Here is a 62,548-nt window from a genome sequence, read left to right as displayed (position 1 = left end):
TGTTCCAGGGAGGTCTATAGTAAAACCTGCAAGTCTTCATCGTTATTAAGAGCTGCCATTCAGCACTTATGACAGGCCACACAGTGTCCTAGACTCTCCTGTGGATTAACTCAAGTACTCTTCATAACCTACTGCATGGCAATTGGTTCTATTGCATAGCTGAAGAAATGGAAACTTAGGCACATAGGGATGAAGGCATTTGTCCACTGACATACAGCTAACTAAGTGAAAATGTCAGTCTGGCTCCAAGCACTGTTTGTTCATGCTCAAGCTCTTTGCTTTCCATTCCCACAACTGAACAAGGGCTCCAAATGGTTCCAATCCTGGCAGCCAAGACTGAGGGAAAGCAAGCAATCTGAGCAAAGGTGCGGAGCTGTGAGATGACCTGGGCCAGTCCAAGCAGACCTTCAGGGATTCTAATGGTCAGTAAGTCCACAGCCCTTAGCGTGGGCGACTCAGTTGTGCTGTGCCACAACTGCTGGACAGTGTTGGTGACTGGCAGCCTTCAGTGAATCCTCCTCCCCAGACTGCAGTGGGCTGAAGAGAGCTTCCTAGTGCAAAGTCACACCCCCTTCTCTGTACAGCCTGCAATTAATGAGTAGCTCACTCTGGGGTGCACAGGCCCGTCTTCCTTTCTGCATTGGAAGACAAATCTGAGGGGACATCTCAAGCTTCGAGGCCCCTGTGGATTCATGGAAGCTATATTGTGACTGTAGCACAGTATGGCACCTCCCTTGGCCTGCTCCCACTTTCCACCTTACCTTTGGGGTGTCTATCAGAGAGTCCATGTCCCAGGGAAGTCAATCTTGCATGATCAGGCACAGTACAATTGAGTCAGTCTGCTGTTTAGTTTTACCTCTCTCAATTTCCTCCCTATACTCAGTACTCTGACCATACTGAAACTAGGAGTGATGTGGCCACCGTGACAGCTAATATATATATTTACTGGATGCTAGAAGCAATTATAAACAATCTTCCCTATTTTGTTTCTTTTAACAAGTTAGATTCTAATATCATCTGTTTATACTTGAGGGTGATAGCACACAGAGATGTTAACTTATTTATCCAGAGTCACAGGACTAGTAAGAGGTAGCACTGGAATTTAAATCCAGCAAAGTGGTTCTAGAGCTCATGCCTTAAGTGTTGTTTTGTTGCTCTTCAGCATATCAAGTTGATAGAAACATTGAGGTTGCAATTGGAACTGGGATGCCACTAAGAAGCCTTCCCACAGTGAGCTGAGGGCTTAAATCAAGGTTGTGTGAGAGAGTAAGGACATCAATTTAAGGACAGATATGACCCATGTTAAGGAATTAGATGGAACAGGATTTCTCCCTTATTTCTTCAATTCCTTCTATATCCATATTAGGCCCCCCAAAGTTTTGTTTGGGTGAGTGGCTGGGTGATGTATCATCTACAAGGTAGAAGTGTACAGGGCAAAAAGCAAACTGGCAGAAAGGACCTTGTATTCAAAGGCAACTTGTGTGTTAAATTTTAATTCAAGGATCACCCATATTGACATTTAACTGGGAACTTGATAGAAATGTATGATGTTGGGGTCCATGCCATGGCATAGCCTACTAAGCCTCCGCCTGCTGTCACCGCATCCCATATGGGCACCAGTTTGTGTCTTGGCTGCTCCACTTCCCATCCAGCTCCTTGCCTATAGCCTGGAAAAGCAGTGGAAGATGACCCACGTGCATAGGCTGCTGCAGTCATGTGGGAGACCTGGATGAAACTCCTGGCTTTGGAATGGCTCAGCTCCGGGCTTTACAGCCATTTGGGGGATGAGCAAGTAGATGGAAGATCTCTCTCTTTCTCTCCCACACCGCTCTCTATAACTCTGTTTTTCAAATAAAAACATATACATCTTCTTTTAAAAAGAAATGCATGATTTGGGACAGTAGCTTAGATATAATGGAACCAGAATCTCTCTTTTCACTAGCCCCCCCCACCTCCCCAATAATTAATGTGTACATTAATGCTTAAAAGCACAGGAACCAGGAAGCTCCTGGTGGAGACATTCATTAACATACCCCATTGCATCGCTGGGTTTGGAGATGAAGCAAGAGGCCTGGCCTGGCAAGGGAAAGGGTTGGCAGTATCATGCTCAGGGTAGTGGTGGAAATCACTGGCACTTAATGAGCTTACCAGGGAGAACACAGGGCAGGGATCTCTCCAAGGCTCATTGCACAATATTCTAGGCCAAGGTTGCCAATTGTTGGCCTTGGTGATTAAAGCTGTTCTGAACACGTGCTTATTTGACCCTCACATTATTTTGGCTTTGAAATATTAGGCATAAACATTCAACCTAGAGATTTTTTCCATAAAACACATATTTATGACTTAAGAAATGGGAAGGACTGGCATTGTATCCCAGTGTGGCAACAATTGGCTGGAACAAATTAGCAGATGCCTGTTGTAGAGGGCATTTTCAAAAGAGTCCCCACTTTCCCCTTCTGCATCCCCAGTGCTGAGACTAAATACCAGCTATATTTTATGTTTTCTCTGCTTTGTTCATAGTGGAGTTAAATAGATAGTCAAATGTATTTTGTGCTCATGATTGTATTGAAAGTGACACATGAATGATAGATGGCAAAAGTGTATTTGTGAATCCTAGCATGTTTTACAGTGTCATACATCTTCATTCCCATAGTATTCTTTCATATTACATGCTTAGATTGTTCAGATTGTTAGCCAGTGGTGGAGAGAAGAAGGTTGACATAGAATATTGGGAGGATGAACATTGTAGGGCTACCAGAAAAATGAAGCCAACAAGGAAACAATAAAAACTCCGGGTGGTTCAAAAGTGATAGGAGTGTACACTCTGACAGAAGCAAATGGAGGGCAGAGAGTTCCCAGGAGGGAGAGGTTCACGATACTGAGTGCTACAGGTGGTTCAAGGACAATGGAGACTGAAGAAGTAAGTAGGCCTAGATAGTTAGGAAGTCCCAGATTAGCTGGCTCAGAGACCTGTCAGTGTGGCATGAGAAGGATGGAAGGCTGGTCCCGGTAACCTAGAGGGTGAGAGGACATGAACTTCTTAAAGGAGATCTTGCTCTCAAACAGTGTGCTTTTATTTGAGAAGTGTAATGCTTCCACTAAGTGTAAATGTATCCACTAAAGTGTGTGGGTTTGAAGTTGGATCCACTATCAAGAAGTGGTTAAACCATTGCAGTGGTGGGGGAGTGGGGAGGAACGCTCATTAATATCCAGAGTGGGTTTCTTATGATAGAATGAGCATGAGCTTGGCCTTTAAAGCCAAATGCACAGTCAGAGGGGTGATAGTTTGTCCTTTAAGAGGAATGGGAAAGAAATGTGCAGATCTCAAAGTTAGAGGAACTCATATCTAACAGCCTCCATGTTCCATGTAGTTGGAGACAAATTAACTGCTGGAAGAGTTGAAACAAATCAACTGCTGTGGGGGAGGGCAGGAATAGCAAGAACTTGAGTGTTGGCCAAAGTTAATATTTTCACCATTCCCTCATTTGGGGCTTTTAGAAACAGGAAGAAATGGTAGAAATGCAGGCATAGTGTTGCCTAGGAAACACAGTGGTTTGTGAAAGCAGTGGTAGGCTGTTTTGCATCTTATTAACCCATTCACATCCATTTTCACCTAAAAGACAACTAGTGAGTACGCACAAAAGTTGAGAGAATTTTGTTCAGGAGGGCAAAGGGTGGGCATCCTCTGTAGCCTAGGGAGAACATACAGGAGTGTGAGCAGCACTTGAAAGAGAGACTTACATTAAACACGCATGGAAGACCTACATGGGGTTCCTTGCTTCTGGCTTCATCCTGGCCCAGCCTTGGTTGTTGTAGGCATTTAGGGAGTGAACCAGCAGATGGAAGATCTCTGTCTCTGTGTTTATGTCTCTGTTTTTCCTCTCTCTCTTTCTCTCACTGCTCTGCTTTTCAAGTAAAATAAATTTAGAAAGCATTTAAAATGGGAAAGACAATCAAAGAAGTTGCAGGCACTAAGGTGTCAAAGATAAATTTCTCCTATTTCTTAGAGCTTCTGCACACACACACCCCCACACACACTCTTCTGTGTGTGTATAGGTGTGGTCCTACTATCCTATCAGGGGTACCATGTGGGAATTATCCCTTCCCTGTTTCTTGTTCTTGTGTGGTAGGAAACAAAATTGCGATGACATCTATTGCTTCTTTTCTCTATGTGGAAACATCATCAAATAAAATTTATTTTCTCTTCTTACTTGCAGTCTTGCCTCAAAAAGTGGCCTGAGCTTTCTAACAAAGAGATCTAGATTTTACTTGCAGCAGCAGGAAAATAAAGAGGAGCTGTTTCCTTGAAGTAGAAGTTGCTGAGAGCTTGGAGCTGGATTGTCTTAAACTAGAGACTTCTGTGGGTGGAAGGAGTGACATGTCATCCAATCCCAAGTGCTAAATGTTCTGAACCCAGGCACACACTTGGGATGTAGTGTCTCAGAGTGTCCAGACCCTATACCCTGTTTTACGCCCCCTCTCCAATCCCAAGAAATGCACAGCAAGCATGTATGTTATACTGAGGGGGCATTTATCCCCAAATTCAGTTGACATCCCTAGTTGCTAGTGCTCATCACATTTGAAGACTTCAATATCCATGAAGATGACCCATTCCATATCCCAGCTTTCTACTTCTTTAATTTTTTTCACCTCCAACCACCTTTTCCTCTAGCCAATGTCAGTCATCCCCACTCTAAGTCACACACCAGAGCTTTTCAAAAACACAACTTTTGTTAAACCCAGTTATCCAACCCCACTCCCTAACTGCATATAAACAACAACGGACTATCATGGTAGAAAGTATGATACTATGTGGGACTCACTTGAAGAAATATTTTGAATGGGAAGAGGTAAAATTTCATTTATATGTGGCATGGTTATCTATATAGCAAATGCAATGGAGTCTATAAATAAGCTGGTAAAGCTAATGAGAGTTAGCAAGATTGGAGGACACAAGACTGATGTAGACATCAACTTTATGTCTAGATGAAAGCAATGAGGAAAAGGTTCTATCTATAATATCTGTAATATCAATATTTGCAATTCATAGGGAAATGTCTATATTATTTAATTCATTTGTATGAATTTCTGGAAAATGCGATCTAATCTACAGTGACATAAAGCAGATTGGTGGCAACCTGAGGATAAGTAATGAGGAAGAGGTCGCTTCAAAATATTTGACCCTGATTCACAAATGGACTGTGTGATGTGATGTACTACACAGCCACAGATCAGTCACTCTCACACTCATTCTTTAGAGGAATCTATCATATTATGTCTACTTTCTTTCTGTTTTAAGATTTTAAAAAGTTTTTTGGGCCCGGCACAATTGTGTAGTGGCTAAAGTCCTCGCCTTGCATGCCTGGGATCCCATATGGGAGCCGGTTCTAATCCCAGCAGCTCCACTTCCCATCTAGCTCCCTGCTTGCGGCCTGGGAAAGCAGTGGAGGACGGCCCAAAGCCTTGGCACCCTGCACCCGCGTGGGAGACCCAGAAGAGCTCCTGGTTTCTGGCTTCAGACTGGCTCAGCTCCAGCTGCTGTGGTCACGTGGGGAGTGAACCATCCGATGGAAGATCTTCCTCTCTGTCTCTCCTCCTCTCTGTATATCCGCCTTTCAATAAAAATAAATGAATCTTTTTTAAAAAAGTTTCTTATTGGAAAACAGAGAGAAAGATCCTCCATCCATTGATTCACTCTCCAAATAGCCATAACAACAGGAGCTAAGCCTATTCAAAGTCAGGAGTCCCCTCTAAGTCTCCTGTGTGAGTGCAGGATCCCAGGATCTTGGGCCATCCTCTGACTGCTTTCCCAGGTCACAAGCAGGGAGGTGGATGGAAAGTGGAGTAACTAGGACACAAACTGGCAACTATATTGGATTCCAGCACTTGGAGGTGGAGGATTGGCCAATTGAGTCATTATATAAGTCCCGAATCTACTCTATTTTACCTGCCAATCCTCTTTCTCATCTAGTGATCTTGCATTTGATTTCATTACAAAATAGAAGCAATTAGCTGTAATCTCAATTGTCTTCCTACTGCCAAGATCTCTAGCTGCATAATGCCTCCTGTGTTTTCCTTCTTACTTCAGTGCAAGGAGTGTCAAAGGTATTCTCCTTGAACTCTGCAATCCATTTGCCTCATTGGTTCTCAAGACCTTGGCTCTTACAGTTATCCCTTCTGTCTCCTATGTATTAACATTATCCTTTCTTTGTGGTCATACTTATGTACAGATAAACATACCCTAGTGTTCCTTCAGCTTTAAAATGCTTTCCCCTGACCATAGCTCTTTTTTCTGTTCTTGTCCTGTTCCATGTATCTAAACACCTACATAGGGTTGTCTGTGTACACTATCTCCACACCGTTGTCTCCCATTTTCTCCTCTATTTGTTCCATTAAACTTTGATCCCCTGATTGCTTTTTTTTTTTTTTTTTTTTTTTGATTGCTGATTCAGTATTGTTCCTGTCTGGGTTCCAATCTCATGAAGATTTCTCTAACTTCTGACCTCCACAATATTTGACAGAGCTTGTCAGATATATGTGAAATATTTTTTGTTAGAGTTTTGTCAAATGTATGTGAAATACTTCCTTTACCTGGCTTCTGGAATCCACATTCTGATGGGTTTTCACCATATAGGTGTACAGCCCACTCAACTATGAAAATAATATTAAAAATAAAATAGAATAAAATAAAAAAATAACATAGGACCAAATGACTCACCAAAGGAAAAATAAATACACCAATCTTTAAAATGTTATTAATGTACATATGACTCACATAATACAAAATTTACTGTTGTAATATCCTGAACTCCCAATGCTGTATGCAAGTATGGTTAGCAAATGCCCAAATCTTTACATGTCTCAAATAGCTCAAACAGGTTTGTTTTTTTTTTTCTCCCAGTGGGTAAAAGAGAGAACTATTAAGTCAGAAAAACTTCCTGCTGCATTGGCTTTCATGAGGGGAGTTTTCAGACCAGAACATTTGGTCAGTGTAACTTTTCTTGAAAAACATGTTTTACAAAAAGAAGGACATATATAAAGAAAGATTTTCTGTCTGCTGGTTCACTCCCCAAGTGGTTGCAAAGGCTAGGCCTGAGCCTATCCAAAGCCAAGAACCAGGAGCTTCTTCTGGGTCTCCCACATGGTTGCAGGATCCCAAGGCTTTGAGCCATCCTCCACTACTTTCCCAGGCCATAGCAGGGAGCTGGAAGGGAAGTGGAACAGCATGGGTACGAATTGGTGCCCATATGGGATCCTGGGCATGCAAGGCAAGGATTTAGCCACTGAGTCATTGTTCCAGGTCCTGAAGTGCAATCTTTTAAGCACAATTTTTGAGAAGGATAAAATGGACCAGCAGCTAATTATCGGAAGGTGGGGACAAACCTCATCAAAGTGCCAGAACGGCAATCTTGTCTAACTTGTTCGAAACAAATCTATCAGACAGCTGTGATGATAACCTCTTTCTTTTCTTACCATAACTGATAAATCAGACATTGTCGATTTGCTTTCTCATGATACAGTTGGAAACTCAAAAGAATGGAGCTTGGTACTTGGCTGTCGGGAAATGCAGCTTTTCGGGAGACAGGCACTTTGCATTCTCTTAAAAGAGATTTCCTTGCTTCCTTGTTATTTTGTATAAAACTGGAAATTCAGGCAAGTGGGATTCACATTCCTCAAACTGCCTTTCAGCTGCTAATCTCATGGGCTGGCACTTTGATCTTGCTAAATGCAGCTTTGCAGGGTGGGGAGAGAAAAAAGCATCTTGTACAGTTTCAAGGACAGTCCTTCTTTTTAAAATTCCACCAGGAACCTGGCTCCATCTACTTGTTATTCTAACTTCTTACATCCCTTCCCCCAGAAGAATGGACCCTAACTGGATTTTTAATTTAATTTCTGTGTTAGTCCATGTTCAGGAACTGTTTGGTTATGAGAAAGAGAAAGGGCTGTGTGTGTGTGTGTGTGTGTGCGTGTGTGTGTGTGTGTGTGTGGAGAGAAAGAGAGAGAGAGAGAGAGAGAGAGAGAGAGAGAGAGAGAGAGAGAAAGGGCTGCAAAGCCACGGATTAAGTCCTCACAGAAGTCCATGCAGGGGCTGTAGGAATGACTGCCAGAAATTGTTCACAAATAGACCCACCAGGGGGGTTGACGTCTTTGCTTGGAAATCTGATAGGTGAGCAATCTGGAGGCATCTGTTAAGACTACTGACTTCAAGAATTCTGCAGCTCAGCTGCAATACAAGCAGTCCAGGCCTCTGCGTTTGCCACCATCAACTGTCCTCCAGCATCCAGAAAGCTAGTAGCAAAGATGCAAAACCACTGCGTTCAATTACTGTTATTACTACACATGTCTGCATATCATTCCTTTGACTTTCTGTTTTTGTTCTTTATTTCTCATCTCACACACAAATACACACACCAGTTAATACATAACCCTATGTGGACAAGGCACTATTGCAAACTTCACTCATATTTTATCCCCATTATTACACAGTTTTACCAATAAGCAATACAGAGAGATCAAGGACCCTGATATTATACTACTAGTGAGTTGCATATGTGAATACCTGCCCTGCTTTTTAATCTCTGAATATTCAGTTGTCAGAGTTTTCCATGTAAGTAAAAGCCTTTGTGAATATTTTAGTGACTGAGACATCATTATGTGTATTTACCATAATTTATTTGATTGTCCTCCCTTTTTGCATATTTAGGCTAATTTCCAATTTGTTTTCATCAACAGTGACCCTGAAATGAGCACTTTATATGCAGACTATTTTATACATTTATGATCGTTTCCTTAGGATAAATTCTTTAAGGTTCAACTCCTGGATCAAAAGCTACAACAATTTCTAAAACACGATGTTAGAGTCAGAGTCTGTGAATATTTTTAATGCACTTGAGTATACTGATGAGCAAACCAACCAGTAATATACTACCAATCAGTAAGATATGAGGGTACATATCACTCTGTGTCTACTTCACCTGAACTAGGTGTGACTGTCTCTCACATTGTGGCAGGATCACCTCCTGCTATTAGCTCAGGCATAAAAAGCACATTTGTTGTTTTTTTGAAATTTAAATGTAACTGCATATTCTGTATTTATCTGGAATTACCTGTGGTGGGCAACCAAATTTTTTTTGAAGTAATGCCTCACTGTGAGTCTGAACGATACAGTTCGGGCCTCCTAGTTTTTTTTTTAAAGATTTATTCATTTTTTTTTATTACAGCCAGATATACACAGAGGAGGAGAGACAGAGAGGAAGATCTTCCATCCGATGATTCACTCCCCAAGTGAGCCACAATGGGCCAGAGCTGCGCCGATCCGATGCCGGGAACCTGGAACCTCTTCCGGGTCTCCCACGCGGGTGCAGTGTCCCAATGCATTGGGCCGTCCTTGACTGCTTTCCCAGGCCACAAGCAGGGAGCTGGATGGGAAGTGGAGCTGCAGGGATTAGAACCGGCGCCCATATGGGATCCCGGGGCTTTCAAGGCGAGGACTTTAGCCGCCAGGCCACGCCGCCGGGCCCCAGGCCTCCTATTATGGAAGCCTAGGGGACACATTTGTCCTCTTTCTAAACCCTTGATGGCTAAATCACCAATGGGAGCCAGGCTGTCATCAAAGACTTTGAATCTTGAGATGCTTATACAAGCACTGGCACTATTGATTTCACTCGTAGCAACTCCGTCTAACAGGGACTGTACAAGTCATTTTGAGAGTAGAGGATTCCAAAGGTGGCAGTGTTTCATTGCAATGGCATACAGAGATGTGTGAGACTAATCAAGTTGATCTTAAGGCATGACCTTGACTTTGTTCACTACTGGCCAGCCTCTATTGCTTCCTGTCCATTTTCGTATCTCGATCCATCTGACTTCCAATAATTTGCTTACTTCAGCTGAAGTCAGCTTATGTTTCTTGCAATCAAGAATGCAGGTATTTACAAATTAAAGCTCATACAGACTAGAGAAAAATTGAAATGATGTCTAAGAATTTTTTATTCCTGAGAATGACCATTATCCATCTATTATCTATCTTATCCAGCAATCATCTACTATCTACCTAGCCATCATATCATCAATCTATAACACAACAAAGGAGTTTATATGAGGATAATTCAAAAAGTTTGTGAAAAGTGTGCATTACTATTTTTAAAGATTTATTTATTTTTATTGGGAAGGCAAATATACAGAGAAGGAGGTACAAAAGAAAGATCTTTTATCCACTGGTTCACTCCCCAAGTGGTCACAAAAGCCGGAGCTGAGCTGATCCTAAGCCAGGAGGTCTCCCATGCAGGTGCAGGATCCTGGGCTATCCTTGACTGTTTTCCCAGGCCACAAGCAGGGAGCTGGATGGAAAGTGGGGCAGCAGGGATATGAACCAGTGTCCATATGGGATCCCAGGTGTGCAGGGTGAGGATTTAGCCACTAAATTACTGGGCCCTAGTCTTTTTTTTTTCTCTTTCTTTCTTTCTTTTTTTTTTTAAAGATTGATTTATTGAAAAAGCCGATTTATGGAGAGGAGAGACAGAAAGATCTATCCACTGGTTCACTCCCCAAATGGCAGCAATGGCTGTAGTTGAGCCAATCCACAGCCAGGAGCCAGGAGCTTCTTCCAGGTCTCCCATGTGGGTTCAGGGTCCTAAGGCTTTGGGCAGCCCTCTACTGCCTTCCCAGGCCATAAGCAGGGAACTGGAAGGGAAATGTAGCACCTGGGACACAAACTGGCACCCCTATGGTATGCTGACATTAGCAAAGTGAGGATTAGCCATTGAGCCATACTGCCAGGATCAAGTCTTTTTTTTTTTTCTTGTAATCAAATGACTGTTGCTTGAGGGATAGGCATTTAGAATTTTCTGGAATAAGCATTAGATGGTGCTTAGAGGTTATATATTCTTGACTGTGGCCTACCCAAATAACAATGGTTAAGACTACTAGCAACAACACAAGATCAGCAGCCACCTGAAGAAGTTGTTTTATGATGAAACAACCTATCAGTAGTGTGAGACTCAGAATGTGGATCAAATGGCAAGGCAGGTGGATAAGGCTTGAATTCACCTTCCTTTATGTGCTTTTGATGCCATTTTCTTCCAGCAGCCTCCTAGAAAAATTTTACCTAAGACAATAAACAAGTAAAGTATGTTATGCTCTGTTACGCTTGGCGAGAATGCATATTTTCCATAGGGCTATTTGAATATTAGTATAGTCCAATGTTGTAGTCAATAGAATGAATGAAAAATGGCCTAATATTCAAGCTCATTCAACTACCTCCCTTCACCAGCCACCTTCTTTTCTCCTCCTCCTCTGTCTTCTCTTTCTTCTCCCTCTCCCTCTCCTCCTCCCCACTCCTCTTTTTTCTTGCAGTTTTCAAAATCTTATTTAAGTACAAATAAAATGTGCACCCGAGCTTTTTATTCGTTTTCTTCAATGTGCAACCTGGCATTGGGGTTGGTGACTCTGCTAGCCAGCTGGGCGACTGTCTCCATGATGACTTTGAGCTTCTTGGAGGAAACATGAGCAATCTCTGCACAGCAAGATTTGGGGCATAGCAGCAGCACCCCCAGCTCCTTGACACTGTGAACCAGGAACCTTCAGAAGGTCCCAGGCAACCTGTGCTTTGTTTTTTTGTTGCTCCTGTAACCAATGTTGGGTATCAAGATCTGATTTTAAATGTGCTCCACACCCTGTTATCAATACTGCAGGGTTTCTGCCAGTTACACTTGATCTTGAGACACTGGTTGGACACTGGTTGATCCTCTTTTTAAGGATCTTGTACTTTACCAGGGATCTGAGGGCAGCCACTATGCTGATTGGAAGGCTGACACTTCCAAAGGTAGTGCCAAGGAGGAGGAGCCCCTTGCCAGCCTTTAAGTACTACCCCGCTATATAAACTGAGCTACAGAACTTATCTCTTGCTTGCTCAACCTAACAGATCTACTTATTGTTACCCTGTTGCCCCACAACCAAGTGCCTGATACATGCTGAAGAGTCCCAGGATTTCCTTCCATCAGAAGCCTTCTTGTCCACCTCCTCAATTCCTACTCATTTTCCAGGCCCACCTATATCCCACCCACCCTTAATTCATTTCTCATTCATTCCATGACAATTTCTATTTTTCCTTTAAGTTTTTTTTTTATTTGAGAGGAAAAATTACAGAGAAAAGGAGAGATAGAGAGGCCTTCCAACTGCTGATTCACTCCCAAAATAACCAAAACAGCCAGAGCTGAGCTGACCTGAAGCCAGGAGGTAGGACTATATTCTGGGTCACCAGCATGGGTGCAGGGACCCAGTGTCTTGGGCCATCAGCTGCTGAATCTCCAGGTCATTAGCAGGGAGCTGGATTAGAAGTGGAGAAGCAGCCAGGACAGGAATTGGCACAAGAAATGGAGGCTTAGCTTACTATGTCATGGTGCCAGCCCCCCCATGACAGTTTCTTGAGCGCCAACTATCTTTTTGGCACAGAAAGATATAGGTACACAAGATACAATGGTGACTAAAACACCCATGGGTGTTGGTTTCATGGAACTTAGTTTATTGGGAAACATGACATAAAAATAAGTAGACATATGTGTAACAGTTACACATTGTGGTACATCCAGTGTAGGAAAAGAACTGAGTACAGTGAGAGAGAACACTGAACTCAGGGAAATAGCTCCTTTGAGTAGCCTAACTGTCCTTGAGCTCTCCTTAATAAAAGTCTACAAGGCCTTAGTATTAAGACTTCCACTCAAATATGTTTGATGTGCTGGTGTTGTGTACACCAAATCCTGTGCAGTAATAATAGCATGCACTTTGAGCAGTCACTGTAAATATGGCACTGTGTTGTTCACTATATGTAGGTTCTCTCATTTAATCCTTAGTGCTAGTTTATGGAAGGTGAACATTTTGGCATAATGGGGTAAGCCACTGCTTGGGACACCCAAGTCCAAAATTGGAGTTCATTTACTCCACACTTAATGCACCCTGGGAGGCACCAGATGATGTATCAAATGCTTGGGTCCCTGTCACCTACATGGGAGACTGAGACAGAGTTCTGGACTCCTGGTTTTGGCCTGGCCCATCCTTGACTGTTGGAGCCATTTGGAGAATAAACTTAGCAGATGGGAGATATCTTTCTTTCTCTGCCACTCTGCCTTTGAAGCAGATAAAAAGAAATAGGTACTTAAAACTGAATCTATGAAAGAAGTATTATTTTCACCCTTTCATAAATGAGAGAACTGAGTCACAACACAGTTCCAACACTTCCCCAAGATCATTCATTTAGTATCTAAGGTGGAACTCAAATCCCAGTTTTCAGGATCTTGAATTCCCCCACTTAAACACTACACTATATTACATTCTGTAACTAGGTGCTTGCAGTGTGTGTGTGTGTGTGTGTGTGTGTGTGTGTGTGTGTGTGTTGGAGGGCTGGCATTCACAGTTGAATAAATCACTTAGGGATCAATCATCATGGCTTGACCATATCATGCCATCCTCCAGTGATCGCCTTGGTGTCCAAGGGAGTAGCATTGGAATTCACCTGACTGGGGGGGGGGGGGTTGTAGAATGCATGGGCACTGAGGCTCACCAGAAACGTGATAGCATGTTTATCTGGGTCCTGTATAACTCGTGTCTGATGGTGTAGCTGGAGGACAGCCTGTACCAAGGCACAGACATGAAAATAACAGATTTTTGAAGAACAGACAATGTGCTGTGACTGTGCATGAGGTTGGAGCCAGTGCAACAGGGCTGGGGACCCAGGCTACACAGATATGGTCTGTTCTTGTTCAGGTTTGGGAATATGTACCTTCTTTTCCTAGGAAAAGAGTCCTTCAGCATGGGGACAAAGCCTGGCACACAGGAGGGCATGGGGACAGAGGGCTGCATGGCATCCCCCTGTTTTCCAGAGAGCAAAGACAAAAATTGCAGCAAGTGTGATAAATATACTCAAGGCAAGCTCTATCTCCTGCTGGGCCACTGCTCTGTTTGTTGGGGGACAGCACACCAATGGAAAAATCAATCCTCAAGCAAGGAAGTTAACTCATGAGCCAAGTGCATGCATGCTACCTTGGGTCCCATAACTCCTTTCAGCGACTAGATGAAAGACCTCTCTCTGTCTTTCCTTCTCTCTGTAAATCTGCCTTTTAAATACAAATAAAACAAAGTAATTTTTTTTAAAAAAAGGAAAGGTTTTTAACCATTCACTGAACAACCATCATCTACATGGCTTCTTAATCTAGGGGAATCACAAATATCTTCCAAATCATAAGAACATTTTTCCATGGAAATCAGGAGATATAATTTAAAACTGAACCAGCCACACCTTCCTGCTTCCTGCCTTTTTCCCCCTTGCCCTCTGGAGGAATTCTGCTGATTCTCAATGCTGGTCTCAGCATTAACCCTCTCGTGGCTCTGCTCCTCAAAGTTGATGCATGTCATTACATGGTCAAACTGGAAAGATCATTGGAAAACAGAGTCGTAGCGTTCTCTCTCTCTCTCTCTCTCTCTCTCTCTCTCTCTCTCTCTCTTTCATTTGACAAAGGAAAATGCCCCCACCCCAAAAGGAGAAAGGGCTGATTTACCTGAGAACTCCTTTTGACTTTGTGGCAGGATCCTGTGCAGGGCCTGGAGGTCTCGCAAGGACAGCTCTGCATTAGTTCTCTGGGTTTAGGAGGCTGATAAGGCCCAGTATTAACAGCAATGTTGAGATGATTGGCCAGGATCATCTCTTGGGTTTATATTAAAATGGTTAGGCCAAGCATGACCACAAGCTCTCTTCTGCGACTGTCCCATAGCAAAAGGCCTTTCCTGACCCAACAGCCAGGCAGGAGTGAAACCTGACATTGGCATATCTATGCTTCTTGTACCTTTCCTGCTTTATGGGGATGATTTTGGTGTCCTGTACATGCTGCTGTGGAGAGCAATCACACAGTCAGGGAGAAGAAGATGACCTGGAGAGTTGTCTCTGTCTCTCACAGAGCCCTGGGAATGGGTACTGTGCCATAAACCTTTGTTGAACTGATCTGCACATGACGCTGAGGGGAAAGATTCCCTGCAGTGTGGATGAAGATGTGTGCTGGACTGTGCATTCAGAAAACTCCTGACAACCCGTTCAGCAAGGGGAGCTGAGTTACTGTTATTGGGCAGATGCTGAGGAAAAGCATGCTCAGGCCCAGAATCCCAGGGCAGAGCAGCACAATTTATGCTTATGCCATGGTTCTACAGCAGTACTGCCAGGCCCACTGCAACCTTAGGTCATGTGCAGTGCTGGCAATCAATCCCTTTCATGGGCTTTGTAGTGTTGTTTTAAGTTTAGTTCTGGCAGATTTTGTTTAAATCTCTCATTTCCATCTGGTAGCTTCATTATTAGAGAAACAAACCTCTTATTCACCTACCTTTAGCCCATCCCTGGAGTGGCTTAACTTCTGAAGAGGAGGCACTGTGGTCTATTAGGGAAGCTGCCATCTGTGATACTGGCATCCTGTGCGCACCCATTCCAGTCTCAGGTGCTCTACTTTCAATACAGCTCCCTGCAATACACCGAGGACAGCAGCAGAAGATGGCCCAAGTTATTGTTTCCCTGCTACCCATATAGGAGATCCAGAAGAAGCTCCTGAGCCCTGGCTTTGGCCTCTTCCAGCCCTGTTCATTGCAGCCACTGGGGGAGCTGAACCAGTAGATGAGAGATTTCTCTTTCTGTATCTTCCTCTTTCACTTAAAGTCCACCTTTCAAATAAATAAGCAGGCAAATCTTAACCCTCCCAGTCTTTTAAAAGAACTATTGTTAAGTTTTGATATGGCAATACTAACTCTAAGAACCAATTTGACAATGAAAGCGCAGTCACTGTGGACTTCCTATGTGACTGACTGCAGAAATCTGCTCAGTTATTTTTTAAACAACAGCTTTATTGAGATATATTCAAATTTCCTGAAGCTGAAGTGATTAAGGTAGATAATTCAGGTTTTTTTTCAGGGGGTGGGTAAGTGGTTATATTCATAGGGTTGTCCAACTATCTAATTTCAGAACATTTTCGTGACTCCAAAAGATATCCCTGTACCCATTAAGCAATCACTCTCCATTCTTTCCTCACCCAACACTTGGCAACCACTAGCCTACTTTCTATCTCTATGGCTCTGCCGAGTCTGAACATTTCATATCAGTAAATAAGGCCTATTTATTCTTTCTGATCTCATGCTGTGTTCCAGTAATGAGCCTCCTCTGTTCTCCCTGAGAGCTTTTGTACCCATCATCTTCTGGAAAACAAGCACAAAAGAAGAGTCTGTTATGATGGTGGAGTTACAAATGTACCCAGAGTCATTAGGATGTGAAAAATTGGCCACTCTGTTGCCCATTAAGCCCAGGGAGACCTGGGGTGGTGGAAACATGGTCCATACTCCATGGCCATTGTGTCTCAGGTGCTGTGGTCTGGTCGAGGCCTTCAAAATCCAGTTTCACGGCTTGCTAAGGAGTGGTGGCGCCAGGTCTCTTGTTCAGTTCAGACTCGCAGGCAGGCAGAGTCATCCAGAACCTTTGGTACCAGGCACGTGAAGGAGCACAACACGAAGACGTTTCTCATCGTGGTCACCATGGCAATACAGACAGCCTCCAATTTCAAGTAAACAATGTCAAGTCACGCTCTGCTTCTTCCTCTCTTCTTTGAGGCAGATTTATTTTCTTAAAAAATGCTACAGGCTAAGAAGAAAATTGGAGAGTTGGCCCGGTGTGGTCTGCCCCATCTCAGGAACCCCTAAGGAAATTCAACCTTGCCAGTTCCCGGAATCACGAGAGTGTTTTGTTTCACTTACATGCTCACTGTCCACAAGACACAGCTGACACATACCACCCTCTGTGTGCCCTTCAAGCTGACCTCCTTATCCTGTTCTTTTCCAAAAGATAGCACCATAGCTGCAATTTTCCTGGCGGGACACTTTGCTCTCACCTTTAATTCCTTTCTTTTTTACATTCCTAACAAGGCACCAGTTCTCAGAATCAATCCGTCACGTTAGCAACAGGCCTTGCTGGACTTCCTGCCTCTAGCCCTGCCTCTTTCCATCCCAGCCTCCCCACCACTTGCAGCCCAATCCTGTCATACACTGCTTTTAGCATGTCACCATCAGGCTCACAGACCACAGAAATGTGGTCTCCCACCACATTTTCTACTTTAGCAATCCACTGGGAACCACAATCTCATGGATTCAGCAGCAGCAGCTCCCACACGTGGGACAAGTCTCCATCTGGGCCTTCTCCCTGCTCAAATTCCTAACACCTCACAAACCAAGCTGTTTACATTCCTCCTTCTATCATACACGTGCATACACACACACACACACACACACACACATACACACACAACTCCTTTGTGACACGAAACTTCATATAGTTTCTCCTACAAAATACAATCAACTCTTTTATGGAGGCCCCCTTGTATGCGGGCGGTGCTGTGACTGCATCATTGTACCCAATCAATGCAGCAAGCGATCTTCCTTCTAACACAGAGAAGGAAACCAAAGTTCAAAGAGGTTAGGAGATTTGACCAAGCATCAGAGTTGGCTTCGGAGTGAAGATTGACTCAGAATCCAAAGACGCTTAGGCACCAAGTTATTGACTAAGAGTACTGTGGTCAAACTTCTCATGGCAGTCCACATGTTGCATGAACCAACCTCACTCATCCCCAGTGTACCACACCTGATCTAATTCTTTATTTCAGATGGGTAGGTTTTTTTTTTTTCCCTCAACTACCAAGGAGGGATCCCCTCAGAGCCACAGCAAAGGATTTACTCATATTGGTGTCCTTTATGAGGCGTTATGTGAGACACAACGTGTTAGTCTTCATGGGAAAGAATCAAAATGATTATAACACAGTCCAACAACAAGAAGCCTTGTAACACCATGTTTTGCAAAAGGAAATCTTGTGTTACAAGACCTCTGGCTACAAGGGCAGAGCAATAGCTTCTTTATTTGCAGGAGTCAACTACAAATGGTTTGAGAAGGAATCCCAATCCAAACTGGGAGAGGAAATAAGAAAACAGAAACTGAATTGCCCTGGAATCTCCATGGAAGGTCACAGAAGAATATGGGAATAGGGCCTGCTTTGGGTAAGGGAACCGGGGCAAAAACAGATGTAGTAAAGAGGCTTTTCCCTAAATTTCTTTTCATATTTACTGAGTTTTGAGTCATGGAGATACAGTAACAACTTACAAAGAAAAGGAAATTATTTTTAAAGAAAAATATGGGGCCAGCAAAGGTTCATGTTCCAGATATTTGGGACCCTGCACCCACATGCGAGACTCTGAGGAAGTTCCTGGCTCCTGACTTCAGCCTGGCCCAGCTCTGGCCGATGCATCTGTATGGCAAGTGAAACAGTGGATGGAGAATCTCTCTGTCTCTTCTGCTATCTCTCTAAATCTGCCTTTCAAATAAAAATAAATGAATCTTTAACAACAACAGCAAAAACACTGCATAGCTGAGTGAAGCATAAAGCAGTGTGAGTGGTTTTCTTTTTTTATAAAATGATTTATTTATTCCAAAGTCAGAGTTACAGAGATATCGTCCATACATTGGTTCACTCCCCAAATGGCTGCTACAGCTGGAGCTGGACTTGTCTGAAGCCGAGAGCAGTGAGCTTTTTTCAGTCTCCTATGTGGGTGCATGGGGCTCAAGGCCTTGGGCCATCTTTTGCTGCTTTCCCAGGCCATTAGTAGAGAATTTGATTGGAGGTGTGGTAGCTGGGACACAAACTGGCACTCATTTGGGGCAACAGTGCTATAGCTGGAGAATTAATTTGCTGTGTCACTGTATGAGTCCCAAGTGGTATGATTTTAATCTCTTGTTCTGAAATTGTTGGACTTGACAATACTCCATAAGACAAATGTCAGACAGCTGCCCCTGTCTGCAGAGTCTGGGGCCAGAATTCCAAGGTGCAAGGGATATGTCTCACACAAGGTATATGATGTTTGGAGAGCATCCTAGATTCCAACTGCTTCCTCTGGCTGGATTGCAGTCTTTATTTATGCTTTAGAGTTAACAGACCTCACAAATGTGCATGTTGTACAATTGTACAGTTAGAAATCTGACACAACATCCAGCAAAACTGTGGGTGGATGAATTCTTCTGTCCCAATGCAGGGGTAACCCCCAGTCCCAGGAGCTAGCACTGCTTATGGATAACTATCTTGGAATCAGGGCCTGGGCAGGAGCCTCATGACTTGAATAATGGTTGCTGAATAATCTGGCCATGAAGAGACACCAATCAGGCCCTTGATCCCATGTAGCCACAGTCCTTGGCATCTCCCAGAGAAAATTTTTGCTGAGCTGACAAATGAGATACATCAGGAAGGCCAAGGCAAATTGTTTTCTCCTCCTGCCTGATAAAGTAATCAGGGGATATTCTTGGTTGAGAGAGCTTGAGGTTCAAGTGTACAGAGTCAATGTCATTGTGAAATGATACAAGATGTGCTTTGATATTGGGACCTACTGTATTGCCAGTGGGGAGTAAGCAGATGTTCACAGGACTTTAGGCCCTTTCCAAAGCCCTCTTTTTTTCCCTCTCACTCCTAAACCTGATGTATTTGTTAGTTTTCTAGGTGCTGTCAGTGCTGCAACCAAGTTCAAGTGTGCAGTAGTTGCTCACTCTTATGACCTGCTGCCTATATCTTACCTTGCATAAGTCTGAAGTGCCACAAAATGCCTTAATCACCAGGAATCTGTCTCTAGACATAATGATATGCAAAAAAATCAATGCCCTTTGCATTCCCAAGTAGCCCAAATACCTAGGAAGTGAAAACTCAGGTAAATGAGATCAAATATGGGCAAGAACATAAAACTAAGAGGGAATACCATTTTTTGATGATTCAGTGCTACCAAATAGCTAGTGCTGTATAGCCTTGCTGTGTGGCTATTTTCTTTTGCCTTTGGGTATAACAGGTAAGACACAATCTTGACCACTCAAGAAGATTATTGGGGGATGGGTGGGCACTGCTTTGGGAGTTAGAGAGAAAGGAGATTTTTTGACGTCGGAAGAGGAAAAGGTTACCACTTCCTCTAATCTAGAGTTTCTTAAAAGTGGGGGTAGAAAAGATTTAGTCAACTAAGTGGAATTACTAATCTCAAGTGCCGCCCCCTAGAGGTAATGGAGTCAGTAAAAACCTTAAAATTCTGTGACACATGGGGGTGGAGACTATGGGTCAGGGAGATCTTTATTCCCATGTGCCACATAGTCAGAATTACATCATACTCCCATCAGCTATGAGAGCAGCAGTTGTCATGCGAGGGCTGAAGCTCATTCTCCAAAATTGATTAAAATCAAAGACATCTGAGACAAAATCAGTAAAGGTTAGAGATGAACACAAAATCACCAATCAAGTAGATGTTAGTGACTTTTAAAAACACTCCATGCACAACAGCAAGGGCAAATGAAGCTTTGGCCAAGATTGGCCATATTCTGAGTCAGAGAACAAGTCTTTAAAAATGTGAAAGAATTGAAATCCCAAAGTATATTTTTTGGCTATAATGGAATCAAAGTTAGAAATCAGAGCAGTAACAAGAAAATAAATACTGTTCTTGGGAAATAAGCAACACATTTCTAAGTAATCCTTAGGTCAAAGGGGAAGACTCAAAGGAAATTTTCAAATACTGTTAATGAAATGAAAACGCATTACACCCATATTTATGGACCACATCACATGCAATACTGAAGTGGAAACTGATAGCACTAAATGCTAATATAAAAAAGAAAGGTCTCAAATCAATATTTCAAGATTCTACCTCAAGAAAAATAGAAGAGTAAACTTAAAGCGGAAAGAAGGAAATTATAAAGAACACAAACCAATGGAATTAAAAAACAAAAGACAACCAGAAAAAGCAATGAAGCAAAAAGCATGATCTTCTGAAAAGAACAGTGAAAATGAAAAGCCTCTAGCAGAGTGATAAAGATGCAAATAAACATATATAAATATATAAAAAGATATAAATACCAGTAGTGAAACAGGTGATATCAATAGACACTGCAGTTTTCAAAGGAATAAGAATATTTCCAACAAAGCTGCTCTAAATTGAACAATGTAAGTGAAATAGATCAATTCATGAAAATGACAACCTAGTGACACTCAAGTTGAATTAGATAACCTAAATGGTTTTATCGTTACTAAAGAAATTGGATTGGTAATTTAAAACATGCCACAAATGAAAGACTAGTCCCAGGACAATTAGATGCTGGACTTTACGATTGGTCAAAACCTCCAATGAAAGAATCTCAACTGAGTTTGAACTATGGAAATACAGCGGGGTGGAGCAATCCACCGTGGGGGGGGGGGGGAGGGCTTGGGGAGGGGCGGGGGGAATTCCAGTGCAAAAAAAAAAAAAATGTGTGTCACATAATGCAATGAAATTAATAAAAAAAAAAAAAAGAAAGACTAGTCCCAAATCGCTTCATGGTTGGAGTTTGCCACACATTAAAACAAAACAAAGCAAAAGCAAAAACAATTCTACATAATTTCCTTCAGAAAACAGATGAGGAACACCTTCAACTCATTTTGTGAGGTCAACATCATCCTGATAACTGAACCAATGCTGGCTTCCAAAGCAATTGATTAAACTATGCACCGAAGACCAGGCGTGGTAGTCTAGTGGCTAAGGTCCTTGTCTTACACGCGCCGGGATCCCATATAGGTGTCAGTTTGTGTCCCAGCTGCTCCACTTCCCATCCAGCTCCCTGCTTGTGGCTTGGGAAAGCAGCAGAGGATGGTCCAAGTCCTTTGGCCTCTGCACCCACATGGGAGACCCAGAAGAAGCTCCTGGCTTCAGATCAACTCAGTTGGGGCTGTTGTGGCCACTTGGAGAGTGAACCAGTGGATGGAACATCTTTCTGTCTCTCTTGCTATTTGTAGATCTGACTTTACAACAAAAATAAATAAATCCACCCCCAAAAAGCTATGCACTGAAATCTCTCATGTGTGTATAGACTTGAAAATCCTGTCATATATTAGCAAATGTAATTCAGCAACACATAAAAATAGTACACCATGATTAAATAGCGTGTTTTTAAAAAAGATTTATTTATTTTTATTTGAAAGACAGAGTAACACACACACACACACACACACACACACACACACACACACACACACACACACACAGATCTTCCAGCTACTGGTTCACTCTCCAAATGGCTGCAGCAGCTGGTTCACTGTCCATATGGCTGCAACAGCTGGAATTGGGCCAGTTTGAAGTCAGGAGATAGGCACTTCTGTGGCTACCATGTGTACGCAGGGGCAAAGGACTTGGGCCCTTGGCCACTGCCCTCCGAGGTCGTTAACAGGATCTGGATCAGAAATGAAATTGCCGGGACTGGAACTGGTGTGGATATGGTATACCTGCATAACAGGCAGAGGCTTAGGCTACTATGTCATGGTGTCAGCCCCAATCAAACAAGGTTTATTCTATAATGTAGACTCTGTATTTGAAAAGCAGCTCATGTACTCCACCACGTTAATAGTCTAAGGCAGAACATGCAGATGTCTGAGTCTCAAGCAAAGGCCGAGCAAATCTAGAGCAGGAACAGTACATTTGCCTTATAATGAGTTCCCAAGGAAGGTTCTATGGGACATTTCAGGATCTACAACCCTTTAGAATAAAGTAGACCATCCTCAGTTTGGCATATGAAGCCTTTCATAAGCAGGCCCTGCCTACCACTCTTTGACTGTCTCTTATTGATCTTCTCTTGAAGTCAGGGAGATGTTCAATACTTTAGCTCTGTCCTCTGCACACAGCTTATGCTATTCCTTCTAGAGATCTAGAGTGCTGCATGGTCCTACTCCAAATGAGCCCATAGTTTGCTTTGATGATTTCATGGTTTGTGTGTGTGTGTGTGTGTGTGCCATCACCTTTGAGATTTCTTCCCTTACTCCTTGGTTTGGGCAAGTTATCTTTCTTGGGGATCCATCCCACAGTTTCCTTAGGCTTTCCTCTCTTGGAATTGTCTGGCATTGATATCTGCATTAGCTATCTCTTTAATGCAGGGCTTAGGGCCTGAGCAGAGTAGGTGTCCAGCACAGAGTACTTAGTGGGAGCAGGTGGGGGTTACAATTGATTCACCTTTGGAAATCTCTCAGAGGTCAGGGAGCCAGCGATGTCTACCTGGAAACCCTCCTCTGTCACCACAGGCTGGTGGAGGGTTTGTCTTTGAGCCTTCTCCACCCAATTTTGCAACGATTTTATGATGTCATTTTCCCCCTATCATTTCTTTATAAAAATTTTAAATTTAATTTTGGATACTGTTTATATAGTTGAGAGACAGGCACACCCATGTGGGTCTCTGATTAGGTTGGGGAGGGTTGAGGTATGGAGTAAGATGGATGGGACAAATGTTTCAGCTTTTTTCCCTCCTGTGTCTGCAGCAGGGAAAGCAGGGAAGGCCACTCCTTGCTTTCAAACTATATAGGCACCTGAGGATAGGGGACAGTCATTTAATGATGCCTTAGAGACCCCAGTGAGGGGAAGAGTGTTTCGAGGGTGTTACTTGAGTGATTTGGAGAGTTTTGAGACATTGTCAGCTTTGTTGCACCAGGGTTGAGAAAACCTTTTCAAGGCTGACCAAGTCCATCTCAATGTGCATCCACAGGCCCAGTAACATGCTGCAGAGCTTGGCCAGGAGAGTGGTCCAACCCGTTCTGCTTTCCATCATCTGACAAAACACATCCTCTGCTGGCCTAAATGAGCTGGCTATAATGTGCTCCATGTACTTTTGGGAATGCTGTCCACTGCACAGGCATCAGCAACGGAGGAGGCCCAGTCCCGATACATGCACTTGAAGGTTAAACCACACAACTTGTGATTTTCCCTGTGGCTGGGGTTTGAGTCCAGTAGTCTAATTTGGCAGTCCTCCAAGAAACCTCATTTGGCGTGACTTCAGATTTGACTCGTGTGCGCCAGTGAGTGCAGGGTCAGCTTCAGTCTATCACCTGTACCAGCCAACACACATATCAGAGGATGTAGCTGTCTAGTCAGTTGTACCCCCAGCTCCATATCTCAAGCAAACTGATGGGCCTTGCAGCCTAACTCAGCCCAGCCCAACTCACCACAGGCCCAATCTTCATGCATACCAGTGGGTGCCGCAGCCTAGTTGAGGCGACCCCCAATAACCAACATCAGGTGTGTGTCCAGCCCTAGTTGTAGCACATACAAGCATATACTGAGGCCTAGCCTGATCCATCCTATATCCCATCTGGCTCTATTATACACCCATGGGTGATACAGCTTAGTTCATTCCAACCCACCCTCAGATCTGGCCCACATGTTTGTCAGTGTGTGCTGCTATCTTGAACAACCTGGCCTGCCTCCAGTCCTGGCTCTCATGATCACCAACAGGAGATGCAACCAAGCAGGGGTGTCCACAGTTCCCCTCCCAGGCCTACTCCCAGCCCCAGATCTTGTGCCTGCCAGGTGATATTTCAGTCCAGCCTGACATGATTCATATCCAGTCCTGGCACTTGCTAGCAGGTGCTGTGACCTTGCCTGGCTAGTGCATTCTCATTCTGGCTCTTGTGTGTACCAGCAGGTATAGCACATTAGCCCTGCCTGTCCTGCCCCTAGACCAGCCCACCCCTGGTCCCAGCTCTCACGCTTACCAGTGAAAGGAGCGGCCCGGCAAGGGATTTCAGCATTTAGTTCCCATAGCAGGCTGATTCTTAGCTCTGGATCTTGCACATGCTTGCGAGTATTTCAACCCAGCATGGCATGGCTCAACCACATTCTCAGCTCTCACTGGAGGGCGTTGCAGCCTAGCCCAACCAGGTGTGGTCCACATCTTGTCCTGGCTCTTGTGCATGCCAGGGAGTGCCGTGGCCTGGCCCAGCCTAGACTGTTCCCAGACCTGGCCCACATAAATGCTGATGAGTGCTGCAGCCCTGCTTAGCCTGATCTGCCTTTAGCCCTGACCCTTGTGCTCCGCAGCCCTAGAGCTAATAGATGCTGAGGGTGCTGTGGCATGGTCTACCTTCAGTCTCAGCCTTTGCATGTGCTGGTAGGTGCTGCAGCCTGGTCCCATCTGGCCCTCTCCTAGCCCCAGCTCTCACGAGTGTTGGGTGACTTCCCTGGTCCAGCCTGGCTCAGTCCATTACCACTCCCCAGCTCTCCATGCAAACCTGCATGTGCTGGAGTGCCACAGAGGAGAGCCCACAAGTTACCTACAGTATGTGCCCCCAAATTCAGTTCTCCTGTGTTCTGGTGGTTGCTGTGATCCAGTCTGACATGGCCCACGCTGCTTCAAAACTGATGGGTGGATACTATGGCCTATCCCAGCTAGCCAGGCATGCCTCCAGCTCCAGCTTTTGTGTGTACCAGGGGGTGGTAGGTGATGCTATTTAGCTCAGTCCATTTTTCCACATGAGTGGGTGCCTTGGCATGGCCCAAACATGCCCTCTGGTTTCTCCTCTAAACAGTTCTGTCTCAGCTCCCTTGCTCACCTGCAAGTGCAGTGGCTCCAGTTCATGAAAGATCCCAGATCATTTCTTCTCTGTCAAATATGCTCTCAGCCTTTTCCACCTTCAATATGTCTGCAAACCCCTTATTGCGGTGATCTACATCTCCCTCCCCCACCCCACCAGTCTGGGGGCTGGTGTGGTACGTCCACACCTGGTGTTCTCCACCTTCCCCATAAATCTTAAAAAGAAAAAAAAAAAAGAAAGAAAAAAAGGAATGGGCAGGTATGTTGGCACACTAGTATGGTTAACATAAATTTGGTATTAACCAGGCCCAGAATGCCTGTTAGCCACTGCCTGCTTTTCTCCCAGCAGTGTAACACTTGCCTACGTACAAAGTGACCTGGGCAGCTGTGTACAGCTGAGGTCTATGTTGCCCTTTTATCTGTGTGCTGCTACCAACAGGCCTAGGGTCAACAGTCCAGATGACTATCCATGATTTATTTGAAGTGTGGGTGAGGGATGGCAAAACAGATTAAAAGTGCAAGTCATTTACCAAAACTACAGAATCAGAACAGTGATTCTCAACTGAGAGATTCTGCCCTCCCCCCCCCCCCCCGGGATATTTGGCAAAATAGGAGAATAATTTTTTAGAATATTTATTTGAAAGGTAGGGTGACATCAAGTGCATGCAAGAGAGATCTTTTGCTTATCTCCCCAAATTGTTGCAACAGCCACAGTTTTGGGCCAGGCAAAAGTCAGGAGCTTCACCCTCATGCCCTACATGGTGCCATAACGTAGTAGGTTAAGCCTCCACCTGCAGTGTCAGCATCCCATATGGTCGCCAGTTGGACTCCTGGCTGCTCTAGTTCCCATTCAGCTCCCTGTTAATGGCCTGGTAAACCAACAGAGGATGACACAAGTCCTTGTGCACTTGTATCTGCATAGCAGACATGGAACAAGCTCCTGGCTCCTGGGTTCAAATTGGCTCGGCTCTGGCCACTGAAGCCATTTTGGGAGGGAACCAGCAGATGGAAGATATCGCTCTCTCTTTTTCTCTGCTTCTTGATTTGTAATTCTGCCTTTCAAGTAAAAATAAATAAATACATAAATCTTTTTTAAAAAGAGAGATGTGTTTAATTAACAAGTGTTCTTGTTAATGGGATTAGTGCCTACTATGGTTTGGACGTTGGTTGAGCATTTCTCCCAAAAATTCATGAGCTACAGTTTTGTTTTCTGGTGTGATGAGACTGAGAAGTGGTGAGGTGAGACCTAGTGGGAGCTAGTTGTTACCAAGGACATCCCCTGAAGAAGAGATTAACGTGGTTACCACAGGACCAGGGGAGTTTCTGTGATAAGAGATCGTTATGAAGGAGCTTAACAACTCCCTCAAATTCCCCTTCTGCACACATCTGGTTTCTTTTCCTTTTTCTCTGTATTGTGACAAAGCCAGGGAGGGGGTCAGCATGGGTTCCATCAGAATTAGAAGCCAAACAAATTTCTTTGTATGTAACATACCCAGTATCAGGGCATCAGGTATTTCGTAGTGATGACAGTGAACAGAGCAGGATAGTGTCCTTATAAAAGAGACATAACCTTTCTCTCTCTTTTTTAAAAAATTTGTTTTTATTGGAAAGTGAGATATACAGATAGGAGGAGAGACAGAGAGGAAGATCTTCCATTCATTGGTTCACTCCCCAAGTGGCCATAACAGTCAGAGCTCAGCCGATCCGAAGCCAGGAGCCTGGAGCCAGGAGACTCTTCCGGGTCTTCCATGTGGGTGAAGGATACCAGGATACCAAGGCTTTGGGCCATCCTCGACTGCTTTCCCAGGCCACAAGCAGGGAGCTGGATGGGAAGCAGGGCCACCATGATTAGAACCAGCGCCCATATGGGTTCCTGGTGTGTGTAAGATGAGGACTTTAGTCCTCATAACCTTTTTTTTTTTTTTTTTTTTTAAACTCCCTTTGCCCTTCCGCTATGTGAGGACACAACATTGTCCTTTTCTACCACATGAGGGCACTGCTGAGAAGGCACTGGCCAAAGACACATGACACATGATGGTGAAGTGATCTTAAATTTTCCAACCTTTGAAACTTCAAGAAAACAGGTATCTATTCTTTTATAAAATGCTCAGTCTCAGGACTTTTGATATTTTCTTATATGAGCACAAACAGATGAAGACAAGGCGATAAATTTCTTTGCTGAAATGTCCTGCAGGAGTGTTTGGACTCTTATGCCTTTGTCTCCTTAATCAACTTGATGGGTAGTCATTCTTGCTCCTTCTGAAAAATCAATAATGGAGGCCTACTATAATAGTGACAAGTCTGATTCAAAGACTCTTTTTTTTTTTAAAGATTTATTCATTTTATTACAAAGTCAGATATACACAGAGGAGGAGAGACAGAGAGGAAGATCTTCTGTCCGATGATTCACTCCCCAAGTGAGCCACAACGGGCCGATACGCGCCGGTCCAAAGCCGGGAACCTGGAACCTCTTCCGGGTCTCCCACGCGGGTGCAGTGTCCCAATGCACTGGGCCGTCCTCGACTGCTTTTCCCAGGCCACAAGCAGGGAGCTGGATGGGAAGTGGAGCTGCCAGGATTAGAACCGGTGCCCATATGGGATCCCGGGGCGTTCAAGGCGAGGACTTTAGCCACCAGGCCACGCCGCCGGGCCCCAAAGATTCTTTAAAGTAAGTTATTTTCAAGTAGAGCTGCACGTTCCACTAATGCCTACAACCGGATAGAGGGTCCCTTGGCATTTGCTAATGAATAGATAGGGCAAAGTAATTAACACTTAATGATTGTGCAAATGGATGCTGCTTCAAAACTAGTTGATCCTTTCATTTTTATTCAGATAATTAATTATTTCCACTTAAAGTATATACATATATATACTGTTGATGCAAACATAAACTTCAGATACCCATAGTAGCACTTGCCAGGTATGGTGAATTATGATTCTTGCAATTAATGAAACTTCACTGTGTTTTTCAAAAATTCAAGCAAGGCTCCAGTTTAATATTAAGTGAACAGTTAAAACTAACACTAAATTACAGAGGGAAAAAAGTATACATAAATACACATCTCATATTTATTGTAATCAAACACACACACACTCAGCCATACTCTTCAAGCAGTGAGGAACACACTTCAGAGAAATGCGGTCTTCTCAGGAAGAGGAGGTTTAAAATCCTTATTATAGGATTGGGGCTGCATTCTGTGATGGGAGATGGTGTAAGGAAGTCAAGACCTGCTCTAGTTTAGAGGCAGTCAGAAAATAGGGCCAATTCTGTGGGTATTTCAGTAAATTTTCTTTAGAGAGAGAGAGAGAGGACACTAAAATGAAGCTGTAGTTTTCGTGGGCCAAGAAGTCACTGAGAAGCAGCCATCTCCCAGGTCAGCCAGGAGAGGGGGGTGTTTAGCCGTCTCCATGATTTTTTAAAAATTTATTTATTTTTAGGTTTATTTATTTTTATTGGAAAGTCAGATATACAGAGAGGAAGCTCTTCCATCCATTGATTCACTCCCCAAGCAGCCGCAACAGCTGGAGCTGAGCCAATCTTTTTTTTTTTTCTTTTAAAATTTTATTTTCATAGATTTACACAGAGAAGAGGAGCCATAGAGAAAGATCATTCATCTGCTGATTCACTCCCCAAGGGGCTGCCAAAGCCAGGCCTGAACCAATCTGAAGCCAGGAGCCAGAGCCTCCTCTGAGTCTCCAATTCTAGGGCCCTGGGTCATCCGTTACTACTTTCTCAGGCCCCAAGCAGGGAGCTGGATGAGAAGTGTTGCAGCCAGGACATGAACAGTGCCCACATGAAATCCTGGTGCTTGGACAGGGAGAATTGGCCAGTTGAGACAACCCACTGGGTCTTTTGATTGTGCTGAGCCAATCTTAAGCCAGGAGCCCGGAGCCTTTTCCGGGTCTCCCACATGGGCGCAGGGTCCCAAGGCTTTGGGTCATGCACCAGGATCCTATATGGGTGCTGGTTCTAATCATGGCAGCCCTGCTTCCCATCCAGCTCCCTGCTTGTGGCCTGGGAAAGCAGTCGAGGACTCCCCAAAGCCTTAGGACTCTGCACCCATGTGGGAGACTCAGAAGAGTCTCTGGGCTCTTTGCTTCAGATCAGCACAGCTCCGACCGTCATGGCTATTTGGGGAGTGAATCCTCGAATGGAAGATCTTCCTCTCTGTCTCTCTTTCTCTGTATGTCTGCCTTTCCAGTAAAAATAAATTTAAAAATCTTTAAAAATAAGATTTATTTATTTTTACTTGAAAGAGTTATAGACAGAGAAAGAGAGAGACAGAGTGACAGAAATCTTCCATCCACTGATACACTGCCTAAATGACTGCCATGTCTTGAGCTGAGCCAATCCAAAGCTAGGAGCCAGGAACTTCTTCTGGGTCTCCCAAGTAGGTGCAAGGAACCAAGAACTTGGGCCATTGTCTGTTACATTCCCAGACCAGAGAGCTGGTTGGGAAGTGGTGTAGCTGGGACATGAACCGTGACACCCATATGAAATACCAGTGCCATAGCAGAGGATTGGCCTGACAAGCCACTGTGTCAGCCCCCAGCCATTTCTGTGGTTTGAACAGCATTTGTGTTTAGTCTTAAAGACATCATTGTTATAGGGTTAGGTTTTGTGTTGGTCAAACTTTGTCATGAAGTGGCCTTGTCTCCCGTTGTTTTGTGAGATTGCTCATATTGAATAGGAGAGTACCTTGTGAATGCAGCTGTGGGTATAGAGCCGGCTCCCTATAGTCCCAGAACTGATGGAACCAGGCCAGGTCCTGCATGTCAAGGGGTGCCTCTGTCTTTCTTGATATATGCGGGGTCTGCAGAAAAACCATCAAAAATACATGTTATGAAAAGCTATGGATGGATTGCAAAAATCTTTGCACTAAAATAAACATCTTTCAATTCCATTCCATGAACTTTTTGAAATATTTTCACATTTTATTGTATATTATATTTAAATACACATGTGCATACATGTGTATCTATATTTCCACAATCCAGAGTCAACTACGATTAACTTAATGTTCTTCCTTCTATTCATTTCTTGAGTGCCTAGGTTTTCATTTAGTGGGTTTCTTTGCATAAAAACTTTAAGCTAGATGACTATATGGCCCAATAATTGTCATTGCTTGAGATGCCTACATCCCATATCAGAGTGCCTGGTATGCATCCTGGCTCCTCGCTTCCAATTCAGCTGCCTGCTGATGTGCACCCTAGGAAACAGCAGGCCATGGCTCACATAGTTGGGACCCTGTACCCTATATGGGAGATCCAGACAAAGTTCTGGGCTCCCAGCTTTGGCTTCCCCCAGCCCTGGTTGTTGTAGCCATCTGGGGAATGAACAAGCGGATGGAAACTCTGTGTCCATCTGTCTGCCTGTCTCTTCCTCTTTCTCTCTGCCTTTCACAGAAACTGAAAATAAATAAATTTTAAAACAATGATTTATTGGGCCCGACCCGATGGGCTATCAGCTAAAGTCCTCACCTTGCACGCACCAGGATTCCATACAGGCGCCAGTTCATATCCTGGCAGCCATGCTTCCCATTCAGCTCCCTGCTTGTGGCCCAAAGCGTTGTGACCCTGCACCTGCATGAGAGACCCAGAGGAAACTCCTGGCTTTGAATCGGCTCAGCTCCAGCCGTTGTGGCCACTTGGGGAGTGAACCAGCAGATGGAAGATTTTTCTCTCTGTCTCTCCTCCTCTCTGTATATCTCACTTTCCAATAAAAATAAATCTTTTTTTAAAAAACCAATTTGTTTATTTTTATTGGAAAGGCAGATAAGATTTACAGAGAGGAGAGACAGAGAGAATGATCTTCCATGTGCTGGCTTACTCCCCAAATGCCCACAATAGCCAGAACTGAGCAGATCTGAAGCCAGGAAACAAAAGCCTCCTGCAAGTCTCCTACATCGGTACAAGACCTGAAAATAAATACATTTACAAATAAAAATTAATCCTGTTATTTGATTACTGAAGGTGACCCTGATTTTCCACCATGAAATATGCACAGAATTAATACATGTATATGTACCTCTCCCCCAGCACCATTTTTTTAGTCCTACACTCATCTTGTGATTTTTCTCCCTTTCAACATAGCCACCTTTTTTTATCTTTACATTCATTAAAAGCTTGTATCCTGCTTGGAGTTCTCCTTGAGAATACCAAGGCATGTGACCTCTCTTGAAGAAGTGTGCAGTTTGGCAACTTGGAGGGCCTTGGGGGTATCTAAACCATGTAAGAGAAAAGGGCCCATTCACCAAAGGAAGGGTGAAAGTTCCGTGTAGCAAATCAGAGGAGGGTTGGGTGCTCATAATTGAGGTCTCCTAGGATTCTGAATGAGGGATGAGGAATTTCCAACCTGGTGCAACAAGCAGTTTGGATCCGGGGTCCAGCACGATGGCTCAGTGGCTAAATTCTCACCTTGCACATGCTGGCATCCCATATGGATGCTGTTTGTGTCCTAGGTACTCCACTTCCCATCCAGCTCCCTGTTTGTGGCCTGGAAAAGCAGTAGAGTATGGCCCCACCTTTTGCGACCTGCACTCATGTGGGAAACCAGGAAGAAGTTCCTGGCTCCTGGCTTCTGATCAACTCAGCTCTGGTGTTTTGACCACCTGGGGAGTGAACCAGCAGACAGATGATATTTTTATCTATCTGACCTTCTCTCTGTAAATCTGCCTTTCCAATGAAAATAAGCAAATCTTTAAAAAGGAGTTTAGGACCAAATACTTGAAGTGATTGTACTTCAGAGCATCTTGTGATCTGATCTCCATCTCACTGACTGTCCCTAAGGAAATGGAAGCCTAACAACTTCGAGAAATGCTAACTTCCTGAGGAAGAAGGGGGATGTCCAGAGAAGTTTTTCTTGAACTCTTTAGGAAAGCCTTCCCCTACCCCTCCCTGGATGATGGCCTTCCCACTGAATCTCTTTCAATGTGGATCTTCTGGTCCGTATGGGCTCTGGATTTTCAACCTGGCTTTGCCAATCTTCTGAACCTCTCTGAAGCTGTTTCTGCATCTTTGAAGTAGTATTGAGCTAGCATGCATTTGTAAGATTTGTTGTGAGATTTAGAGATGATGTTTGTGTAGTCACTGCCAATATAAGTGATACGTGTGTACTTAGAATATGGTAGCTCATATGGTCATTGTCATCCTCACTGTCATCGGCCTGCTTGCTCTGCCCTGTTGATCTGAGCTTTCTACAATGACTAAGAAGGCTGAGAGATGTGCCCTGACATGATGAGTCATTCACATAGGCCCTGGTAGACCCACATGGTATATTATACAGTGTGTTAGTCAGCTTTTGTCACTGTAATGACGTAGGATACTGACACTGGATACAGAAGAAGAAAGAGGAAGGGGAGGAACAAGATCAGATGCTTATATAACTCAGAGTTTTGGAAGTTCAAAGTCTAAATGGCATAACACAGGCTCAGTGAAAATTACCCTATGGCAATGGTGTGGATGCCTATGACAGGAGTGTGTGGCTATATCTTCATGCAGAGAAGAGGGGTGGGGCTTGCTATTTTCATGACAGCCCTCTCTGAGAACTCAAGGGATTGATTCTATGAGAACTACTTGCTGAGAGCACTTCCCAAATGATCCAAGGACCCCCATCTAGGTCACCTCCCAAAGCTCCCACCACCTTCCAGTAGTGCTTCCTTTACTGACCGAGTTTCCAACATGTGAACTTCAAGAGTCGCAAGCTATATTCTAACCACGCTCTCCTGTTTTTGGCCTACCAAAGCCCATGTTCATCTCACAATGCAAAATGCACTCATTCCATCTCCAAAGTCCCACAAGTTTGCACAAGGCAAACTTTTTCAGCCATGAGTCCTTATGAAGCTAAAAACAACCAAGATGTGTGTGTGTGTGTATATATATGCATATATATGTATATATATATATATATATATGGCTTATGATTGTAAAGTCAGATTTACAGAGAGGAGATACAGAGAAAAAGCTCTTCCATCAGCTGATTCACTCACCAAGTGGCCAAGGACTGGAGGAAGTAAGCCAATCCAAAGCCAGCAGCCAGGAGCTTCCTCTGGGTCTTCCATGTGGGTGCAGGATCCCAAAGTTTTGGGCCAACCTCGAATGCTTTCCCAGGCCACAAACAGGGAGCTGGAAGGAGTGGAGCAGCTGGGATATGAGCTGATGCCCATATGGGATGTTGACTCAAGCAAGGCAAGGACTTAGCCAGTAGGCTATTGCACTGGGCCCAAACATTAACTCTTAAAGCTCCAAATCCAGCTGCAGTGTGCAATAGCTTTCCCAGACCTTAGACAATTCTGCCCCTTGGGCTGTGATGGTCACAACCTACACTATCACTCTCTGAGGCTACATGTGAATGTTGAGGGCTTCATGAGCTGGTGTGGCACACTGATATTTTATATACTTATTTTGGATATCTACTTTTTAATTCCCATAGCTGCACTTCATAAGGGGATCCCTACAGGGCCTCTACTCCTACAGTGCACTATTTCCTGACCATCTACACTTCTGTTTGGCAGAAGCCATCATGATCACCACACTCTTGCATTCTGCATTCCAACAATAGCAGCATCCTGTAGATGGTGCCTGTATCTGCCACTGACTCAAACTGGGCCTGGGCCTCCTTGAATCACAGCTTCAGCAGCCTTGGAGCCATTCCCTGGCAAGCCAGAATCGCAAAGCAGCCCGTGACAGGAGTAGCTGGCAATTTCTAAGATGCTTTCAAGGCATCTTTTCTGTTGTCCTGTTGCCAAGCACCTGACTTCTTTTAAGCCCAGAGAATTTCTTTATCAAGGAGCAGTTCAACACTACCTAAGTTTCCGATAAGCTTTGGTAAGGAGGAGTAGGCCTAAGAAGCACATAGTCATTTCTACTGACATGTCACAAGAATCCACCCCAGCACCACCATCCCCCCCCCAGCTGCTGAGGTTTCCTTCACAGTCACCCCTTCAGGCTAACAGTCTGTGACCAAATCCATAAATTCAGGCTTATCATTTAAAGGTCCATGAAGGCATTTCCTCTGTAACCCCATTTTCGAATCTGTTTGATTTGTATTCCCAGTTTCTTCTAACAAATGACTTCATGAGGGGCTAGCATTCTGGTATAGTGGATTAAGCCGCTTGGCTATGTGACAGTGACATCCCATATGTGTACCAGTTCAAATCCTAATTCCTCTACTTCTCATCCACCTCCATGCTAATGGCCTGGGAAAGCAGCGGAGGGTGGCTCAAGTGCTTGAGTCCCTGCACCCACGTGGGAGACCCAGAAACTCCTAGATCCTATGTTCAGTTTGGCCTAGCTCAGGCTTGTGCAGACATTTGGGGAGTGAACCAGTGGATGGAAGATCTCTCTGTCTCTCCTTTCTCTGTAACTCTGCCTTTCAAATAAGTAAATAGATCTTTTTAAAAATGTCCTTATGGATTATTTTAACTTCTGTGTCTGTCTCCTGACTACTCTAACAGAACATAAGTTCCCAAGATTGACAAGTGTCACCCTAAGTGAAGTCCTCTTTACTTCCCTGCTCCCAGAGCTGAGCTAAAAGGCCTCTGAAAATAGAGCAGCATCTAGTTTAAATAGTAAATTTAGGTTACAGGAATTTATGGAGATAGTGCAGATATTTTTCATATATCTTTCATCCAGTTTGACTTGATAAACTTTTTTAAGAGATTTATTTGAAAGGCAGAGTCATCAAGATGTAAAGAGAGTGGGAATAGGTTGAAGAGTAGCTTCCATATACTGGTTCATTCCACAAATTACCATAATGGCCAGGCCTGGGCCAGGCCAAAGCCAGGAACCACGAATTTCACACAGGTCTTTCACATGAGTGGCAGGGTTCCAGGCACTCGGTCCAACCTCTGATGCTTCCTCAGGCATGTTATCAGGGAACTGGATTGCAGCTGAAGCAGCTGGGACATGAACCAGCACTCATAGAGGATGCCAGTGTTGTAGGTAGCAGTTTAACCTGCTGTGGTACAACACTGGCTCCATTGATGGTTAAATCTTATGTAACCATAGTACACTGTTGAACCAGTGGAAGGTGACACCTGTTCAATGTGTGTACATGGTTCTGGGGGTGGGCCATTTTATCACATGTGTACTTGCCACCACAGTTGATATGTATAGCTGTTCCATTGTCACCAAGATTTGCTGTGAACTGCTGCTGTACAGTCACAGCCATTCTGCTCCCTTTAGCCTGACTCCTGAATCCCCAGGAGTCATGAAACTGTTCTCCATCTGTGTAATCTTGCTATGTCCAGAATATTATCTACATGAAATCATACAGTGTGCCTTCATTTCAGCACAATACCCATACAAGCTTTTACCAAGCCCTCTGTCTGAAGATTGTCTCCCAGTTGCTCTCAGCATCCCTCCAGAGAAGTGCAAATAACCCTCCCTTCCCCAAGGTGCCCCTGGTAATCCATCAACATGTCTTTCTCATGGCATTTCCCAGGTGGGCCTGGGCTCCCTCCATGGCTCTCCAGCTTTAGCACACCACGCTAGGCGAAGGGTCTGCCATCACCTTCTGCCTGAACAATTGTGACGGCAGTCCAGTGTCTCCTCACTTCCACTCTGTCCCATCCCCCAGAAACAATGCTAACTTGTTCTAGCCTACTTCCCAAACCCCTCCAGGGGTTCCCGAAAGTGCTTAGGATGCAAGCCAGAGCCTCTGCTTGACATGTGAGGCTCTGCTTCTCCGACCCCTTCTTGTTTGTTTCCCAGAATGCATCTTGAGCTTTCTCACTTTTGTCCTTTGTTCAGTCCAATCCCTGGCCTGCTCTCCGGTCTTGACAAATACCACACTGTGCGGCCCTCTGGGCTTACACCTACTGCGTCCACCCTAAGACAATCCACCCCTCTCTCCTACCTCCTTACCTGGCCAAATCCTTCTCTGCCTCAGGTTGCACCTTCACATGTCACATCCACAGAAAAGCCTTCTCCACTCTGCCCGTGTAGGATGTCTTCTCTGCCAGTTATTTTGAAACAATTACAATTAATTACTTATGCAATTAATTAATCTCTGTCTCCCCAGTTCTGTGAGTGCCCCAGGAGTTCAGGCGCGCCCAGTCTACCCTTGAATCTCCAGCTCCCAAAGAAGGGTCAGCTCCTTGTAGCAGCTCAGTACACTCTTCCTGTACATACACGCAGAAAAGCAGAACTGACGAGGCGAAAGTTACTGTGCCTTTAATAGGGAGGAACTTTATGGAGCTTTAGGGAGGAAGGGACTGGGGAATGATGCACTGCTGAACAGCTGCATGTCCAAGAGCCCTTACTGAACCTCCTTCAAGCGCCTTCCCTAGTCAAGCTTTCCTCCCTGCTAGTAAGAGGCCCTGCAAAGGGGAAGGTTTTTATGAGGTGCTAGGGACCCGTTTTTGAGTCTTGCATGTCTGGAAATTCTTGGCAGTTTCTTCGGGACGCTGTTGGAGTTCGGGTTTGGCAGCGCTCACTGGAAAGTGTCTGCGGATTTCTAAGAGGCAACTCTTAAAGTGTGACTGCACTGAAAAAAGAGGTCTCTTTTTAACAGTCTATCTAAAGGAGTCTCCTGGCCCCTTTCCTTTCTATTTTTCCCCCACTAAGGTGTGAACTTCAGAAGGGCACAGCTGGGTCACTGGTGCCAGCACATAGTGGGCACTCCATAAGTGAAGGGATGGTAAATGGATGAGTGAATGAACAAATCATTGATGTGGCCAGTTGTTGAAGGTCCCACAAATTGGCTAGCAGCCAAAACTGGCCTCAGCAAACGCTCTCTTGTCCTCATTCTTGCCTGCTGTCTTGCCTGGAAACCCTGTCCCCTCATCCTAGACTGAGAGTAGCTGGAGGGCGGAAGCAGTGGCCCTGGGGACACAGTATGTGGTCAGACACAGAGCAGGCATTCATAGGCGATCACAGAATGGCCTGCTAACTGAAAGGTTCCAGCAACCACGACCATGTCTCTCTACCCTCCAAATCTCCCCAGCCTCAGAGTTCTTTCCTGCTTTCCAAGTTTGCCACTTACACATGATAAACAAATTTAAGTCAATGGCTTCAAATAACACCTCTGAGCCCTCCTACCCCCCACGTTGCATAAGCAGCATTTGAATTTTTGCATTTTAGTTTTGTTCCAGAGGCCTATTGGGGATGATGCAGGATAAATGGGCCCTGGGGAAAGCTTCAAGACCTCTGAAGTGGCTGGGGATGGAGGTGAGGGAGTGGTACCTTCCCCTCACTCTGCCTTCTGGGGGAGACCCTGAATTGGCTCTCTTCAGTCTCTGCAGAGCCTTCTGGAACATTCTGAGCCTCCAGGGATGGGGTAGGTAGGGGGGAAGAGTTTCCTGCCCCTCACACCCTCCAATGTCACCCCTGAGGGGAGACCAGAAGAGCTGCCTAAGACAGCCAAGGAGGGCATCACCAGCTCAAGAGAGACCAAAGCCCAAACAGGTTTCTCTCCCTTTAAATGCATCTGAAGGCTCAGAACTGGAAGGGAAGGGAGTTGGCTCAGGCAGCACCTAGAGGCTGCCAGGCCTACTAAGACAGCAGCGCCTTCTGACAAGGGGGTTGTGTGCAAAGGCCTAGTCTGGCCATGGCTACAATTTACTGGGGAAAGGCTCTGGGCCAAGCAAGCGGGGAGGAGCAGAGCTGCATTTCCTTTGTCTTCTCTTCCCTTTTGAACACTACCCCCGTAGTGTGGTACTGTGGGAAACATCTGGCCCTAGACTCTGGCCCCAGCTGTGCCTCTGACTCCTCTACCTCAGCCCTGTGTAGTTCAGCACAGGCTAAGCTTAAACAGAGAGGATTCATACTGGGCCTGCCTTAGGAGGATGGCATGAAGCAGAGGAGATAGTGGAGAGGAAGGGTCTTGGGCAAAGCTTTATCCCCTATATGCTCTCGACCTACAGACTAAGGCAGTTAGCTAACGTGTGCCACTGGCCCTGGCTTTTCAGCCCAGGATGCCTCTGAGTGAAGTTATGTCCTCTGGCCTGGAGCTTACCACATGGGTAGTCTCACTCAACGAAGATTCCCCCACCCCCAGCAGGGCTGAACCTGCATTTGTTTTTAACCACTAGAGCCAGACCAGAGGCTTCCTCTCGTCGGCCATTATCCACATTAACCAGCCCTTGGCAAGCACCTCCTGGGGCAGAGAAGGCCCAGGGCACCAACCCTCCCACTAGCCAAATGGATGAGGATGGCTAAGAAGGAAAAAAAAGATCTTTCCTCTTCACTCACAAGGCAGTTGGACTGTTGATATACTGGAATGTCTGAGATGTCAAGCAATCTGTCCAAGATCACAGGATGTGAGAATTTGACCTGCACTGTCCTTATTGGAAATTCAAGATTTCTCCCATAAGAACTTCGGCCTTCTCTGATCTCCAGGAAAAGTCCTGCCGAAATCTGTAAGTTAGACTTCAGGTAATGCCAGTTCTTTTTGCTATCTGTTAACGCTTCAGCAAGGACTACCATGGCAGGATCCAAGAGAAGAGAGTAAGCAGAGGGCCAGGGAGTTTTCAATGAGACATTTTGTTTTGAGGTAGCTTCACACACAGCTGGAAGAAATAATGCATGGAAAGCCCACATATCCTTTGCTCAGTTTTCCCTAGCAGTGATGCCTTGCAAAATGGTGACACGCCATTACTACTGGGAACCGGATACTAACATAATCAAGATGCAAACCAATTCAGCATTACAAGGATCTCTCGGGTTGCCTTTTCAGAGCCACACTTCCACATCCCTCTCAACCCAGGGACTGTAAAGCACTGATGTAGCCTCCATTTCTACAACTTTGTCATTTCAGCAGAGGTGTAAGTAGAATCATACCGTATGTGACCTTTGGAGAGTGACTTTATTTATTCTCTTCCATCTACTGATTCACTCCCCAAATGGCAGCAACAGCTGGATTTGAGTTGATCTGAAGCCCGGAATCAGGAGCCTCCTTCAGATCTCTAACACTGGTGCAGGGGGCCCTGGACTTAGGTCATCCTCTACTGCTTTCCCAGGCCACAACAAAGAGCTGGATGGGAAGTGGAGCAGCCAGGACATGAACCAGTGCCCATGTAGAATGCTGATGCTGGCACATGTAGGATTCATCAGTTGAACCACCACACTGACCCCGAGTGACTGCTTTTTTTTTTTTTTTAATTATTTTCTTTATATAAGGCGAATACATTCCATGTATTTCACGGTACGGATTTAAGAGTGTGATGGCACTTCCCACCCTCCCCACTCCCTTCCCCCTGTTCCTTATACACCCTCCTTCCTTTTGATTTTTTGTTGTTTTACAATGACATGCTTTCAATTGGCTTTGCAACTGCAGGCTTAACACTTCACTAGGTAAGGAAGTCAACAAGCAGCTAGAAGAAAGAAAGAAAAAAAATGTTCCCCAAGAGTAAAGGCTGTAAATAATAATCAAATCCCAAAGTATCAATTTTGTTCATATACATTACATTTTTTTTAGCTCCACATTTGGAAAATCTCTCTTTCTCTGCTTAAGTCTGTCAAATGAATAAAAATGACAAATAAATAATTTTCACTTTCCTGATAGCTAGTTTTATTGAACATTTTAGAGGTTAGATAGCATTAGCTTATTATAAAAGAGACATAGAAATTATGTACATGATGAAAGATTTCAGAATGCCAGGCAGCTTTATGTGATTTCAGCCTACAAATCCTCCAAGAATATGAGCATCTATAAATAAAAAAAAATCACTCTTGTCATATAAAATGACTTTTGTGCCTCCATATTCTGGAAGAACTTTATCTACAGGTGGTTGAATCTTTCTACTCTTTCCTTAAAACCTAATCTGGGCCTGGCGGCGTGGCCTAGCGGCTAAAGTCCTCACCTTGAATGCGCCAGGATCCCATATGGGCACTGGTTCTAATCCCGGCAGCTCTACTTCTCATCCAGCTCCCTGCTTGTGGCCTGGGAAGACAGTCTAGGACGGCCCAAAGCTTTGGGACCCTGCACCCACGTGGGAGACCCGGAAGAGGTTGCTGGTTCTCGGCTTTGGACCGGCGCAGCACCAGCCGTTGTGGTCACTTGGGGAGTGAATCATTGGATAGAAGATCTTCCTGTCTAAAAAAAAAAAAAAACCCTAATCCAACAGCTGCTTCTGTTTCTGTTGTTTGCAATAATTTCCCTTGAAGTTTCTCTGGGACCTTAACACCTCCTTTGGTTAGGGTTCCCTCAGCACTGCTTTCAGCAGGAAACTTTCAGGTGCTTGTCCTGCCTTGATATCTGCACCACAGCTCCAACCTAGCTCTCACATGACCATGAGGCTGAATGTAATTTCCATTATGTCTTTGTATATTGTTTTTGGTGAAATGTTTGCTCATGTCATTTGGCCATTTTTGCTTGGGACATTTGTTTCTCTATAGTTAAAATTTGAGACTTCATTATGTATCCTGCAAATGAGCTCTCTGTTGGACATATGGTTTGCAGATATTTTCTTCCACTCTGTAGCTTATCTTTTCATCTTCTTGTTTATTTATATTATTTGAAAGGCAGAGTTACAGAGAGAAGGACAGATGGAGATAGATCTTACATCAGCTTGCCCGCAGGATTGAAAGTGGAGCGGGCTGGGATCCCAAGTCGGTGCTTGTATGGAATGACTGTCCCAGGTGGAGGCTTAGTCTACCATACCTTGGCACAGGTCCATCTTTTTGTCTTCTCAACAATGTTTTTCACTGAACAAAATTTTTATTTTGATGAAGTTCAGTGTTTTCTTTTATGGATTGTGCTTTTGGTGGCAAGTCTAAAAACACCTTGCCTTGCCCTAGTTTCTGAAGATTTTCACCTATACTTTTTTCTAACCATAAATCTATAATTTATTTAGAGCTTTAAAAAAGTCTTTTTTGGCCAAATGCTATCTTTCCTCTATTGAGTTACTTTGTACCTTTGTCAACAATCAGTTGGAAAAATTTATGTAGGTCAACTTTCTTAATTGTGTTTATTGATTTCTGTCTATTCTCTGCTAGTGCCAAATTACTTTGATGACTATAGCCATGTAGTAAGTCCTGAAATCAGATAAACTGATTCCTCTTATTTTGCTCTTTTTCAAAATTGTTTTACCTATTCTACTTCCTTTGCTTCTCTGTTTTTCCTCACAAATTTAGAATAAACTTGCTGGGATTTTATATTAAACCTATACATGATTTTTTTTGGAAAATTAGCATGTCTATCATCTTCCAGTCCATAAACATGCATATGTTTGTGCATTTGTTCAGATTTACAAACATTCTCCTCTAAGCTTTGTAGCAAGCAAGTTCTATATATGTGTCGATATATTTATATTTTAGTATTTTCTTTTTTTATGGTTGAAGATAATATTGTATTTTTAATTTTCATGTCCATTCATTAATTGCTTATATACAAAGACACAATTGAAGATTTTTAAATGTGGATCCCATATTCTTTTTTAAAATTTTATTTTATTTTTGATGTTTAGGTAGTTGACAAGGATATCCGGCCATAAGGATCAGTGATTAGGGTGGGGAGGGTGGAGGTATGGAGGAAGGTTGGTGGGAAAAATGCTTCCAATTTTCTTTTCTTTCTTTTCCTCTTGTATTTGGAGGGGGTAATTGGGGAGGGGGAGAGGGTTGCTGCCAGTTGCCAAAGTACATCGGTACCTGGAGGTGGGGAATGTCCATTTGATGTCCTCTTAGATACTCTGATGTGGAGAAACATGTTCTGATGGTATTGTTTAAGTGATATTGATAGTTCCAATACACTCTTGATTTTGTTGCTCCAAAGTTGAGAAAATCTTTCCAAGGTTCATTGGCTGACAGAGTCTACCCTAGTGCATCCACTTACCCAGACACTTGCTGCAAAAACTTGGCCAGGACAGTTGTCTAACCTGTTCTGTGCTCCATCGTCTTACATCCTCTACAACCCTAAATGAGCTGGTTGTCATGCCCCTTCTGATGCATCTTGGCATGCTGTCCACTGCATAGACATCAGCAATCGAGGAGGCTCAGTCTCAATATATGCATCCCAAGGTTAGACCACAAACTCTATGATTTTACTTGTGGCCAGGGTTTTGAGTCCAGTGATACAACTGGGGAGTCTTCCAAGAAATGTCACCTGGGGTGACCTCAGACCTGACTCCTGCATGTGCCAGCCAGTACAGGACCTGGTTCAGTTTGTCACCCGCATCTGCCTACACACACACTGGTGTGTATAGTTGTGTGGTTGGTTCCATCCCCAGCCCCATGTTCCAGGCAAACAGATAGTGTAATGGCCCAGCCCAAACCAGGCAAACAGTGTAATGGCCCAGCCCAAACCAACTTGCCACAGATCTGGACCTTGCACACACCAGAGGAAACTACGGCCTAGTTGAGACAGCTCCCAGTAACGCTTAGCCCCAGTTCCTGCCAGTGCTGGTATTTGTAGCAGAGTAGTCCAGCCCATGCCTCATCCCATCCAAGCTCTTTTTATACACCTATAGGTGTTGCAGCTTAGCTCAACACAGCCCACCCCATGACCTAGTCCACACACACGCCAACAGGTGCTGCTGCCTGGCCTATCCTCAGTCCAAGCTCATGCTGGCAAGTACTGCAGCTTAGCCCAGCCCAGCCGGCACACAGTCCTGACCCTAATGTGACTTGGCATGTGTTGTGTTCCAACCTGGCCTGGCCTGGACCCTATCCTGACTCTTGCACTTGCCAGTGGGGGTTGTATACTGGCCCAGCCAGGCCTGCCCCAAGACCCACATGTATGCCAATGAGTAATGTAGTCCAGCCTGGCCTGGACTGCTCCCAGCCTCGGTTCTCACACTCACTAGCCATGACTATGTCTTAACAGGGAAGTTCCCCAAGTTCCCCTATCAGACCAGCTCCCAGAGGGTGGATCTCATGCACTTGGGTGTGTGTTTGGCTCAGTCTGACTTGGCCTACCTCCAGCCCCGAGAATAACCAACAGGTATTAAAGCCTTGCTTGATCAGCCTACACTCATTCTGGCTCTCACCAGTAGATGTTACAGTCCAGTCTTGCCTGGCTAACCCCCAGTTCCCTATACCATTTGCATCAGCAGGTGACACAATGAAGTTTGGTGAGCCTATGGGTGCTACAGCCTAGACCAGCACAACCTGTTCCCAACCCCAGTTCCCATAAGTGTCGGCGAGTTCCTTGATCATGCCTAGCTTGGACTGTCACTATTCCCAGCTCTCACGCAAACCAGTGGGTATTGTATTCCTACAAAGGTGAGCCCACAAATCCCCTACAGAATCTGCTCCCACACCCTGTGCTGGTTAGTGTCATGGCCCAGCCCAACGTGTCCCACCCCCTGCCCTGACACTCACTGTTAGGTACTGCGGTCCAGCCCTGCCAGGCTGCTCCCAACCCAGTTCCAGCTTTCATGTACACTGCTGGACAGTGGGTGACTTCAACTAGCCTAGCTCAGGTCTTTCACATTGGTCTGACCCGGAAAGGTTCTCAAACTTCTTCCAAACCACCAGGTCTCAGCTCCCTCATTTACCTGCAAATGCTGTGGAAGTCTCCCAAAAGTCATTCCTCAACTGTAACACACTTCCTCAGCAGCTCCCCCTCCCATACATCTCCTAACCCCTTCCCTGAGCAATCCACAGCACCCAAACTCATGAGTGCACAGATTCCCAAACCTGCTGTTCTACAGAGGTAACTTGCTGGTCTGGGGCCCTGTCTGCCTGCCTGGGCTTGCCACGTGCATGGGTCTCCAGATCCAGTCTAGACGACAGTATCTGTTGGCATGCCAGTGTCATCCTATATTTTGAGATTGTGCTGATTCTAGAAATTTTTTTTTTTGGAGCATTCTTGAGATTTTCTTCACAGGCATATATCTTTGAACAGGGACTATTTTATGCTGGTAACATAATCTTGAAAAACACAATCCAGAATGACATAATCCTAAATGTTGAAAGCCTGAAAACCTGATATCCCTAAATTCTAAAATTTCTAAGGTCAAAGTTTTCAAAGTCATGGGCAGGCATGGTGGATCAGTAGGCTAATCTTGTGCCTCACAGTGCCAGGATCCCATATGGGCACAGGTTCATGTTCCAGCTGCTCCATTACGATCCAGCTCCCTGTTTGTGGTCTGAGAAAGAAGTGGAGGATAGTCCAAGTTCTTGGAACCCTGCGACTACATGGAAGACCCGGGAAAAGCCCCTAGTTCCCAAATTCGGATAAGCTTAGCTCTGGCTGTTGTGGCCATATGGAGAGTGGGCCAGCAGATAGAAGACCTCTCTCTCTCTCTCCTTCTTTTTCAAGTAAAAATAAGTAAGTTATGAAAGGTTAAAAATCACAATAAAAAGTTAGAATTCTGAATACTGGAACATTGAAATCCTGGAGATTTCATGGCACAACTCAAACAATGTAATTATGTACACAGTTGAAAAACATACAACAATACTGCTGTTCAATCATCAGTACTGTTTCTTCTTAGTTCAGAATTTTCTTTTTAATTAAAAATTTTGTACCAAGCCTGTAGCTAGTATATGCGTGTGTGTGGAACAAATTTTTGCCCAAGAACACAAAGAAGCATGGCACATGAGATGGAAAACCTAATAAGGAATGTTGATATTGATATATAAAAAAATCATAGAAGAATTTCAGAAAGAGCTGCTCTGTGTAGAAGATGAATGGGAATCTGTTCTCCAAGGAGAGAGGTTTCCTTAAAAATGCTTAAAAATGAAAATTAAATCAACCATTCTTCATGGTACAAGCCTTAAAGTTAAATTGTTATGAATGAGTCAGGCCTTATAGCCCACCTCCATGCGATCATCCATAATTTATTCCTGTAATATGGTTTTTCATATGTGAATTTCTTTTTAATTAAAAAGTATGCTTTATTTTTGTTTTTGTTTTCAATATGTAATATTGTCAGCATTTTTCTGTTTATAATTCATCTGCATGTAACATTCAGTTCTGAAGATATGAACTGTGTAAATACTTTTTAGAAACTTCATTCATTCATTCTTTGCATTTTACTGCATGAAAGTGTAATATTGTTACATTAACTTTGTAAACTTTGCATGTGTGGAGGTTAAGAACACTGAAACATCTTCCATAGATGAGGGATGTCAGCTGTTTTCCACATCTGCATTTCTGAAAGATGCTGCATATATGCTGGTGACCATCGTTTTTTTGCTTTAGTTTTCATGCCTGCCCATGACTTTGAAATCTTTGACCATATATATATATACCAAATATCAGTTTTATTCAGATATTTTAGTGTCCTTCTGACCAATTCTTTAAAAACAAACAGAAAACCCCCAAGCCCGCCTGGTGTTTGATTGATACTTTGCAGGTTTGTCAGATAATTCTCTCTCTCTCTCTCTCTCTCTCTCTCTCTCTCTCTCTCTCTCTCTCTGCTAGGACTTGGTTTTGGGCCGTCCTCTACTGCTTTCCCAGGCCAGAAGCAGGGGATTGGATGGGAAGTGGAGCAGCTAGGATACGAACTGGCTCCCATAGGGGATCCTGGCAGATACAAGGCAAGGATTTAGCCATTGGGCCATTGCACCAGGCTCTGTTTTGTGTGTGTGTGTGTGTGTGTGTGTTTTAAAGTTTATTTTATTTTCATTGGAAAGTCAGATATACAAAGAGGAAGATCTTCTGTCTGTTAATTCACTCTCCAAGTGGCCGCAATGGCTGGAGCTGTGCCAATGTAAAGCCAGGAGCCTGGTGCCTCTTCTGGGTTTCCCCCACAGGTGCAGGGTCCCAAGCTTTGGGCCATCTGTGACTGCTTTCCAAGGCCACAAGCAGGGGGCTGAATGGGAAGCGGGGCTGCTGGAACACAAACCAGCACCTATATGGGATCCCGGCACATGCAAGGTGAGGACTTTAGCCAGTAAGGTACCATGTCTGGCCCTGTTGTGGTCTTTTTAAAGCTCCTGTCAGGTCTAGACTGTCCAGTGTCTGACCCAAAATTAATTATTATGCTTGTGGCCAGCTGCTGGGAAATGTCGTTGGAGACAATAAGGCCCACGTGTGCAAGCTACAGTCAAATCAAGCAAGACACAATGTATGCTGGTGTCTGAAAGCTTTTTGTCTTCATATAAAAGTATGTCAGTACATGCTCACAAGATAGTTGCCTTAGGGGTTTGTGACATGGGAACTTGACTGCCTGGCACCTGTGGCTTCAGTAAGATGGATACAGGGTCTGAAAAAAATCATAAATCATTATGTATATATTAGATTCTTCTCACTTTATCATGGATATGTTTAATACATTAACCTATTGTCTGATGTTCTCCACCTAGCCAATAATCATTAGCTCGGCCTATACGACCTAATCTTGTAACTAATCATTGAATGTGAGATGCTGGGGTTGCTAGGGCAGTTGTGCTTTGCTAAGCCACGACTGCTCTGCTCTCCATTTGATCAAATTCAGTTGTTTCTCCTTATTTCAGTGCCCTCTCTCTCAGCCTAGTTCTTTCTCTCTCTCTTTTTAATTTATTCATTAATTACATCGTATTATGTGACACAGTTTCATAGGTACTGGGATTCTCCCCACCCCTCCCCAAATCCTCCCCCCATGGTGGATTCCTCCACCTTGTTGCGTAACCACAGTTCAAGTTCAGTTGAGATTCCCTCATCCTCAGCCTAGTTCTTTACAGATTTATTACCCTGTACGTGACAGGTAGTGTAGGAACAGGGACCTGAAGGCAGAAGGCTCCCCCCCTGGGGAGAAGGGAAGAGTAACTCAAAGAAGCTGAGAGTTGGTAAGTTTCATAGGTGTAGGAAGCTTGTGTCCTCAGGACACCAGAGTAACAATGGGACAAAGTAAGAGAAAAACTTCTGAATATACGCAACTTTTAAAAGGTCTTCTTTCTTCTTCAGGTGTGACAGTGAAAAACCGAACTTTCAAAGATTTGTTTCACTTTTCACTAAGTGTAAAAATACAGTTACCAGTTTTCTCCACAGGGAACTCTTGAACTATCGCAGTGAAATGTGGTGCTGGCACTTTAAGACAAGCCTACAAGTGAGGGGGAAAATAATCCTAGCATCTGTGTGGGCTCCGTGTAACTTAATCTCTCTGGCTTTACAGCCTTTGCAGGGAGAGCAGGATACAGCTCACTTGGGGAAGGGAGGCTCTGACCCTGGTTTGAACAAAAAATTCTTTGGAGTCAGAAGGGTCAAAGAAAGAAGCTGAGTATGAGGCGTGTAAGCCTGTTAATCCCGCAATGACAAAAGGATCTTGGCATGCGTCTATGTCTTCCAAAATTAATTATGTAGAAAATTTTCAGGCTGGTTCCTTCTTGATGGTAACATCTACCTTAGCAGAGGTTTCTGGTACACAGCGACCATGGAGTGGTGCTGTAGTGCAAGGACTCAGAAATGCCCAGTGGAGCTGTGATCTTGAGCTTTCGTTTATGGAGCTGTAATTGCCCCTAAAGGGACGCCTTCCTTCTGGGTCTGGGGTCCATGCAGATGGAGCAAATTTGTATCAATGAGTCCCTCTACTGGTGGAGAGATGAAGCCCAACAGCAAGAGGTGAGAAATCAAAGTGCCAATCCTCTGGTCCAAATAACAGCAGAACAGATTACTGGAGTGGAACGATGGCTTTGCATCCACACTCAACTTGGTTGTGATGATCAAGCTGTCTCCCAGGTGAGGCCTTACTGCACTCGGACTTGGGAAAACTTTGCTCATCCTGAACAGTCTGCTCCCTCTTTTGCTAATGTAAGATAAGGACCAAATGAAGCATATGTAGATTTCATTGCAAGATTTAAGAATAATCTTTCTAAAACAGTGTCACAGGAGGGACTCAGAAGCATGCTATTAGGAAAACTGGCTTCTGATAATGCTAATACACAATGTCAAAAAGCTTTTAGAGCGGTTAAAGCTGCCAAAGGGTCTCTTGAAGACTGCACAAACGCATGTAATGATATTGACTCTCCCGCTTATCTGACAAATCTCTTAGCAGCTGCTTTTACAAAAATGAAAAATCAAACTATGTGTTTTAAATGTGTATGTTCTGGACACTTTCAAAGGATTGTCGCAGTGGCTCCCAGCCTTCTAAAATCAGCCACAGGGAGCACCTGACGTTTGTCCCAGATGCAAAAGTTAAACATTGGGATAATCAATGTCATATCAGATCTGAAAAGAAAGGAACCTTTTTAGGACAAAATCAGGGATACTGGGACCCCATCAAACAATGCTTGTGATGCAGTAATATCTAGTTCAGACAACAAAACCCTGAGGTCCCATTTGGTCTTTGATCTCCTTTCAGCCATCTGATCTACACATTGCATTTCCAATCAAAAGAATTAAAAATACTAAGCCATACTTATTATCCACTAATGTGTTTAGTTCTATTCCTCCTGATAGAGTGGGACTGTTAATGAGGGGAAGCAGTTGGACTTTAAAAGTTCAGTAGTACACCCAGGAAATTTTTATGAAGATTATCATGGTTATATTCAAATAACAGCTTCCTCCCTAGCAGATTTGGATTTATGAGAGTGATCATGTTGCTCAGTTACTGCTTGTACCTCATGTAAAACCAAAATCTATAGGTCATTCTCATGCAGGAGAATTTGGTAGTACTAATAATCAAATTTTGCATAGTACACTATTAAAAGAATAGCCAATTGAATGTGAACTCTTTCTAAAAGGTAAAAGATCTGAGCTTGGCATAATGACTCAGGGGAGAATGGCCCAAAGCCTTAAGATCCTGCATGCATGTGGCAGACCCAGAAGAAGCTCATGTCTCCTGGCTTCGGATTGACTCAGCTCAGGCCATTGTGATCACTTGGGGAGGGAACCAACAGACAGAAGATCTTTGTGTCTCTCATCTCTGTAAATCTGCCTTTCCAATAAAAATAAATAGGTATTTTTAAATAAATAAAATACTTGAAGAATTAATAAATACTGAAGCGGATGTTTCTGTTATAGAACAAAAACATGGATCTCCTTCCTGCCTTTTGCAACCCGCTGATGTACAAGTTTCTGGAATGGGTTCAGTAAACAAAGTCTGGAAAAGTTTGTTTCCTTTACCTTGTGTTGGGCCAAATGGACAAAAGGGGTAATTACAGTTTCTTATGCTTATCATTGCTGTAAGTCTATGGGATCAAGACATACTTTTTCATTGGGGTGCTTGTGTTAACATATCTTCTCTATATTCTCAAACTAAAAACATTGTGCTAATTATGGACTATGCCCTAAGACAGTCATTGGGTACAAAAAGTCCTTTTTAAGTGGGGCTGCTCCTGTGCCTCCACAACCCCTGCCTTTAAAATGGCTTACAACTAAACTGGTTACGATAGAGCAGTGCCCCCCTAATAAAGAAAAGCTGGACACACTACATGATTTAGTTCAAGAACAACTAAGAGCTTCAAAAACAACTAAGAGCTTCTCATATAGAGCCTTCCACTAGCCCTTGGAATAGCACAGTGTTTGTTATAAAGGAAAAAATCAGGCAAATGGAGAATGCTGACTGACTTCAGATTTAGTGCTATAATTCAACCTAAACCCCCTTTACAGCTGGTTCCAGAAAACTGATTTCCTATTACTATTGACTTTAAAGAGTGTTTCTTTACTATTCTTCTAGCTAAAAAGGATTGTGAAAATTAGCTTTTATCATCTCTAGCTCAAATATAAAAGAATCAGCTAACAGATATTAATGAAAAGTTCTTTCTCAAACTATGGTCAATAGTCCTACTATTTCTCAGATTTTTGTTGGAGAAGTTATTTAGCCTGTTAGAGACCTTTTCCCTAATGTTTACATAGTACACTATATGAATGATTTTCTATTCTCAGCTAAAACCTCAGTATAATTGGAACAATTATTTAAAAAACCTCAAGATTATTTAACTCAGGCAGGCTTGTATATGACTCCAGAAAAATTCAAAATTTGTCCTTTTCTGATTACCTAAACACTAAAAATAATACTATCAATCCTCAAAAGATTCAAATAAAAATGGATTCCCTTAAAACTTCAAATGACTTCCCAAAAATGCTAGGTGATATTGTTTACAACCTTCTCTGGGAACTCCTACTTATCGATTATAACTTCTCTTTATTATTCTTAAGGGAGACTCAGCATGCAACAGTCCCAGGGAATTAACTCCTTCAGCCAAACAAGAGTTAGAATGGATACCAGAGCATATTCATAAAGCACAGCTTTCTCATATAAATCCTTTTGATAAAATCACACTTTTAATATTTGCAACTCCTCATTCTCCTACACGACTTTTTTTTTTAAAGATTTTTTTTATTATTATTGGAAAGCCGGATATACAGAGAGGAGGAGAGACAGAGAGGAAGATCTTCCATCCGATGATTCACTCCCCAAGTGAGCCGCAACGGGCCGGTACGCACCGATCCGATGCTGGGACCAGGAACCTCTTCCGGGTCTCCTACGCGGGTGCAGGGTCCCAAAGCTTTGGGCCGTCCTCAACTGCTTTCCCAGGCCACAAGCAGGGAGTTGGATGGGAAGTGGAGCTGCCGGGATTAGAACCGGCGCCCATATGGGATCCCGGGGCTTTCAAGGCGAGGACTTTAGCTGCTAGGCCACGCCGCCGGGCCCTCTCCTACACGACTTTTAATTCAAGGTAGCAAATAGATAGAATGGATATTTTAACCTAACCAGATAGCAACTTATTTAGAAAAATTGGAACAAGTCATTTCAAAAGACAGAAAAAGTTTGTGACTGGTCGTGTCTCTGTTAATATTGTTCTTCCCTTATCTTTCTCTCAAATTAAAACAGCCTTCCAAGAATGTTTTTGATGTGGCAAATGGCTTTAGCTGATTTTTTAAAAAATTAACCTGTCATTACCCTTCGTCTAAAGAGGTTTAGGTTAAAAAAATATTTATCTATTTTATTTGAAAGAATTGCAGAGAGAGAAAGAGAGACAGAGGGAGAGAGAGAGAAAAAGAGAGAGAGAAAGAGGGAAAGAGAGAGAGATATCTTCCATTCACTGATGCATTCACCAAATGGTTTCAATGGCCAGAGATGAGCTGATTTAAAGTCTGTAGCCAGGAGTTTCCTCCAGGTTTCCCATGTGGATGCAAGGGCCCAAGGCCTTGGACCATCCTGTACTGCTTCCCCAGGCCATTATCAGGGAGTTTGATTGGAAGTGGAGCTGCAGGGACTAGAAGTGGTATCCATATTGGATACTGGCACCACAGGTAGAGGATTATCTTGTTAAGCTTCTGTGCTGGCCCCCAAGATGTATAATTTTTTTCAAGTCTACCTTTTCAGTTTTGCCAACTAAAGTAGAACTTTATCCTGTTTCTCAAGTAATGAAAAAGCTGTTTACTAGGGTCCACAATCTAAAAACATTCAAGCCTTTCATTCTCCTGCTCAAGAAGCAGAGATTATGGCTTCTATTACTATAAGATCATCCAGGACCTCTTAATATAATTGCAGATTCTCAACCCGTAGGTAAACTTTTGACGAAATTAGAAACAGTGACTATAACTTTAGGCAATGATCCAGTTAATCAATTGCTTAAAACTTTACAAGATTTATTACATCAAAGAAAAGATCCAATTTGTATTACTCACATCAGATCTCCTTCTAATCTCCAAAACTGGTTGGTTAACAGAAGGTAATGCTGTTGTAGACAAGTTAGTTGTTGCAGTTTCTGAAGATATCCAAGATTTATATAATCTCACTCATGTAAACTCCCGAGGTCTTTGTTGTTCATTTCCTATTTCTAGAAAAGAAGCACAACTTACTGTGTTTCAATGCACTGCCTGCTCTCAATGCTCTTCTCAACTATTTCCTGAATGTGTTCAACCTCAAGAATTTCATCCATGTGAAATTTGGCAAATTGATGTTGCCCATATTCCAGTTTTTGGCAAACTTACGTAATTCATGTTTTTATTGACACTTGTTCTGGTTTTATTTACAGGAGAAGCCACGCATCATGTTATTAACCATTTATTTTCAGCCTTTTCAGTTTTGGGTCTCCCTCTACAGGTAAAAGCAGAAAATGGCCCAGCATATGCTAGCAGTATATTTCAGGAGTTGTTGTAAAGTTAGTATATTTTTCATGTTGCAGGCATTTGCTATAATCCTCAAGGCCAAAACTATTATAGAATGGACACATTTGACTTTAGAATGCCAATTTTAAAGTTACTGAATTTATTTTTTATTTAAAAAGCAGATTTACAGAGGCAAGGAGATACAAAGAGAAAGATCTTCCATCCACTGGCTTACTCGTCAAGTGGCTGCAGCGGCCAGAGCCGAGCCCATCTAAAGCCAGGAGCCTGGCGCTCCTCCCAGGTCTCTCACACTGGTGCAGCATCCCAAGGCTTTGGATTGTCCTCTACTGCATTCCCAGGCCACAAGCAGGGAGCTGGATGGGAAGTGGGGCAGCTGGAATACAAACCGGCATCTATATGAGATCCTGGATGTAAGGGGAAGATTTACCCACTAAGCTATCATGCTGGGCCCAAGCATGCCAAGTTTTAAAAGACTTATTTATTTTTACTGGAAAAGCAGATATACAGAGAAACGAGGAACAGAGAGAAAGATCTTTCATCTGTTGATTCACTACCCAAGTGGCCTCAATGCTGCAGCTGAGCTGATCCACAACAAGAAGCCAGGAATTTCTTCCTGGTCTCCCACAACGGTGCAGGGTCCCAAGGTCTTGGTCCATCATCTGCTGCTTTCCCAGGCCACAAGCAGGAAGCTGGATGGAAAGTGGAGCAGCCGGGGCATGAAATGGCATCCATATGGGAACCCAGTGCTTCCAAGGTGAGCATTTAGCCACTGAGCCGTCATGCTGTGTCCCAAATGGCAGTTATTAAAATGAAAAGATGGAATGTATAGTTATAAGTCATCTCATGTACAATTATCACAAACTCTTTATGCTTTAAACTTTTAAAATGCGGGTGAAAAAGTTAACAGCAGCAGAAAAACAAAAGATAGTCACTTCCTCTAAGCTCTCCTTACAGCCAGTCTGGTAAAAAGACCTGGCAACAGGGAAGTGGCATCCTGGGGAAGTTGTGATGTGGAGAAGAGGACATGTGCTGTGTTCCTACAGGAGCTGGTCAAGAGTGGCTGCCGGCCTGGATTAAGCCCTGCTATGGCCAAGGGGGAGCCACATATCCAAAGAGTCATGAGTGGCAATAAAAACAACCATGCAATGTAGGATGAAGAAGTCCATCAAGAAAGCAAAAAGAGAGGCTGAACTTGAATGAAGAGATGCAAGGCCCTCTGAGAAGAACAAGCAAAGCCAGCCCACCAACATGGGGTCAAGTCAAGAAGATGACACAGGAAGCAGAGACTTTGGTTAAGGAACATCATTTGCCTTATAACACTTGTACTTTGTTTTTAGCTATGAATGCTCATTATACATTCAACATTTATGTGTAAGTTGATTACTGATAAACCTGTAAATATTATAAATATTAAAGAAGGATCACTGATTTTATCCTATAAGCTTAGTTACTCTATCCCTATTTTAGGACCAATAATCTGCAAATTGATTTGCTCTCTCACAGTGTTTTCACTCCAAATATGGTTGGTATAATCTGTCTGACTCATTCCAACAGCCATGGGGTGACATAGAATTTTTCAGTTAGTATTCAGTAAATACTGATGTCAAATCTGTTGGTGACTGACTCCAGAATCCTCATTCTTTTTTTTATTGTTATCTTTTGTAGTTTTTATTTTATTTTATTTTATTGTATTGTTGTTGACAATCTTTACATAGTTAATTACGGTTAAAAAAAAGGTTCAGGGGCTATAGGGAAGTGGGTAAGACTTTTATGTCCATATTGTTTCCATCGTGTATCTGAGGTAAAGGGGGATATTGAGGGAGAAGCCCCACCCGGTTTCCCGCCCACCCCAAGTCCTGGATGTGGGGCATGCTCTGAGATATTTGCTCAAGTGGTTTTAATAGTTCTCCAGTTATGAATCGCTGCCAGTTTTGCTCGATGAGGTCGTCCACTGATTGATATGGTCCATCATAAAGTCTCCGTTTGCCCCATATTTCGCTGCCAACATATAGCTGAGATGAATGATTGACCTGTTCTGTCTTCTGTCTTTTCTTGGTTAGAGTTCTTCTTAACCATAGGTGGCCCACTTAGGAAGGTCATTTAACTATAATCACTATTGCTTTTCTTTCATAATACGTTCCAGGTTGTGTTCAGCTTCCTTGAGTGCCCGATTAAATCAGTCAGTCAATCAGCAGCCTAGAATGCATGCTAGGAAAAGTCTACCCTACAGAACTAGCAAATACAGTTCCTCTATTCAGGGACCTACCTAGCAAACAGCACTCACAAGATGACTTGGTTGGGATTCTGTGAACCAAGGCTAGAATGGAGGGCAAATCCCCATAAGGCCATCTTCTTAGGGAAAGGAATGCTAGCTGTTTCCTTACCCAGAAGGAAGAGAGATAGAAGGGCTAAGATATTTTAGTGTCCTACTGGGAAAAGACAGAAGATGTCAGCTTAGAAGAATGAAGAATCAGAAGGAACATCTGGAGACTATCATACCCAGATGTGAGGATACAATGCAGTATGCATCTCTACTTCCAGATCATAGATGGACTCCCAATGAAACTGTTTACTATATCTTGAGAATAAGATGCTGGACTTTCTGCCATTGTCCATGCCCACAATAATGGACATATGACTGTGTATTAAGAACTGTACTATAGTAATGATATAGCAGAACTCAGTGAGGGGGGAGGGAGGGGGGAGAGGATAAGGGAAATCCCAGGGCATATGGAATTGTCTTATAAAATGATAATAATAAGGAAAAAAAAGTGGGCACAGGAGGCCTGGTACAGTAGCCTAGCAGCTAAAGTCCTCACCTTGAATACACCAAAATCCTATGTGGGCACTGGCTCTAATCCCTGCAGCGTGCTTCCCATCTACCTCCCTGTTTGTGGCCTGGGAAAGCAGTCAAGGACAGCCCAAAGTCTTGGGACCCTGCACCCGCATAGGAAACCTGGAAGAGTCTCCGGGCTGCTGGTTTCGGATTGGCTCAGCTGCAGCCATTGCAGTCACCTGGGGAGCGAATCATAGGACGAAGATCTTCCTCTCTGCCTCTTCTCCTCTCTGTATATCTGCCTTTCCAATAAAAACAAACAAACAAACAAACGCCTGGTTATTAGCATCTGCTCCAATCTTCTCATTTCCCAGACAAAGAGAGTTAAAGAGGAGTAAGGAGCTGCCTGGATCAGTTTCTGATCTCCTAGCTACTGTGTTTGCCCTAAGGGTAAGAGAGGGGCAAGACAGTAAGTAAGAAACGTCCTAGAGGTACTAAGAGATCAGGTGTAGGATATGGTCACAAAGCCATCTTGTTCAAAAGGAGTATCACCAAAACTTGGGAAGTTTTGTTTTGATTTCTATCTGCTTTGTGGACTTCCTTTGATGCTGGCACCAGTATGCTGCTTGCTCTTTGCCTTGAGTTTCTGCAGCCTGGGCTGACAGCATCTATTTCCCTGGTCTGCCCACGTTCAAGCCATACTGTCAGTGGAACATGCTTCTGGATTCTCTTTACCCAGAACAGAGTATTTCCAGTGAAGAACTAAAGCTGCTTTATTCTGACAACTTAGACATATTCCAACAAAGGAGCCACAATTTTCATTTATAAAATTCTGACTGCCCTGGATTTGGTCAGGAAATACAAGTCTTCTACACGGTGTCAAAAATGAATTAACTTTCCATCTCATCCAATAAGAATGTTTCTCTGCAAACCTACAGATTTGGAGGTGGGTATGTCACCTTGCTTGGTTCCCAGACTACTTTGTCATGGAGTCAGCCTCTCTCCTAGGTCTGTATTAATCTTTGCACAAACAGAGGTGCCAAGGCCAGGAGTGGGGAGAGATCTCTCTCTGACTCTGGAATCATCTGATAACTCCCTACTGCTGGGGCTGCATGAATATCAAAGAATGCAAATTGCTTGACTCAAGTGTGGGATTTTAAAAATAGAACACATATTTATTTGAAAGGCAGGGTGGCATAGGGATAGACTGAGAGAGAGAAAGAGAGAGAAGGAGGAAGAGAATGACGAAGAGATTTTCCATCCCTTATTTCACTCCCTAAGTGCCTATAACAGCCAGTGGTGGGCCAGGCTGAAGTCAGGATACAGGAACTCATTCTGGGACTCCCATATGAGGCACTCAAGTGTTTCAGCCATCACCAACTGCCTTCCTTGTTGCATTACAGGAAGCTGCATCAGAAGCAAAGGAACCAGGACTTGAACCAGGCATTCTGATGTGAGGTGTAGGCATCCCAAATGGAGGCTTAACACTATAGACAATAATGCCCACTGCCAGAGTGGTATTATGGATATCCCATTGTCTCTTCAACAGCTTCAGGGATTTTTTTTTCCCTACACCACTATATATAGCTTTGCTGAATGCTGAGGGATGAATAGACAAACTAGATGAGGAGTGCAGGCACAGGTATTTCAGGTAGAGGGAACAGAATGTGTGAAGGTCTGATAGAGGGCTTGCAAGAAGTTCATTGGTTTGGTGTGGTAGACTGGGGCAGGGGGAAGGGGAAGTCTGAGGCTGATGAGTCGGCAGCCCTTCAAAGCTTAAGTCAGAGCCCTTCGAGGCCAGACCACAAGGAGTTTTTGCATGCCTTGCAAAGGAGTTTGGTTTTAACTTTCAGAGCCATGGGACATTCTTGGTGGAGTGTCCGTTGATGGAGGAGCTTGGAAAATTCCCGTTAGGACACAGTCCCTGCAGGTGAGCACAATAACCGCAATAGGGAGCAGCCCAGACCAGGCCAGAAAATGGTACCCACTGACATACATTTGGTGCAGGCCAGGGGTGAACCAAGCTAGGCCAGTTCATATCACCCACTGGTGAATCTGAGTGCCAGAATGGAGTGTGGGTTGGGTCGCAAAACAACCCGGTTCACATGAGGGCCAGGAATGGGGGCCAGCTGGGCTAGGCTAGGCTGTAGCACCCATGGGTGTGAGCTGGAATTGGGGGTGGGCTGGACTGACCAGGCTACAGCACTCACTGGCAAATGCCGAGGAGAGGCGGGCCATGCCAGACAGAGCCACAGCAACCAACCAACACAAGTGAGATCACGGGGGGAGGGAGCGAAGATGGTAGGGGGCTGCGAGGGGCTCCTCTGTTGGACCACCACTCCCACTGGAGAGCATGAGTTGGGATAAAGGCAGACCAGGCTGGGCAGGGCTACAATACCTGTTGGTCTTATGTGAGCTGGATTAGGGAACTGTCAGGCTGGGTTGACTGTTCCTTCTGGTGCATGCATAAATCAAAGTGGGTGTGGACTGGTTGAGCTTTGCTGCAGCATCAGCTGGCAGATGATGCCATGAGGGGAAAATTCTGTCAAGGCAAACTGCAGAACTACCTGGGGAGTACAAGATCTGGGAGTGGGCCCAGTAGGAAAAGAGTTGCACCTCCTTCTTGGGTTGCCACTCTGACTGGTGAGCATGAGAATCAGAACTGGGGTAGGCATGGCAAGACAGAATGGCACCTGTCACCACGTATGTGGGCTGGATAGTGGGGCTGGTTGGGTTGAACTAGGCTTCAATGTCCATTGACATGTATGAGAGCTAAATGGGATGTGGGACAGACTGGACCAGTCTGCTGCACATGCAGGTAATCATGGAAACCAGGGCAGTGGACAGGCCTGGTGGGAAATATTATGGGTTACTCCAACTAGGCTGCAGCTCCCATTGGTGTATGTGAAGGTCGAGTGTGTGGTGGGCAGGATTGGGCTGGGCTGCAACACCCATTGATTTGTGTAGCAAACAGGGCTGGAGACAGAACTGACCCAGCAACTGCAACCACTAGCATGTGCATAAGCTGATTGGGGCAACAGACTGTATTGGACTCTGTATTTCCAGGCACATGAGAATCAGGTCTGGGATCATCTCAGATGAAGTTGCTTTGGGGATACCTCCAACTGAACTGCTGGACTCAGAACCCCAACCATGGAGAGAATCGCAGGTTCCATGGTCTGACCATGGAGTGCATGTGTCAGAGCTGGGCCTAGTCAATGGCACAGATGGAGCAGTGGACAGCGTACCCAGGTGCATATGGAGGATATAGTGGTACATTGAAATCTGCAGAGAATACCTGGTACCACAACAGAAGACGGAGGACAGAATAAATTGATCAACTACCTCAGCCAAGTGTTGGCAGTGAGTATCTGGGCAAACAGAGACTCTAGCGTGGACTGTGTCAACCAGTGGATTCTGGAGTGATTTCATTGTGCTTAGAGTGAGGAGATTGGCAGCAGTTTAGAACTGTTGAACTATCAAAACCTCATGAGCAGGACCCTCAGAGCATGCCCCACATCAGGGACCTGGGGTGGTGTCAGGTGGCTGGACCCAGGGTGCAGAGGCATTTGGGAGGCTGGGTGTGGCTTTTCTCCTTATCTTCTTCCTTCCCCCAGATACAGGAAGGAAAAAAAAAAAAAGAAAACGTAGAAATGGTGATCTCACCCACCTTCTTTGCAGCCCTTGATCCTTATCACCCTAATTATGTAAAAATAATCAAAAAATAAAAATTAAAAAATTTTTAAAAAAGAAAATGTTACCCTGGAAAAAAATTTAAATGAAAATGTTACCCTGGGGCCGGCGTAGTGGCATAGCATGCTAAGCCTCTGGCTGTGGTTCTGGCATCACATATAAACAGCAGTTTGAGTCCAGTTACTCCACTTCTGATCTGGCTCTGCTAATGTTCCTGGGAAAGCAAGAGAGGATGATACAACTGCATGGGCCCCTTCACCCATGTGGGAGACCTGGATGCAGCTCCTGGCTTATGACTTCAGATCCATTCACCCTCAACCTTGGTGGCCATTTGGGGAGTGGACCAGCAGATGGAAATTTGATCTCTCTCTCTCTCTCTCTCTCTCTCTCTCTGTCCTCTCTGTAACACTACCTTTCAAATAAAAAATTTAAAAATATGTCTTAAAAAAGGAAACTTTACCCTATTGGAAAGGTAATTAACTTGTGAGGAAAGACAATGTTCACTTTTTCTTGGACTATATATGGGTGTATTAACACATGAGTAAAGCAGAAGTCTAAAAGAATTATCTATTTTTGAGAGGTGGATAGTGAGATAGAGGGAGTTCCCATCTCCCCAAATATCTGCAATGTCTGCGGCTGGACCACACTGAGGTTAGCAGCCAGGGATTCAAACCATGTCTCCTACATGACTGGCTGTGGGATCTGCCCCACAGATTTCTCTAGTACCCCGTTGCTGGAGGGGGTGAGCCTGCTGCCCGCCACCCAACCTCCCGGTGCACGAGAGACAAACAGATGGGCAGAGGTTCTGTCCAGCAGTTCCGGTTTATTTGGGAAGTACAGATTCTTACGTAGGGTAAGGGATAGCGTCAGGCTATGAATTTCAGGAATTCCAGGAGGGGAGAAACTAGGAGCCAGTTACTAGGAGAATGACTGCGAAAGCCAGCTCCAATCAGTCTTTCTTTGAAACAACTTGACCCCTGCTCTGGTTCACGCCCAGGGCTCTGTCCTTGGCTGCCATATTGCTCATCACATGTAACCCAGTGACCTTGACTGTTAGTCGCCATTTTATTGACTTAGAGAACCCTTTGCCCCTGAGCCCCACAACTGGCAAGGGCCCAACTAGGTTAACCATTGTTGCGATCACTCAGGATCTATTTCAGCAGGAAGTTGAAACTGAGAGCAGGGCCAGGACTCAAACCCAAGCACTTGGTTATGGCATGCATACAAGAGTCTCAAGTGGTGGCTTACCTACTAGGCCAGACACCAACCCCTCCCCCCCGAGTAGAAATCTTTAGGCTGAGAAGAGCCCAATAGCATGTTGAGACCTGTAGCATGTTGGGAACTGTGGGCCTGGCACTGTTGCTTTAACAGCATTTTCCCAGTGCTGATCTTTCTTTTTTTTCTTTAAAGCAAAGTATTGATTTTTGAAAGGCAAATTTACAGAGAGAAGGAAAGACGGAGAGAAAGATCTTCCATCTACTAGTTTACTCCTCAAGTGGCCATGAAGCCAGAGCTGCACTGATCCATAGCCAGGAGCGAGGAGTTTCTTCTGGTTCTCCCAGATGGGTGCAGGGTCCCAAGGCTTTGGGTCCTCCTCTACTGCTTTCCCAGGCCACAAGTAGGGAGCTGGATGGGAAGTGGAGCAGCTGGGCCACCTTCAATCGAACTAACACCCATGTGGGATTCCAGCACATGCAAGGGGAAAATTAGCCAGTTGAGCCACCACACTGGGCCATATTTTTAAATTTTTGAGTCCCTACCACAGTGTCTTCTATAATGGTTGCATGTTTTTACATTCTAATCAGTAATGCACAAAGGTTCTAGGTGTTTATACATACTTACCAATGCTCGGTATTTTTGATCTTGAAAGTAGCAGCCATCCTTATGAATGTGATTTGGCAGCTCATTGGGGTTTCAATTTGCATTCTCTAGTGATTAGTGATGAACATCTTATGTGCTTATGGGTCATTTGTGGATGGCAATGTACATATTCAAGCCCTTTGCCCATTTATTTTATTTTTTATTTTTATTATTCAAAAGGCTGAGTTAGAGAGGAAGACACCCACCCACCCACACCCACACACACACACACAGAGAGAGAGAGAGAGAGAGAGAGAGAGAGAGAGAGAGAGAGAAGAGATCTTTCATTTGCTGTTTTACTCCCCTAATGGCTACAATGGCCAAGGCTGAGCTGATCCAAAGCCAGGAGTCAGCAGCTTTTTATAGGCTTTGGGCCGTCCTCTACTGCTTTCCCAGGCCACAGGCAGGGAGCTGGATGGGAAATGGAGCAGCCAGGACAGGAATCAGTGCCCATGTGGAATCCAAGTGCTTACAAGGTGAGGATTTAGTTATTGAGCCATCATGCCACCCTCCCCATTTGCTCATTTTTAAATCAAGCTCTTTGTTTCGTTGTTAAATTGCAGGTGTTCTTCATACATTCTGGCTAGTAATCCTGTATTGTATGCAGGGTTTGCAAAAGTTTTCTCACATCCCATGAGAACACTCATTTTTGTAGGATGAATTTGTTTAGAATTATCAAATGCTTACCGTCAGACTCTGTTCTAAAAGTGTTTATTATGCTAACTTGTTAAAAACTCCCCCCCCCAATACTGTAAAATAGGTACTATATTGTGTTTATCATTTGCCCTTATTTTGCCAGTGAGGAAACTGAGTTATTGATTAAATTCATACAGCCAGCAGATGTCTCAGCTGGGACCTGGCCAAATGGTCTAGTTTCAAAGCCCAGATGGTCATTCATCCCACCAAGCCTCCTCCCTGGCTCTGCTCTTGGGAGAAGACAGATGGGAGGGCAACCTGTAACCTGTAGAGTGAAAAAGCTGCTTTATCACTTCTAAGCACCCTGAATGCCTATGAGGGAACAATGACATGGAGAAGCCACTGCCAGGGCATTGCAGTACTCAGGAATAGGCCTCTTCGGGGCATTTGGTGGTGGACTGTAGGTTTTGCAGTGTAGACACAAGAACCATCACTCTTTCCATTTGACCTCTCTCTGCCAAGGATTGCACTCCCAGCTGTAAATGCAGATTCCTTAGGAATAGTTCCCTGAAACTATAACGCCTGGAAACACAAACACAACGTCCTGTACATTACTCCATCAGACCTTTATAATGACCCAGTCATTGGGAAAGGAAAGTATTATTGTTACTACTTACAGATAGGAAAACTGAGATTCAAGACGTTTAAGCGGCTTACCCAAAACCCCAGTGGATGGCTAAGTGTCTCTCTTTCTCTCTTTCTCTCTCTCTCTCTCTCTCTCTCTCTCTCTCTCTCTCTCTCACACACACACACACACACACACACACACACACAAACCAATCCACCCCACCACCAAAAAACCCCACAAAACCCCAAACAAATAAAACCCAAGAACCTTGGATTTTTTGTTCATTCTTCAATAAATCTTCTTGTATCGACATCAAAGAAATACACATTCTTCCCCATGGCTGTGAGACTAATGAGCACCAAATGTGCGGACAGCTCAGGGCCAGAGCCCGGCCTATGGTTTCCGTATGAAAGGTCTGCAGGTCATACACGGTTTCCTTCTCATCCCCCTGCTCCATGATGAACACATGGCTGAGTTCATTGTTCGGAGGCTCAGGGACCCAAACCTTCAGCTTCCTGTTTTGGTCATCCGAGCCCCCATGGAGATGCAACAAGAAGTCTGACAGATGTGGAAACCCAGTGCAAGCACCATGAATAAGACCATGCCCTTAGTAAGTAATGCATCTTCTGGCTTCAATATCAGTGTGTTTTCCACAACATC

The 62,548-nt window shown here is 44.1% G+C and overlaps 1 pseudogene; it reads right to left on the bottom strand.

Annotated features, from left to right (window-relative positions):
* Positions 1–11,399: 11,399 nt before the first annotated feature.
* Positions 11,400–60,644, bottom strand: LOC101535212 (large ribosomal subunit protein eL32-like; annotated as a pseudogene).
* Between the last annotated feature and the right edge of the window lie 1,904 nt (positions 60,645–62,548).

This window comes from Ochotona princeps, chromosome X, assembly GCF_030435755.1.
Source record: "Ochotona princeps isolate mOchPri1 chromosome X, mOchPri1.hap1, whole genome shotgun sequence".
Lineage (NCBI taxonomy): Eukaryota > Metazoa > Chordata > Mammalia > Lagomorpha > Ochotonidae > Ochotona > Ochotona princeps.
This window is presented reverse-complemented; position numbering and strand designations above follow the sequence as displayed.